This window comes from Phalacrocorax aristotelis, chromosome 6, assembly GCF_949628215.1.
Source record: "Phalacrocorax aristotelis chromosome 6, bGulAri2.1, whole genome shotgun sequence".
NCBI lineage: Eukaryota > Metazoa > Chordata > Aves > Suliformes > Phalacrocoracidae > Phalacrocorax > Phalacrocorax aristotelis.
Window position 1 is genome coordinate 23,423,937 of NC_134281.1, and position 71,155 is coordinate 23,495,091.

A 71,155-nucleotide genomic window follows, 5' to 3' on the forward strand; every position below is an offset into this window, starting at 1 on the left:
GGCATGGGGCTTTCTGGCAGGGCAGCTGGGAATGGCTGGGCTCCATCTGCAGGGGAAAGCACTCCTGGGTCCTGTTTAAGAACGAAGGCTTGAATAGCATCAGTGGTGAAAGTCCGCAGGTGGATGAAAATGAAAACAAAATGTAGCATAAAGAGGAACAAAGGCTGGGAAAACCAGCCAAGCATCTGCAGTGCTCCTATACAAATGGCTGGTACATTAGAATTAAATGCAAAGAAGAAGTTAAAGACTTTCCACTTAATAAAATGTACAACTTAATATGAATTACAAGTGCTTGTGGGACAAATAATAGGAGTAGGATCTTGGCATGGTAGATGACAGCTTCTTTCAGGTAGGACAGGTGAGAAGAAAGGTCTGCACATTCTCTGCAGTTCACCATGAGATGAAACGCTTGTTAATGTCTGTAGCTGGAGAACGAAGGGCAAAGGAGCATGGAGCATGGGCTGCTGGGTGTTCAGCACTGACCCTGCAGTTAGGAGGAGGAGTTAGCAGAAGTTTACTTGGGGAAATAACAGAACCATCTTTAATATTGGGTGACTTTATTTGTCTAATTCTTTGCTGGAAAAGTGTACAACTGCCAGGATTTCAAACACATTTCTTGGTGACTGCTTTATTGCTGAAGGTGGTGGGAAGTGAGGTGGCAGTTGCTTTTGACTGTAGCAGGGAAAAACTTGTTAGAAGTCAAAAGTGGCATTTGGGTGAATGTGGAAATAAGTGATATCACATTTTCAAGAAAAAGAGGAAGAGCAGCAGAATAAGGAAAAAGGACTTTAAAAAGGCAAATTTTGACATACTGAAATAACAAGTACAAAGGATCTATGCAGAAACAATCTGATAGATGGAGCGTAGGAGAGCTGGCAGTCACTAGGAGAGACTGTTTAATGGCATCCCAGACAAAACAATGCAGAGGACAGCAAAAATATGATACACCTGCCTCAGGAACTCCAAGGACATGAATATCACAGCGGAAAACCTCAAAAAAAGGAAATGTGGCAAACGGCTGAGGAGCAGCACAAAAGGAGGTCAGTGGAACTGTTCAGAAAGGTAAAAGGGAATGTGAGTTACAGCAAGCAAGGGAAATGAAAAAGAGAAAAATACAGTGAAAGAAACAGAGTAAAACTACAGGTAAGGTATTTCTTGAGAAAAGCAAAAATGGACCCAGAGGTGATAGCCATGTCATGTCTACTTTGGATCAGGCATCACTGAAAAGTTCACTGGTTAATGCAATGAATTTTAACATGAGACTAGGTCTGCAGCCTAGAATAAGGTAAGAAAGGATCACAAATACTAAGATAAATTTGATTCCTTTTGTATTGTATGGAACTGATGGCTTGCACTTAAAGAACAAGTTAAAAATGCTAAACTACATAAACGAGCACAAGACACCTCCCTCCCTGCATGGATGCTTACAATTTAATTGATATACATTACAGTATGACAGGATAATTCTTCACAGATTAAAAAACTGGCAACGGTGTTTATCAGAGCAATTGCTTATTTGCATTCCCTCATCCTGTGTTTTAAAACTGTTTTCCTAGAGCAGGCAACTCTGCTGAGGCTGTTGCACTGGTCTGTTTTTAAGCTTCAACTGCTTGCAGAAAACCAAAAGGCAATTTTTAAGATATTATGCTAAATACTAAACAGGGAACGGTTTTTAAGCCAGCTGACATACTATTTGCTGTATAGGAGGGTATCTGATCCTTACTTCCTTTTAAATGAAAATTCATTCCTTGAAACAAATGAGAATGCATTTGCCATGCTGGAAACATGGAGTGCCAGAGCCTGGGAAGTGCTGAGTACCCTACATGCGACCTCAGTGAGCCCTGTATCTGCAGCAGTTAAGTCCTTACAGAAATACCTCCTGTGGGGAACACCTACTTTTATTTGTGAGATAACACAGAGTATAGTGTTGCCAGATCCTATGATTTTTGTCACAAGTCTCATGATAATTCTTGTTTTCTTAAGCCACAAATGGTAGAGTTGGATAAATATGTGAAAAATAACAGCTTCTATTTAAAAATAAATAAGGGTCTCACACTTGTATTTGAAGGGAAAAGTTTCAGTCCTCAAGTATCAAACAACAGAAAAAACCCACAAGTTTCTTAAGTTTCTTTGATGGTAATGACATGATTTGGGGGCGGTTTGTCTCAGGATTCATGAATACCTGAAGCTGTCAAATGTATGTATGACCTTCACACATCTTCTATGGTTGAAAGAAAGGGAAAGACTACATTTTGATCTGGATGGAGCAGTGAAGCTTGGGATGGACACCAGAGTATCTACTGTAGAGTTAAAGCAGCTTTCATGGAGCTTTCCACATGGATTTATGGACATGTAGATGTTCTGGACAGCTGCCCCTTGGGTACTATCTTGGAAGTCACTAAACATGCTGTTTTCTTCAGGATGCTTGGGTGCTGTCAGCCATAGCTTTTACGGGGTAGTATTGTTTGTGTGAGAAGTCCAGCACCCAAAGAAAAGGCAGAACTGTGACAACCTGCAGGAGGTGGCCAAAACCACTGAAACGGCATGGCACAGGAAAGCAGGAGCCCTCTGCTTATATTAGACACCAGCTGTAAGAAAAGGATACAAATGACTGATGGTTTGGGATGGAGAGGAGGCAGAGATCTCTAACAATTGTGATTCCAAAACATCCCAGTCATCAGTGATGTCTCAGAAGCAGAGCAACTTGATGACTCTGCCATAACTTATTGTCAGATATAAATGGCTTTTGCAACAATGTCATGCAGCACAACTTTTTAATAACTTTAATTAAATGGTAGATGCAATTGAATCTTGGAAGGACCAAGAAGAAAATTTGGCAGCATGCCAGCTGGTAGCTTTTGAAATGACTTACAGTTGCATCTTTTCGTAACATCAATAGCTCAGCAAGAAGCTGTTAAACTGTGATACATAGTTTAGTTTGTTTAGGGACTTCCTAAGTGTTCTGTGGAAGTTTCAGGGAAGATCCAGATCAATACTACCTGATGACATCTGATATGGTTTACAAGTTATCTGCAGAATTTATACAATATTTAAATACTGTCGTGTAGTAGTTCTTGTGCCCAGAAAAAACATCTGAGGAAAGAGTAGAAAGCAACGTCACTATGAGCACCTTGCAAGTGGAGGACCTTCAGCCAGAGGTCCTGCATGTTCCTCTGGCTTGCTTCAGAAAGATGGCTACACTCAACTGCATCTATAGGACTGGTTCATCTTTAGCGCATTTAATAACTCTTGAGAATTTTCAGAACTTGTTTTGGTTTGGGAGTAGGGTAGGATAACTCATGGATGAGTAAAAGTCAAGAAAAGCTGGCGATATATGTTTAAAATACCCTTAGGACTTATTTCACCTCATCTTGGCCTCATTTCCCCACATGAAACAGCTTGACAAGTCACCGCAGGCAAGAGCCAGATAACAACCTACAACAGCGGTAAAGCAAGGTTCCTCTATGGCATTTTAATAAACTTTTGCTGTGGGGTGGATCAGTTATACCTCATAAAACATGACTTTACGGAAACTCTGATCAAATCCTGTCCCCCTAGAAGTGACACAAGGAACCTCATTTGTTCCTTCCTTCACTAAAATGAGGGGGTGATCTTTTCCACTTATTTTTTAAGGACAGTTATGAAGAGAGAGCTGATTGACAGCGCCAGTGTTAAAAGGATCTTGTATAATTATTCCACAACCAATAGCTGTTTCTACTGTCATTACACTCAGAACACATCAGCTGGTGGGAACATTGTTTAGTCCCAATCACCATGCACGTGAAGATGTTTGAAAAGCAAGTCTCCATTCCCGGTAGGTGTTGTGGTTCAGCCTCAGCTGGCAACTGAACACCACGCAGCTGCCCGCTCACTCCCCCCCCCACCCCTGTGGGATGGGGAAGAGAATCGGACGAGCAAAATAACTTGTGGGCTGAGATAAGCACAGTTTAATGATTACAATAAAATGATAATAATAGTAACAATGATTATGACAATAATGACAATAATGTTAATATAATAAAATGGAAAAGGAAGGGAAAGGAAAAAAAAAAAGGAAGAAAAAACCCACGGAAACACAAACGATACAACCGCTCACCACCCGCCGACCGACGCTGCCCGTCCCCGAGCCGCGATTGCTCCCTCCTCCCCCCCAGGCCAGCCCCTCCCAGGTAACATACTGGGCATGACATTACATGATAGGGAATATCCCGTTGGTCAGTTTGAATCCGCTCTCTTAGCTGTGCCCCCTCCCCTCCCGGCTTCTTGTGCACCCAGCAGAGCATGGGAAGCTAGAAATGTCCTTGACTAGTACAAGCGCTACCCAGCAACAGCCTAAACATCTGTGTGTTATCTCAACAGGTTTTTTTCCATGCTAATTTCAAAGCACAGCACTATACCAGCTAGAGTGAAGAAAATGAACTCTATCCCAGCTAAAACCATGACAGTATCCACCCCTTATTCCATACCATTTACATCATGCTCAGGTCCCATACTATTCAGTACGAATTCAATAATCCCTACCCATCTTCTCATCCTTTAACAGTATATATATATATATATACAGATTTTTATTTATCATTCCCCTAGTCTATGGACCATCCCTATAAAATGCCTGTGAAATGTCCATTGAGTTCATTTAGTCCATGACTTTGGGTTTCATCTCTTGTAAGAGTCCTTCAGAGAGGTGGTGTGTGTGGGGTCAGATTGTTGCATGTCAGTCCTTGTTCCATCACCGCTGCACTGGTAGTTCTTGTTCTCTCACTGCTGCACTTTGCTCGGTTCCATTGAAAGTTCATTTGCTATTATTATTAATTGGGAGATTCCCACCATGATAACATTCCATTGATATGGCATATAGCAACCATAGTAGTGATGACATACAACATCATATAGCAATTAACAGCATATTATTCAGTTCATTGGCTGTTTTCACCCAAAATTAAATCCCCCTGAGGTACACACCGGACTCCTCCATCCTCCCGCATCACCCACCAAGTGCACCCAGGTCCTCCAGCAAGCGCAATCCCACGAGTGGGTTTGCCTCTGCCTGAGGCCAGAAGAACCCAGACTCTTTTGCCCAACATATTTCTTATGTGTACTACAGGGACTTTATCCCCTTCCACAGTACGTAAGGATTCTGATTGGGCAGGGCCAGCTCGCCTGGCAGATCCCCTCGTGTTGACTAACCAGGTGGCTTTTGCTAAATGTGTATCCCAGTGTTTAAATGTTCCACCCCTCATTGCTCTCAGTGTCATATTTAATAGTCCATTGTATCTTTCGATTTTCCCAGAGGCTGGTGCGTGATAGGGGATGTGATACACCCATTCAATGCCGTGCTCTTTGGCCCAGGTGTCTATGAGGTTATTTCGGAAATGAGTCCCGTTGTCTGACTCAGTTCTCTCTGGGGTGCCATGTCGCCACAGGACTTGTTTTTCGAGACCCAGGTTAGTGTTCCAGGCAGTGGCGTGGGGGACAGGATATGTTTCCAGCCAGCCAGTGGTTGCTTCTACCATGGTGAGAACATGGCGCTTGCCTTGACAGGTTTGTGGGAGTGTGATATAGTCAATTTGCCAGGCCTCCCCATATTTATACTTCAGCCATCGTCCCCCATACCACAGAGGCTTTACCCGCTTCGCTTGCTTGATTGCAGCACACGTTTCACATTCGTGGATAACCTGCGCAATAACGTCCATCCATAGTCAAGTCCACCCCTCAATCACGAGCCCACCTGTATGTTGCATCTCTCCCTTGATGGCCTGAGGTGTCATGGGCCCATCGAGCTAGGAATAGTTCACCCTTATGTTGCCAGTCCAGATCCACCTCAGCCACTTCAATCTTGGCAGCCGGATCCACCTGCTGGTTGTTTCGATGTTCTTCAGTGGCCCGACTCTTGGGGATGTGAGATCCACATGCCGTACCTTTACAACCAGGTTCTCTACCCGGGCAGCAATATCTTGCCACAGTGTGGCAGCCCAGATGGGTTTGCCTCTACGGTGCCAGTTGCTTTGCTTCCACTGGCTGCAGCCAGCCCCACAGGGCATTTGCCACCATCCAGCAGTCAGTATAGAGACAGAGCACTGGCCACTTTGCCCGTTCAGCAATGTCTAAGGCCAACTGGATGGCCTTTACCTCTGCAAACTGGCTTGATTCACCTCTCCTTCAGCAGTTTCTGCAACTTGTCATGTAGGACTCCATAGAGCAGCCTTCCATCTCCGGTGCTTTCCCACAAGGCAACAGGACCCATCAGTGAACAGGGCATACTGCTTTTCATCTTCTGGCAGTGTGTTATACAGTGGGGCTTCTTCAGCACGTGTCTCCTCCTCCTCTGGTGATAATCCAAAATCTTTGCCTTCTGGCCAGTCCATAATCACTTCCAAGATTCCTGGGCGACTGGGGTTTCCTACTCGAGCCCGCTGGGTGATCAGTGCAACCCATTTACTCCACGTAGCATCAGTTGCATGGTGTGTAGAGGGGACGTTCCCTTTGAACATCCAGCCCAGCACTGGCAGTCGGGGTGCCAGGAGCAACTGTACCTCTGTACCAACCACTTCTGAAGCAGCTCGAACCCCTTCATATGCTGCCAATATCTCTTTTTCAGTTGGAGTATAGCGGGCTTCGGATCCTCTGTATCCCCAACTCCAAAACCCTAGGGGTCAACCTCGGGTCTCCCCTGGTGCCTCCTGCCAGAGGCTCCAGGTAGGGCCATTCTCCCCGGCTGCAGTGTATAGCACATTTTTTATATCTTGTCCTGCCCGGACTGGCCCAAGGGCTACTGCATGAACTATCTCCTGTTTAATTTGTTCAAAGGCTTGTTGTTGCTCACGGCCCCATTTGAAATCATTCATCTTCTGGGTCACTTGATAGAGGGGGCTTACGATCAGACTGTAGTGTGGAATATGCGTCCTCCAAAAACCCACAACACCCAAGAAAGCTTGTGTTTCCTTTTTGCTGGTTGGTGGAGACATGGCTGCTATCTTGTTGATCACATCCATGGGGATCTGACGACGACCATCTTGCCATTTTATTCCTAAGAACTGGATTTCTCGTGCGGATCCCTTAACTTTACTTTGTTTTATGGCAAAACCAGCTTTCAGGAGGATTTGAACTATTTTCTTCCCTTTCTCAAAAACTTCTTTTGCTGTATTGCCCCACACAATGATGTCATCAATGTATCGTAGGTGTTCAGGAGCTCCGCCTTTTTCCAAAGCATTATGGATCAGTCCATGGCAAATGGTAGGACTGTGTTTCCACCCCTGGGGCAGTCGATTCCAGGTGTACTGGACCTCCCTCCAAGTAAAAGCAAACTGTGGCCTGCACTCTGCTGCCAGAGGGATTGAGAAGAATGCATTAGTGATATCAATTGTGGCATACCACTTGGCTGCCTTGGACTCCAGTTTGCATTGAAGTTCTAGCATGTCTGGCACAGCAGCACTCAACGGTGGAGTGACTTCGTTCAGGCCACGGTAGTCTACTGTTAGTCTCCACTCTCCATTAGACTTCCACACTGGCCATATGGGACTGTTAAAGGGTGAGTGCATCTTACTGATGACTCCTTGGCTCTCCAGTTGACGAATGAGCCCATGGATGGGGATCAGAGAGTCTCCGTTGGTGCGATGTTGCCGTCGGTGCACTGTTGTGGTGGCGACTGGCACCTGTTGTTCTTTGACCTTCAGCAACCCCACAACAGAAGGGTCCTTCGAGAGGCCAGGCAAGGTAGACAGCTGTTTAATTTCCGCCGTCTCCAAGGCAGCTACACCAAAAGCCCACTTGTAACCTTTTGGGTCCTTGAAATACCCTCTCCTGAGACAGTCTATGCCAAGGATACACGGAGCCTCTGGGCCAGTCACAATGGGGTGCTTTTGCCACTCATTCCCGGTTAGGCTCACTTCGGCCTCCAATACAGTTAGCTCTTGTGATCCCCCTGTCACTCCAGCAATGCTGGTGGGTTTTGCCCCTATATAGTTTGATGGCAATAAGGTGCACTGTGCGCTGGTGTCCACTAAAGCTCTATATTCCTGTGGGTCAGATGTGCCAGGCCATCGGATCCACACAGTCCAGTAAACCCGGTTATCCCTTTCCTCCACCTGGCTGGAGGCAGGGCCCCCCTAGTCCTGATCATAGTATTCATCACTCCCTTCCTGTAAATATGAATCACGAGTGTCTCTGTTAAGATCAGACAGGACATCAGCACTTCTGCTCCTCTGCCTGGAGAATTGCTTACGGGAAACGGGAGCAGCAGCTCTCTTGGAGGAACTCCCCTGAGTAATTGTTCTCCCTTGCAGCTCACGTACCTGTGCCTCTAGGTCTGAGGTAGGTTTTCCATCCCACTTCTTCATGTCCTCTCCATGATCACGCAGGTAAAACCATAGGGTGCCCCGTCGTGTGTATCCCTTCTCTTGAGCAAAGGGACACTTACTCCTAATGGCTGAGATACTGGTCCGTACTGGTGGGGAGTAGGACCTATCTTCTTTGAGTTGCTGGAACTCCCTGGACAGTTTCTCAACAGCAGACATGAGCAAGGAAGAGAGATTCGCTTCATATTCCTGGAGTCTATCAATCAACTCAGCCACCATTGGTGTCTCGTCATCTTTCTAGGACATCGCTGCCAATGAGTTTACATACGAGGATGGTGCACTCCGTACAAACTTCCACCACATGGGTTGAGTGCACTCAGCTTCATCTGGATCTTTGGAGGACCGTTGATCGTCCAGGTCACCATAAACCACCTCAAGCACGGCTAATTCCCTTAGATGCTGAATGTCTTTCTCCATGGCCATCCATTTTCCTAGGCGAAATACAATATCTTCTTTGAAGGGATACCTCTCTCTCACCGCGGACAGGAGCCTCCTCCAGAGACTGAGGGCTTGTGTTCCTTTTCCAATTGCTTTGTCAATGCCCCCTTCCCTAGAGAAGGATCCCAGTTGTTTGGCTTCCTTCCCCTCTAATTCCAAACTACTGGCCCCATTATCCCAGCATCGGAGCAGCCAGGTGATAACGTGCTCACCTGAATGACGCCCAAAATCTTTCCGTATATCCCGCAACTCACTCAAGGATAGGGATCGGGTAGTTTCCGTTTCTTGTACACATTCTTCCTCTTCCTCCTCCTCTTCTCGTGATGGCCCTGGTTCCTCATAATCTCTTTCTAAACAAGTTGACCTTCTCTTCCATGATTTCTTCTTGCGTATAGGGGTGACTGATACTGGCATAGGTTGGTTCTCTGGTTTAGCTGCAACGCTTGGCACTGGGGTTGGAGTAGCTGCAGTATCTGTCGTGAAGGTTTGAGTGGCTGCAGTGCTCGTCACTGGGGTTGGAGTAGCTGCAGTGTCTGTCGTGGGGGTTTGAGTGGCCGCAGTGCTTGTCACGGGGATTGGAGTAGCTCCCTTCTCTTTCCCTTGGGGGTACTGAATAGTGTTAAATAGGGCTCGATAGGCATAAGCCAGGCCCCAGCACATTGCAGTGATTTGTATCTCTCTGGAATTGCCAGGGTGACAACACACTTCCTCCAAATGTTCTACTAATTTTTCAGGATTCTGCACTTGTTCAGGGGTGAAGTCCCACACCACATGGGGTGCCCACTGTCTTAGGCATTTGCCCATACTATCCCACATACCCTGCCACGCATAGCTGTTGAGCCTTGGGGCAGATCTCTGGATTATATTCTTAACTTGCTTATTAACCTTAGACAGATCTGACACTGTCTGCCAAAGCAATATCAACAGATGTATCTTGACTACACAAGGATGTTCAAGATACTGAAAAGTTGGTGCAATGAAGGAGGAGACATTATATAAGATGGCAGCTAAGGTGCTGTTCTGTATTTCCTCCATAAAAAACTTCTCAGAGGAGGAGGTATAATTGCTAATTGCCTCCATGAGGTGGTAGCTGTAGTACAGTAATGGCTTCCATGCAAGACCTAAATAACCGGTAACAGTCAAGGCCAGTGTTTTAATAACAAGTCTCCTAGGCAAAGTATCTCTAATCACTGCAGAGCACAGCAAACTGACAAAACCAACAGCAAGTTTTAACATGTACTTTTCAATCAGCATGGTAAAGACTGGACAAACTAATACTGAGAGCAGATGAATCAATGCTGTGACCAGCAACTGTTATTATCTCAAACCCTTCGTGCCCCACGTTGGGTGCCAAAAATACACTGTCGTGGCTCAGCCTCAGCTGGCAACTGAACACCACGCAGCCGCTCGCTCACTCCCCCCCCCACCCCTGTGGGATGGGGAAGAGAATCGGACGAGCAAAATAACTTGTGGGCTGAGATAAGCACAGTTTAATGATTACAATAAAATGATAATAATAGTAACAATGATTATGACAATAATGACAATAATGTTAATATAATAAAATGGAAAAGGAAGGGAAAGGAAAAAAAAAAAGGAAAAAAAAAACCACGGAAACACAAACGATACAACCACTCACCACCCACCGACCGACGCTGCCCGTCCCCGAGCCGCGATTGCTCCCTCCTCCCCCCCAGGCCAGCCCCTCCCAGGTAACATACTGGGCATGACATTACATGATAGGGAATATCCCGTTGGTCAGTTTGAATCCGCTCTCTTAGCTGTGCCCCCTCCCCTCCCGGCTTCTTGTGCACCCAGCAGAGCATGGGAAGCTAGAAATGTCCTTGACTAGTACAAGCGCTACCCAGCAACAGCCTAAACATCTGTGTGTTATCTCAACAGGTTTTTTTCCATGCTAATTTCAAAGCACAGCACTATACCAGCTAGAGTGAAGAAAATGAACTCTATCCCAGCTAAAACCATGACAGTATGTAACGCTAATGCAATGATGGAAACATGAAACTCTTCTGGCACAGCAGCAAGCAAGGCAGAGAGAGTTCATCTGGTGTAAAGCAGAGCAGAGGCAGCTTGTTCCCTGGATCCCTGGTGCTATACTTAAGCATGTGTGTTCAGACTCATGTGTTTCAAGGTCAAGGTGAAATGGAAATGCTCACATTAGTGGTTCCCACAGGAGGTGTGTTGCATCTATGAGCTGGGATCTGCAGTGGCTTCTAATCCATGCCCAGATGCTGGCCTTTGATTCATAAAGCCTGTGGGTTGCATGTTGGCTGCACACCCTCCTTTCTGTCCTTCCGTGGTGGTCAGGTGAGGCGCTGAGCTGGCAGGGTGATGACTTCCATGTGAGGACACTGTAGATAAAGTGGCTTTGTTCCCTCCCTTGGAGCTCTGCTGAATCTGTTTGCTAAATCTGACAGCTGTTTATTTATACACCTATTTGAAAGGGAGGATGCTCAAATGGCTTTAGTGGCTTTCTATCTTCAAAGAATTTAAATGTTTTGGGTTTTCTAGAAAAAAATATTTTAAGTCGAGTATTTTTTGTCAGGTGTACAATATGATTTGTACTGTACAAGGGATCAGATATTGAGCACCGTGCGGTTTTGAACATGTATGTGAAGCTGGCTGTTCATTATCTGTTCATTATCCCATGTACAACCTAACAGACAACACAGTAACTTATGTAATATTTATCAAAATTATTTATGATCAGTATACAAAGGCTTATTCTATATGCTGAGTTTTCCATTGTGCCAGGAACAAGAGGTATTCAATTCTTCCATTACCTGCATCATCCTCCTGTTCTAATAACACCATCAAAATTTCCAAAGATAGGGTGTCATACAACAGAATCGGTGCATATAATTCATTCATATAATGAATACAAGACGTTAAAACTGACCAGGGATTTCCAGATCTATGGATGCTCCAAGCTATATTTTTCCCCAAGTCAGTTCTGTTCACATCTAATAGTTTGGTTTAGCTGGTCAAGAAAGAGCTGAGAACTTGCGGTACAGCTTCTGCTTCTGTGTTTAGAGCCAGAGAATTATTTTTCTTCATCTCTTTTTAATCAGTGAAGAAATAAAAGGTGATTATACCAATAATATTACTATATAAATAAGATCGGAAAATTACCCATTGTACATGCAAAGCAATCTTAGAAGTTATTAGCACAAAAAAATGAAAAATCCCATAACTCTGAGTAAACAAACATCTTGATTTTCAGAGCTGATTACATGTCCCTCAAAATCAAGAGCAAACTGCTACTGGCTCCTGGGAGTGAAGCCAGGGTCTGTGCTGCTGGCAGCCATGACCCGCACACACCCGGCAGGCCTCTGCCAGCTGAGCACAACTGGACCCGTCCTGCCCAGTTTACTTTCACTTCTCTAACTTGCCAGTGACCTCTGCTCCTCCAAGGAGGACGGCACTCCGGCTGCCCCGCTGTATGTGTACTGGGCACAGCACAAATCTGTGAAACCTATGGACGATGCTCAACAAGACATGTAAGTGTACATTTGTAACGAGGAACTTGGGCAAAATGACGAGTCTGAAAGTGCAAATGTGCAGGAACAGAAGTGTGGAGCAGGAGGGGCAGCAGCTCTGACAGAAGTGGCCAGCCGGTCACTGCTGTCCCATTTTTTTTTCCTTCTTGGAGTCTTGTTTTTATAAATGGTTAGCTAAAACTTGCTGAATGGAGCTTAGTGTGTAATATGAGCTTTTAAGAAATATTTCATTGTATTTTCTTAAACACAAAGAAAGACTTTGTTACAGGAACTGCCTGTACTATCTGGATTTAATTTGTTCCTAAAGAGATCCAGACCTCTTCAGCTGTGGGAAAATAAGAAACCGTATTTTGATTTAACAATTAACAGATAAAACAAGAAAACACTACATGATGATGCTGCCAGGACAAGCAAATAATTCACTCAAATAAACAAATCAGTTGGTTTAGCAGGGGGGAAACAGCAATGGCTTTTGAGATTAGCTAACCAGAAAATACATCTGCTGTTCTTTAGATGCTGGGAAATAAAACATTGTTGGGCAGGTCACTTAGCTTAGCCACTAAATTAGAAGACAGAAATCTGAAATGGATCAGATAGATAGTTTCGGAAACAAGTTGGGCTCTGTCAATGTGGCACGCCTGCCATCAGCAAGAAGAAAGGGCTTTGCACAGTGCCACTCTGTCTGCGAGCATTTTGAAAATCGGCATTACTCGCCTCAAAGAGTGTAAGGGTTTAGTAGGCAGCGTGTGTCCTCCCTATCTGGCTGTGTGCTTTGAATGTCATGGATCATACCATGGGAGGGGATTTGGGGGCCCAGCTCCTGCCAAGTATGTGCCTTTCCATGGACCAGCCCTGTGAATGAGGACAGGCGTCCCTCTCCACTGCCTCTACCACAGCTATGTGGCTCCCCAAGGACCTGTCTCTCCAACACAAATCTAACAGCCATAAGGCCACAGAAGTCTTGCATGCCGTGGGCATGAGAAGGAGATATATTTAACCCTTGATTCTTGTATCATTATCTGAGTCTATAAGACAGAAATATCTCCAGGCAATGTAGCACTGTACACTGCAGCACTCCTGAATGATTGATTTTCACTTCCATTTCACTCAGAGTGTTCGGAAACACTGTCTGCTAAAAAATATTTAAGATTTATATTAGAGATTTCAGTCTGTAACAATAAGACGACCAGGTTTTCATTTAGATTCTGGTAGCAATTCCAGGGAAACTTTGTAGCAAAGCACAAAACAGTGAATTCGCAATGGTATAAAATGGTCATAAAACCAAATCCTCAGCATGCCATACCACCGCTCCTTCTTAGTACTAGGCAACACATCTTGCTATAATATTTTAATATACAAATTAAACGGTCTTAAAAATATATGATGAAAGGAGTTAAAAAATGACAGTTTCCTTTCCACAAGGTGCCTGTTTCTGTTACTACAATACATTGCCAAAACCACTCTCATACAGGCATGATCAAGGTCTCCATGTGCAATAATAATAATTTTAAAATCTATTTTCGTGCTGTTCATAAGATCTGGATTCCTGAGAGTAAATGGAATAAACTCAGGATGCTTATACTCTATTCATCTTCCCAAGGGCATGCACCATAAATGTCACAGCATTTGATAATACTAAAAATATGTCAATGAAATTTTTTTTCATATTCTTATACTTTCTAGAGATAAAGAAGCTGCTTTCATTTGTAGTACAGAGGTGCAGACCAGCATTTTCAAGAGTAAACATGGGTATTTAGGTATCTTATTTGTTAATGGAAGTTGGTATAATCATGTGTGTTACAGCAGTTCTGGCTGTGCTCACCAAGGTCCCTGTGATGAGCTCCTCGGAGCTGCGGCACAGAGACCACAGGGGTGTGTGATGTGGTGCTGGGGTGGGACGCTGCTCTCATGGGAGAGCTATGCCAGGCTAGAAACTCCACCCTTGTAGGGAAGGCCAGACCCTGAAAACAAAGGCGAGAGTATCAGAGAAAGAAATTATCCAGAAGAAAGCTTCAGGACTCTGTGGCTAGCCCTGCCAGCCGAAGTCCTGCCAGAAATGACCAGGTAGGCCCCAAGCACCATCTCTGGGGTTGTGCTGGGTATGACACTTCCTCTGTGAGACCACAAAGTGGCAGCACTCTCAAACTTCCAGCAAATTCTCTATTTTCATTTTTTTTTAACTCCCAGGCTAGCTGTAGCTGTCTCTCACAAGAGGGTCTACAGCGTGTATCCAAATGCCAAGTCAAGTCCTCACTAAATCCTTTCTTACCTATCTGGCAACTCCTGCCTACCCTGTAGGCTTCAGGAGTCCCAGCCTGGCAATTGGGACACGCTGACCTCCAGCTTCAGCGCTACAAGTTCCCAAGACACCACATCACTCAAAGCAAGGGGTCGTACACTTTATTATCTCTCTGTTTAACCAGTCCCAGTATATTGGCATAGCTTTTCCACATGTTTGGATTAAGATGGCACGGCAGCAAAACAGGGTAAACCTTTCGGGATCTTGTGGACTAGTGTTCATCCATACAACGGTTATGTTTCCTGGGTAAGGGTGTGTCTTCGTACTGGGGGACTTGCTGCTCAAGAGAAAGAAACTGTTTTACTAAGAGGTGTCTGTGCAAGGGCAGTTGTGTGGTTGAAGCGTTTTATGTACCAGCCTGGAGACAGCTTTGCCTGCTGAGATTTTAATCCCTCTGGAAGATTTCTGTCCCTCTTCAACATTTTCTTATGTTTTCAACACAAGTCAATTTCAAGTTTCAACACAACACAATTACAAATCACCGGGTGTATTTCCCATACTAGAAATCCACCTTTTCCAATACATTATAATACCAGATTTTGCAGTAAAAAACCCTTGCAGTAGTAAATAAAGCATCCCTTTCCTTATTGCAATTCACAAAGCTAAGGTTCAGCCTCACTCCACTGCAGCATTTATACCTAGGAGGGCATATCGTCCTCCAAACTTCACTGGGTAATTAGATGCTGATGAAATTTTGTGCTAACAGGAGTTTTTAAAATGCACAGATTTCCTTGTACTTCTTCCCTCATGAAGTTAATATATCCCAATTAATTAGATGCTTCACCACAAGCTTGTCTTTGAGAGAAGTTGTCCCTGCTCCATGGACTTATGAATGTCAAATTTGCCTCACACACTGTAGCAGCATCTACACAAACATGTACAGCACCACGGCACAAGAAAAAATATAAATTGCATACAGATACGATGAAAGTGTAGGCATGGTATTTTGAGCTGTTAAATTACTTGTGGAAAAGTAAATCGCGGGTTTACTAATTATGCAATTAACTTGCAAACCTGAGAGTTGTGCAAGCGTAAATCCATCCTTTCGCGCCGCGCAGCGCCCTGGACGGCCAGATAAATGCAGTCATTATAAACGAACGCGTTCTGCGCCTTGAGGCCGTCAAGGCGCTGGGGAACCCTCCTCAAACCGGCGTGGGCGCAGCTGGAGCGGCCGCGGGCACACTGCTTCCCCACGCCGCCTCCGGCAGCGTCTCCTCCGGGCCCGGAAGGAGCCGCCCGGTAGGCCGCGCCGCGCCGCACCGCACTGCCCCGGTAGGCCGCGCCATACCGCCCTGGTAGGCTGAGCCCGCCCCAGTAGGCCGCAACCGCCCGGCCCGGCCCCACCGCCATCCCCAGCAAGAACGGCGGGCCGGGTCGGGGCCGCCATGGCCGGTGAGTGCGGGGGGGAGTGTAGAGCCTGGGGGCGGCGGGAGCGGGGTCTCCGCTGGCAGGGCCGTGGGAGACGGGCACTTTCTGAGGCGGCGCCACTCAGCTCGTGGGGTCTGTGGCCGGAGGTGCTCGGCTGCTGCCGTGGCGAGTGTTTTGGTGCCCTCCGCGCCCCGCGCTGGGGCCGCTGGCCCGGAGGGAGGACGGACCTGCCGAAGCCACCCCGTGTCTCCCTGACCGCCCCGTGGGTGATGCTTGGCGGGCGGTATCGCGGAGTGACACCGGCCCTGGGGAGCGGACGCTGCCGAGCCGGGCCGCCTCCGCCGCCGGTTGCCGGCGCCCCGCAGCCTGGGGCTGGGAGCGGGGAGGGTGGGTGTCCCCTCCGGGGTCTGCAGGCAGCAAATGCAATTAAGAATGTGTCTGAAACGGGGCGCCCGCGTCACTCCGCCGAAGGCAGCGGGTGCGATGGGTGTGCTGCAGGGCATGGTGCTGCGCTGGGGTTCACACCTTGGCACACTGGCTACACGTTGTGCAGGGCACTGAAATGAAATCTGCTTCTTATGCCTAGCCTCTGTCTTCTGCTCATTAAGACTCTGCCTTTGCACCTGTGGTGCAGGCAAGTTTTCCTGTGTACTTAAGAGCCCCCTTGTTTTAGCCTTCACATGATGCTTGGAGGACTGGGAATGTGTATAATCTAATGTCACACTTCAGTATCAAGAGCACTTTGGTATTTTGTTCACTGTTTTGGTATTTCTTCTATTTTTAAAATATCATTCAGATAAAAGTGAGTTACCGAACTTTACAACTACCTGAAAGGAGGTTGTAGTGAGGCGGCGGTCGATCTCTTCCCAAGTAACAAGCAGTAGGACAAGAGGAAATGGCCTCAAGTTGCACCAAGGGAGGTTTAGATTGGATATTAGGAAAAATTTATTGACTGAAGAGGTTGTCAGGCATTGGAACAGGGAAGTGGTTGAGTCACTATCCCTGGAGGTATTAAAAGACATGTAGACGTGGTGCTTAGGGGCATGGTTTAGTGGTGGAATTGGCAGTGCCGGGTTAACAGTTGGACCTGATGATCTTAAAGGTGTTTTCCAACCTAAACAATTTTACAATTCTATGACTTGCTGCCAAAGACTCTTGACTTCAGGTTGCTAACTTGCTAGTAGCACCAGCATGTGGCAGTGGGTGAGTACGGCTGGGGAGGTTGGCACATTCTCTTTCATCTCTGTATCTCCACTTCCAGCCCCGAGGAGCAGAGCAGTTGCTCTTAATTAGGGGTGCATCTGGTAACCAGCACAATCCGATCATCTCGGACCATTTCTCTGCAGCCAGATTCATCTTAAATCCTCAGCATCCCTTTCTTGGGTTCTTGAAAGGGAAAAGCCAAAATCTAAAGTAGTGTTAAGCTAACGTTTTGTTAAGAGACTTTTTCAGCTCTTTCCTGAGATGCTTCAGCAGGGAGTTTGCGTGTACACATGCAAGTGGCAGGTCACGTGCCTTCAAGGTTTTGGTTATCAGCTTGCCTTGATGAAAATCGTCCAGGAGTTTTACAGGAAGTTGCAACTTGTGTTTGCGTTGCACAGCAGATGCCATTGAGGTTTCTGGAATGGATGTTTACAAATTACATATCTTGTTACAGAGAATGTCAGAGAGATGTGTTGGATTTTGTGTCTGTTGTATTTAAATTCATCTGCTTATGATGATCCTGCCTGTTTTCTTGGTAAATTGAATGAGGCTTTTAAGGGAGAAACAAACAAAAGGTGAAACTGTAATAAAGTCTCGTGGTTTAGCCCCAGCCACCAAACAGCCTGTACAAAAAACAACACGGGGTCTTTTATGGTAAGAATAATCAAGCAGAATAAAAATTACAAAAGGGTTTTTGACAGCCACTATAATCTGAAAGTTATGTTTTGTGTACTCAGTGCATTGTGCCCGTAGCTAGTGACACCTTTCAGGGACCAGGCTTATGGAGCGAGAGTGCCAATGCCACCATACTGTCTAATGTCCTGGCTGCTGCCAGGGTCTGGCATGCCGGTGCCTAGGTTAGGCGTTGTCTCTGAAAAACTCTATGTGAACACACTCTGCTATTAAGCTAGGAAGAACTTTGGGAAAAGTGGCCCCGTCGCCCTTGGTATTTTTCCTGCAGGTGCTGTAGAAGACAGTCTGGCATGTTATGGTCACATATGATAGACTTTTTTTTTTTAATGAGCTTTGTTCCCTCCAAGAGCAGAATATATTTCAGCAGCCTTAAAATGCCATCACTTAGTATAATGGCTGGGTCATTCTGCAGCTATTGCCAGAAACCTAATTGCCCATTTCAAAGAAAGAACAGAGATGTGTCATTTTATGAAGGGTTACAACTGGGGTGATTTTTACCTGCAGGTGAAAAATGAGTGTGTTGCTTTGTTGTTGTCATTTGCTGCTTGCGCATTTATCATCACTGATTTAATATATTTTGTTCTCCGTTTGAGGAGCTGCTGGCTGCAAATAACCAATAATCTCTTGCTTTTCTCTGGTATCTCTTCATTATATGTGCACTTCCTTTCCTTCCCTGTGTGCTGTCAGGTGCAGGTTGTGTATGTTAGTGTGGTGTGAGTATGCAGTATGACAGAGGCCTTTTGTACTTTGGGTAAGAGAAAAAAGCGGTAGCGTATGATATGCCATGGGCTTATAGTAATTATAAATCAATAACATGAGATTTAGTCATGTTTTCTTCTCAGCTTTCAAAGACAGGTCCTGAGTTCCCTGTCTGTCTCTTTGGCAAGTTTACATTTCCTCTGAGTAAGGTAAATGACAACCGTTTTTTAAGCAACCGTTAGGTCAGCTTCAGTGACGTAGTATCCAGTCTCAGCTGTATTTGCTGCCTCTCTTCAGTGAGGTTGAGCTCAGTCCACTGCCAACCCTCTAGCTGTGTCAAAGCCTGTGGACTCCTCTGCTACAGCTGCCTGCCTGAGCAAACCTGTGGCTGGGATCAAAGCCTGTGGACAGGATTAGGTCCAGTTAGTTTAATCTTCTAGTGGAGGAAAAGGTGTAACAGCAGTAATACCAAATTACAAATTCAGAGTTAGAGGCAATTGTGCAGTCTGAGGGTGTTAAAATGCCTGGCAATGCCTCGCCTGTGGGGAAAGCTGTGGTTCATTGCCCTGCTTTCCTGATTTTGCTGCTGTGAACTTTCTAGGCAAGTACTGGCTAACAGCACAACTGCCCTTTTAATGCTGGGGTGACTCCTGCTTAAAAACAAAGTCTGCTTAACATAAAGATTTTAAATTTTCCTTGCAATAGCTGTTGTCTCTTTGAGGCAGTGAGATAAAAGGTGGATATGCAAAATACCCCAAACAACCACTCCCTAAATTCTTAAGACCTGACAGCTCATCAGTAGCCTTGCTGCAGTTGTGAAGTAAACTGGTTCGGTGTTCCTGTTATTTTAAAATGTAAATAATGGGTGTGTCCAATATAAAAAAGCCGCTGCTTGTGAACAGTGATTATTAAACTTCATAGCATAGTCATGTTTGTACACCCATAACTGGGCCATGACTGGCAGTGCATGGGAGCAAGTCCATGCCATAAAAAAGCTGCCGGAGCTCCTAGGGAAAACTGGGCCGAGGAGCACCGTGTGATGGCTTCAGATGCTCACATGTGCTTTCCAGATATCCTTATTGCTCCAAAGAGGGTGCTATGTTCCAGCTGCCAGGATTGGTGGGGCTTTTTTTGATTGTTTTCTTTAAATTTAGTAGCTGGCACACAATTCTCCACTCATGGGCGGTGTTGGTGGGAAGTTTCACTTCTCTGGTCTACCGGAACCCTGAATGCAGTTAGTTCCTTGTGTGGTTTGGGCAGAGATTTCTCAGAGTTGGAGGAGAGATGAAAAATTTCAGGAGGGGGAGGTGAGATACTGGAAGTTACTTCTGCTCTGCTTTTATTGAGCTAGTGTTGAGCTTGGTAACCACTCTTAAGGAAATTTTAAACCTTGCACCCCATCCAAAATATTGAACCGAAGTAATTTGGAGGAGGTGAAGGTGCAGGCAGGTGAAATATCTGTGGGACTGTGAAGGAAGCAGACTGCTACATGGGTGCTTCTTAAAAACGGAGCAACCCATAGTGTGGAAGAATGCAGATGCCTGAGCCAGGCATAAGACCTGGCCTTGGCAGGTACAGTTTAGCAGTAGCCAGAGAGACCAAGAGCATTGTCTCATTCACTTCTCCTGCCTTTTGGCTTAGCTGGGAAGAAAACATAGCCACCCCTGAAGTCTGAGAGAGGCTTATGCTCTGTAGCATAATGTATGGTGCACCAGCACGCAGATTTCCGTTGGCAGCAAAAAGCCCTTGTTAAGACTGGTTATGGTTTAATGAGTGTGTAAATGAAAAGTGCTGAGAGGACATGGAGAGCTCCTGACTGCTCAGAAAATGATCTTGACTTAAATGTGGTCTTCAGCTGGTCACAGTTAACTTCACTGGTGTAATTGCTGCTAATACACTTCTGTGTGCTGCCTATGTGGGGATCAGTAACGACAAGGCAGCAACAGAGCAAGAAGGGAGGGAGATGATGCTTTGAGCCTGCTTTTCTTTTACTTTATATACTCATTGTGCTGGATCCTTGTCATGCTTTTAGCACTTGCTGTGGTTCATTGTTTGAATGTCACAGTGCTATTTGAAGTTTAACTGCTCTGCTAGCTGTAAGACCCTGGTTTAATGTGGTTTTTTGTAAGTTTGCAGAAGGTACAGAGTTGTTGGTGACACTGAGAATCACTACAAATCATGTAGCTGAGGCAGAAGAAGGAAGAGGAAGCTGCAGTGTGGCACTTCATTCCCCAAAAAGTATTTGCATGAACAGACAGCACTTCGGTCTCCTGGTCCTCGCCTCAGCCTTTTGTGCATGCCAGTGAGTTGATCTGAAGAGGAGAAGTTTGGTCTTGGCCATGAATCAGATAATGGGGAACTTCTTGCAACAAAAGGGAATTGTATAGCAAGTGTGTCAGGGCAGTATGTTTCTGACAGTACACTGAAAAGCTGCCTTGAAAACAAGCCATGGAAAAGCAAGGCATTAGAAACACGCAGAAATAATACAATGTTTATATAAAAAGTAAAAAAGTAACTGAAATCTGGTTGTGCCTGTAGAATTGCAACTCTCTATGTGGTATCAGTAGCTGTGTGTTCTTGTTTGAATAGGAGTTACACTGGCACTGGACAAGTTATTAGCATGTGATGGTCACACTGGGAGGTTTTCCTGAACCCTTTCCTGTAAATGCTGCTAGTGCTACGCAGATACAGAAGAAGGACATAGCATAGAAAGGGCAAGGACTGTGTGTAGGTGCAGTGCATCATGCCAAAGTTTCCTGGCTCTTTTCCTTCATTCTTTTATCTTCTCTAAATTGCAGGGCACAAAGGGCTGATGGTTATGTATTTTCTGATAGGCAAAAATACCATAAAACCTGTGCATTTGCTTTAAATGGGGGATGTGATGGGGGTGGCGGTGTTCTGCTTTTGTTTTCTGTGGTGCTTGGTTTTAAAGTGCTGTACTGACATCTTAACACTTATTTTAGACACGGTCAATTACCTTTCTAAATCTGATAAGGGCACAGTCTGTGCCTGTATCTTAATCTAGAGTGTATAGTCAAGCAGCTATAGGCAAAGCTATGCTCCTGCAAAATCCATTGTTGTCAAATTGGAAATGGTGCCTAAACCAACAGCAACTCTGGATTTGTGTATTTGCAGAGGTTTGGGTTAATAAAAAAGGATGTGTTCTGTTTGTATGAGTATTTGAGTGTAACTGCTTTTTGAATGCCCTTTCATCCCGCTCCTGTGTGAAGTGAAGGTAGAAGTCCTTCCCTAAAAACTCTGCTCTTTGGCAGAGATGCTTTTCCTGATCACAGAATCTCAGGTTGGAAGGGACCTCAGTGATCATCTATTCCAACCTTTCTAGGAAGAGCAGTCTAGACAAGGTGGCCCAGCACCCTGTCCAGATGACTCTTAAAGGTATCCAACGTGGCCGAGTCAACCACTTCCCTGGGGAGATTATTCCAATGGTTGACTGTCCTCACTGTGAAAAATTTTCCTCTGGTGTCCAGTCGGAATCTCCCCAAGAGCAACTTGTGTCCATTCCCCCTTGTCCTCTCCATGTGACTCCGTGTAAAAAGGGAGTCTCCGTCTTCTTTGTAGCTACCCTTAAGTACTGGTACATGGTGATGAGATCCCCTCTAAGCCTCCTTTTCTCGAGGGAGAACTGGGTTCGTTCAGCCAGTCTATCCTCTGATGTGCCAGTTCTGTTTCAGTCTGGGCAGTTTCAGCTTGGTAAGTTGCTGAAGTCTCCCATTAGACACAAGGCAGCAATAAACTCTTGGATGGTTGGGTGATGTTAGGGCCAGATTACTCCAGCTCAGTCAGTCCCCTGCTTTACCTGGCTGTGTGAGCTTCTCTGCATCCCATCCCATCCCTCACTGTGCTGCAGTCCTCAGGTGCTAAGCATCAGGCAAACACCAGCCCTGTGCTGTAGACCAGTGTCAGTAATGTGCATAACTTGAAGCTAAATCTATGTCCTTTTACTGTTCCATATCAGAGAGAAACTCTATGAAATATGCATTTACATTTAAAAAGTTATAAAATACATTAAACTCCATAACCTGATTTCATAAATGATAGAAAGTTTATCTTCAGTGATTTAACAACCTTAGGGCTATATTTAATTCAATACCCATCAGTGCTTGACATCTAAATAATTTAGAACCTGCTCCTTTTGGAAAGAGAGAGGCAGCACAAGCGACCAGCCAGGGGTTCAGATGTGTGTCACTTTAATGGATGGGTCTTTGAAAGCACATGGCTATGTTGTGTTTCCCTAATAGATAGTTCAGCTTTCTAAAATTACATGATGGTGGTAATTTTATTTTAACTATTTAACCTCTGTTAGGGAAATGAAATTTACAGAATTTAAAAATGGCTTGTTAATTAACTGCTGTGGTTTGTTCTTTGTATTATTTTATCCCTAGATCAGTCATACTGTCATCGGCTGCAACACGACATGTATTTTCTTACAAGCAATAGCCGACTGAATGAGCAAGTGGTTGATAAAATTATTCTTCAGCTTAACAGAGTGTACCCCCAAATTCTTACCAATGCAGAAGCAGAAAAGGTAACTTAATGAATTTTACTATATCTCTGAATGTTGCGGTTTTTGCGGGTGAGTAGCTCAGCTGCCTTCTTCCCAGCTTGACTCTCGGTGCCACATGCATCCAGTCTTCCTCATCTCTTCCTTGCTGACCAGTTGTATCTGGGATGTCATATCAGAGGAGAAGTCACAGGGCTGGCACATTCCCTGTGCCAAGTGGTTATGAGAGAGGGCACTCTCTTCAGGAGCAGTGTAATGCCATGGTCCCTGTCGTGACATCTGATGCTGTGTGTGCAGAAGCCACTCTGTGGGCAGGATTGCACCCATCTGTGGCCAAGTGCCCTGCAGGCCTCCCTCCTCACGTGAGTAGGTGTGGAGTGTCATGTCACATGATCTGTGCTGCATCCAGCTGTGTCCACAAGATCATTATTGGTTGCTGATTAATGTGATTAATAACTCTGAGTATTGGTAGAGAACAGGGGCATTAGTCCCACCTGTAAGTGGAAGCTGTGGGAAGTGGATGGAGTGAGTAACATCTTCCAGTGGTGCTGCTGTGTATGGGGGAAGGCCAGCCTTCCTCGCACGAAGCTTTCAAAATTGGGTAGCTGTTTTTTTAGGGAGAAAGATCTTTTAAACTTGTATGGAGTGAAAGTTGAAGTCAGTTAAAAGCTTCCCAGATCCCACTTATAAGAGTTTGTACTTGCCCTCTGCTGAATTCGTTTCTGACACAAAGTTCAGGGTTTTGGCGTATTGGTATTTTAACATTAGGAAAAATAGGTCTAATTCTGTCATAATTGAACTCCATGGGGATGAATAGTGTTTTGGTAGTGTAGAGCAGTGCTAGATTATCAGCTGAGCCAGTCTAGCAATTCAGTTGGGATAAACAGTGTGACATGCACAATTAAAATTAATCTCATTCGCTCAAGAGCTTCAAAATAAATGCATAAAGAATCTGTGAAACATGATTTGTGACTTCTGCATTTAGCAGACAGAAATTAACTGTTTTCTCACAGGTTCAGGCAAGTTTCTGTCAATGCTGGGTGTTTAGGAAGCTTACAATCTCAGCTATATGCAGTAGACCTTGTGGGAATTTTATCAGAATAAGGGGTGTTGTATAAGGTATGTTACATTCCTGTCCCCCTAGAACAGGAATTGGTCCTAAGTGTTCTGCAAATGTTATCTGCTGTACTGGTCTGAAATACAGTGCTTTGCTGAGAATGGCTTTGGACATTTTCCAAATAAGCTGAAAACGGTTTGATGTCTGTAAGGCTAGGAATATGTTTTCATTCTCTTTGTAAGGTCTCCTAATATTTGTGATGTTCTAGACTGTGGGGGGAAAAAAGTACTTCTGCAACTGCTTGCTGTGTTGCCTGAGAAGTGCAACACATACAAATTCTCACTGGGTATGCAGCAATTAACTGTGCTGGAGGCAATGAAACATAATCTTGGGATGATGAACACTTCAATATTGGGACTAATATAAACAGTATAAAGTACCTTTTTGGGTGAACATTACTAGGCAACCAAGGGACAACTTGAAAACATAAAATTTCATTATAAGATTTGTTGATATTTTCTGTCAATAGCTGTCAGAATCAAATTGTAGAATAGCAAGTACCATGTTAGTTTGAATGCAGAGAAAACATTAAACACTGAGTAGCTGTCACTTTATCAGGACAGAAAAAGAATGTGGGAAAGCAGAGGCAATATGCTCCCTGTCAAGCAGTGCTGATGCTCAGTGTCTTGAAGACTGCTATGCAATGCATGCCCATGTTCCTGTCATTTTTTGGCCAATTCTGTTAGCTCCATATCTTCACTTCCTGGCGTACTGTAAAGTGATGTAAAATTAATCTCCAGCTGTTGTAATCTCTCTTCTGATTAATGGTTTTTCTCTTACAGTTCAGGAATCCAAAGGCATCACTCCATACCAGACTTTCAGATCTGATAAAGCACCTTCAAAAGAAAGGAGACAGGCACTGTCAAGAGTTTTACAGGGCCCTACAGATCAATGCTGAACAGCTGTATAATGACCTGCCAAGCAGGAAAATCTTGAGTAAGTTGATTTGTAGGTTGATTGAGTAGTGGGTTTCCTCATCAGTGTATTACAAACCCCTGTTCAGATGGGGTTTAGGTTACTTAAAGAACGTATTTCGGTTTTTTAAATAATTTTTGGGGTATACCTTAATTCCTTCTGGAATTTTCCAAAAGCTGTAAGGGGATTTGACTGCATAGTTCTTGTTATTTGTTGACTAGTGTGGGCAGTCTAAAACTCTTTGATTGTTTTGAAATATGAAAGATGTCTTTAAAACCCTTTAAGTGCAACATGTAAGACAGCAATATAACTTACATGAAGTACAATTTCTCTTTTCATAACCATTACTGCTTATTTCCTCTGTGTTTGTTCTGACTTGTAGCACGTAACAAATTTGAGGTTTGTAATATTCTTAAGGTTAAAACTCTGGTGGCTCAGAAGCTTGGCTTTTCCTCAATCCATAAAGACTAGTTGTGTCTAGTCTAACATGAAGCAAACATTCATAGGCCCTTGCAATGATGAACTGCAATATTAATCACTTAGGACTTGTTTTGTGCAGCTGGCAGGCCTGACTGATGTCTGTAAAGCTGCCCCCAAATATACATGTATGTACTTGAGGAGGACTGAGGCTCAAAGTGATTTGGTTCTATACTGCAAAGGAGCTCATTTTCTTTAATTAAAAGTATCAAGCCTGACTTGCCAGCCTGGGATAATGCTTGCTCTGTGTTGGTGTTTGGGGTTTTTTTGCTGGTTGGTTGGTTTTTTGTTTGGGTTTTTTTACCTCTACCTAACAAACTGGAGAGAAGAACAGTGTTCCAAATGGACAGGATATAAGTTCAGGCATCCCACATACTGAAAGGACTTGAGTTGCTTGAGGGAAAGCTCCCACATTTAAGTTAAGGAAGCTGCAAATACACTGCAGTTTAAGAAATCCTTATAAAGTATCTTAACAGCACTAATGCTTCACCGGTCAATTGATTTCTATTTGTAACAAACTCCACAGTTAGGTGTTGGGAAATTTTAGATATGACTCCAGTGAGATTCAAACCATTACACCAAAAGTCCATAGGTTTAAAAAAAAAACCCAAAACAAAAAAACAATTAGACCTCTTTATTTCTGGAGTGAAAAGGGTATGTAAAATTGTAACTACCTCTGAAGAAACTGCATTGTCTAGCTTCCTTTTGCCTTTCATGTTGAAGGATGAGCTCTGTATCTACCCAGCCCAAATACATACCAGAGGAAGGCTGCACCATTTTCTTGCTTGTACAGGGAGGCTGCAAAGCTGGCCCGGGTCTCCATACCCCATACCTGAACCCTCTTGAACTGGAAAAGTCTGGGCCCATCCCTGCCTGAGAAGCTCATACGAGCATGAATCCCTATTGATTCAGCCTTCCAGCAGCTTTAAAGCAGTGCTTCTGATCTGATATTCACCTTGCAGAAATACCTAGGGGGACCAGGCCTTTAAATCAAATAGTATTGGCTCAACTGTTTTTACTTGGGTAGAGCTAAAGAGCAACAGGATTTTCTGCTAGGCCGACTAGGAGGCAGCAGGCAGCCTTTATTAATGAAGAGCAGCTTAAGAAGACTTGGTGTAGTCACTAAGAATACAATTTCCAGAGTGGTTTAAGAGCTTAAGCTTTGTTAACGTTCAATAACACCTTCTACAGGCCTTTTCTGAAAATGCATCTTAACATGTGTGCGTGGTAGCAAAGGCCTGACTGCATCCCATATAGATGGTCTGAGTTCAGCTGGGTAGTAGGACAGCCATGACCAAGTTCATCTGTACCCATAAAACTCACATTGGAAGTTGTGCAGATACTGTGAGGACGAACTCTCACGCTGCCTTGTGCTGCTGTCATGCCTGGACAAACCAGCTGAAAGGAAATTTGCATAGGGTGCCTGCATGATATTTTCACTTTTAGCTAGAGCATAAATGTGCTGGTCCTTGTACCTGATTTATGTGATTACTTCTGAGAGTGTTGACTTGGGTAGCACCATGAGTAGGCAGGGGTAAGGCTTCTCATGTTCAGACTGTGCATAACAAGTACGCATGCTAAAAGTGCTTCACAGAAAAAATGAGCTGTTTATGGTGCCCCAAAATTTTTTTGTTGCTGTTGCATTATGCAAATGGACTCCAGTAACCATCGTTAAGTCATTAAATTCTCTGTATCTTGGTACACTCTCTTATGTTACCATCCTCAGAACGATGAGATAATTTAAATAACTGAGTTAAAACACTACTACATGGTGAGATTCTGCAGTTCCCTAGCATTGATCTGAGAAGGAAATAATGAGATAATTGTGTTAGTATGTTTGCTGCTGCTTGAGTTCTATAACTAAAACAAATGTCTGCATTCTGGACTGAATGGTCGATACACATCTGTGCATCATTTCAAGCTAAAACCGCAAACTGTTTTATTCTTCAGGAAAAGCTCCCTCTTCATTTAAATGAGAAATAACATTTCATATTGAACTTGAACATTTTGAATATTAAAGGCATTATCCTTCCAAACTCTAACATGTACTGGTTTTATGGAACTCAAATTGTACTCATAGCAGTAGTTGTTAAATTTGTCAAATTTACAGAATTGACACTGGAATTTGTAAATGTGAAGAAAAAAGGGAATCCCAAACATGGGGACTTTGTTTTAAATGCAGATTGAACTGAAACAAGCAGCATTATAAACAACTGGAGAAACACTGAACTACGGCCAGGACCAAGTTCTGTAATAAATTACATTCAGCTGTACCTATGCAAAATGTTTCTATGGAGGAAATCCTTTCAAAGATTTCTTTTTCATTTTTAAAACAACTTTAAAATTTGTGCTAGAAAAAAATTTCTTTGTCTCAAGTATAATATTGGAAGTGAAATGCTTAGTAATGTCTCAGAATTCCCACTAGAGGGTGGGTCAGGCACATGGCATAGGCAACTTCAGAGCTATTGAAGCCAAACAGGATGTTCCAAGTGACTCAGGAAGTGTTTTTATTTCTCTGAATGCTGACATGGGATAGAAAGCTAAAGGATCGGATCAGCCCCACACAGCGATAGCCTGACAAAAGTGCAGAGTTTTGGCTGTGTTCTCCTGTGAAGTGTGAGGATTTCTTAGCTAGAGTATATAGGGAAGGCATCCTTCAGAACAGGCAGGCTATGTAAGATCACCGTTGATACAGAGTGTGCCATGGAAGCTTTGCAGTGATCCTTTCTGCTTCAGTGACACTCAAGCTTTGCAGCAAAGTGCTTCAGATGGTTGTGTTCTGCTTGAATGCCATGCCCTGCCACCCCAGCGAGAGGGATATATTTAGTATGGGAGACGCATGTTTGCTGTCTAGTGTCAGCTGGCAGCAGGTCCCCTTAGCTGACTTGGCATACAGGGCAGTTTTCCAAGGCATCTCACCTAGCTCCGTATTGTCACACAGAAGAAGGAAATCCACTGAAATCAGTCTCAAATTCTTCCCTATTGACAGCCAATTTTAGAGCTGTCACTTTTTTCCTTTTTTTTAAACCCTCTTGACCCCAAAGAGGTTTAGTTAAAAAAGTTGTTTTGCAGATTCATGATGCATTAAAGGAAAGTAATTTATCTGCTGTTTATGGTGACAGCTATGCTCTTTGGTGTTGCAATGTTATCTCCATAACTGTATGACAAAGGCAGCTCTGAAAGAACTGCATGTCTTTCTGTCTAAAGCAGAAACTGCTTTATTGCTGCTGGCTACTGAAGACCTTGTCTTAAGGTCAACCTCCTTTTCTACTAGAATTTGCAGAAAGATAGAGGCAAAAATTATTTGTGCCAAATGTTAGCATGTAGTACCTGCAGACTTTCAAAGAAGCTGTACGTGTCTTTAGCTGAGACCAGAACCTGGATAAATAATCTGCATCAAGCAGTTTGTTCCACGTGCTTCATCTGCCAGATACGTAAATGTCCAGAGATTTACTCAAGAACAGGAAGAATGGTGATGCATTAAATTATAGGGGTGTTTTCAGATTAGCACATATATTAAAAAATAGTTTGTATTTATTACAATGAAAATTTCTGGCATTATGGGAGGATTAGCTCCTGCTTTCCTCGCTTGGGAAACAAGTGTGATGTTACTTGTGTGGCTAGTGCTTAACCACATCAGAGGTGTTGCTGCAGCTATTTATAGTTGCATTCAAATGACTGCAAAAGACTGTCTTTTGATCAACATATATCCAGAGTTAACTATAGCGATGATTAACGTTTGGAGTGGTTACTACTATGTGTCAAAACTTGATATTTTTCTGAAATGTGTTGTTTTGCACAATTTTGCATGTGCTGATTATGTTCGTTTATTTGCTTGTGCTGAGTACTAACTTCTCATGTGTTGCTTTTATTTCTAGAAACCACAGATTCCACAGAGATAGACACTGACAAGGAGAAATATATGCTAAATGACAGGGGTAAATAAATGCATACAGTGTCACCGGATGGAATGGCTTTTCAGATTATGATGCAATTTATTTTATCGTGTAACTTGCATTTCATGTAACAAATAGTTTGGTTTATGATGTCTTTACTGTCACAAGTTAAGTGGAATTAACAGAGGAAAATGCACTGAGCTGCTCTTGAGGAAACCAGTGCCATGAAATTCAAGATACTGTGGAGTTTAATCAATATTTACAATGGTACTTTTACTTACACTGTTGTAACTAAACTCATCGTTTCCTATGATTTCTTCAGTGCTTGAATAGTAAGGTCTACTCAGCGGCTGCTGCTGTCATTTTGCGTAAGGCCATCAATAATTTTTTTTATATAGCTTTCAAATTTTTTCACTTTTTTTTAAGCTTCCAATTTAACTACAAATCATTTGAAAACAAAGACTGTAGTAAAAATTAATTCCAGCATAATTCACAAGGAAGATGAGCACAGGTGAATTTAAATATAATTTCCTTGTGAGAACATGTTAACTTTTTTCCCCTTCCTCTCTTCAATGCCCAGATTAGAGGCAGATACTTTATTCACTGAAAGATATTTTGAAAAGGAATTGAAGATCTGAAAGAAACCTGAAAATTTTTCAAAATTTATAATGAAGAATTTTATCATTTAAGTTTAACTGATGTTTTATTTGGAAATTAGGATACAATTATGAGAGGCTAAAAGCACCTTCTCTGAGCTACATGTGTTGGCCAGGTTTCCCCAAGAGACAACTGAAATGAGGGGCAGAAACACAAGTTTAACTCAATGTATATTTTTGCCTGTGTTGTTACTTTGAATTTTGAACCAAATTGTTATTCAGATTATTCACATAGCTCTCTGTTGCTGACTGCAGCAGAACAGTTCAGGAAGAACAGTGAAAGTGCTTGGAAAAAAGAAAATTATTTAACTTCTGTTCTTACTCATGCTGATGAAAGAACTGGCCTCAGACTGGAGATTGTCCAGCTGCTAGCCACCCTCGCTGGGAGATTATATCCAAAGGAGCAACCAAGTCCTTGCTACTTTGCTCTTTCTCCAATGTCCTGTCTGTGTTGATCAGCTCCACTAATTTGTTACTCTGCAGTACATTTGCCCTTAAATTGACAGGTGCAGTTTAATTGTAGCTATATTTGTAGTGAAGTAGTAAATACAAATAGCATATTAGATAATAAAGAAGCAGATATAAATCTTTATGAGCTTTTGTCTGTGGATAAGTATGAATTAGAAACGGTTTTATTGAACATCCATACTGATCATCAGCATTAAAATGCATGTAATTCCAGGCAGATATATGAAGGAAATTCCTCCGGTGGGTGGTTTGTTTTAGTGTGCATGTGGCTCTGCATTTCAGCTTTCAGCAGAGTTCTAAACGGGAACAAGAATACTTGCTCTGGTCATGACAGTGGAATTTGTGGAACATCTGTGAGGAAAATACAAAACCCTAGAAGTCTGTTTCTAAGGGACTGCAGTCTCATATGATGTACTCTTACCCACAGGCAGTGCATTGGCCCAGTGGGGCTGTTTATACAGTAAAACGCTACACTGCGTGGTGAGGTCTCAGTAGTCTGGTTAGTATTTTGCTGTAGTGTTTAAAGGGGGTTTTGCACAAAGGTTTAGAGTGAGAAAACATCTAAGGAAGCTTTCACTTAAGTTTTATAGGATATAGCTAGATGGACAGAGGGGAACAGTGAATGATGTCAAAGCAACTGTAGTAAAAATTAATTACAGTATAGTAAATATGCTTCATAGTACATTAGCTACAAAGCATACATAATTGTGAATGTGTTAGCTTCATTTGAATACACTTAATTATGCATATTAATAGCAATTGATGATTTATGAACTGAGCTAAACTTCCAATGCTGTGTTCTGTCTTAATATGTTTCCTTTTCCATTTTATTTAGGTCCAGTGTTTTTCCTTGCTTGTTTTAGTGTTGCTGCAGGATTTGCGTTATTTTGGTATTGCTGTAACTCAGGTAAGCTACTCCAGTGGTTTTTTTTTTTTTTTCTTGGTTGCCTTACTTTAGGATGGGATGGAAGAGTAGCATGCCTCTTAATCTAACACAGCTTGCTTAATAGAGTGGGTCAAGGTGTCATCATTCATTAATGAGGTTAGGATGCAAATTGCACTTCAGACATGCTGAGATAGAAATAATGGATAGTTTGCCTCCAGAGGATGTCACAAATAGGGGCTCTTTTTAAACACGGTAGTCATGTAACCTTCTGTTGCTATAGCAATGAGTCATGATTCCCAGCAGTCATGAGACAGACCCAAACCTTCTGGCTTTCCCATTACTTGAACTGGTTGAAGCATGACCAGTGCCAGGGCTGGAGGTCGCTGGCTCAATTTGCTGAGCCTGAGCAGCTACAACCATTCACCCTGTTGCTGGCTCTGGGTGTTAGCTCTCCCTGTCGGCTGAAAGTTGCCTGCTTCACAGCAGCCAGCAGAACAGAGTTTATAGAATCATAGACTTGTTAAGGTTGGAAAAGACCTCTAAGATCATCAAGTCCAACATTCAACCCAACACCACCACACCTCCTAAACCATGCCCTGAAGTGCCACGTCTACATGGTTTTTGAACACCCCCAGGGATGGTGATTCCACCACCTCTCTGGGCAGCCTGTTCCAATGCCTGACCACTCTTCCAGTGAAGAAATTTTTCCTAATACCCAACCTAAACCTCCCCTGGTGCAGCTTGAGGCCATTTCCTCTCATCCTACACTAGTAACCTGGGAGAAGAGACCAACAAGAAAGGTTTCTACAGACATGTCAACCATAAGCAGAAAAAGAAGGAAAACATAGGCTGACTGTTAAACAGAAAAGGAGAGTCAACCACCAATGATGCTGAAAAGGCAGAAGTCCTCAACACCTTCTTCACCTCTGTCTTTACCAGCACTATAGGGTCCCAGGCTTTGGGAACGAAATTGCCGGTTGATCCTATCACTGACACACCATCAGTGAAGGAAGAGTTAATAAGTGAATTACTACAGGAGCTTGACCCTACAAATCAATGGGCCCTGACGCCATCCACCCGAGGGTGTTGAGAGAGCTTGCTGACATCACTGCAAGGCCACTCTCCACAATCTTCGAGAAGTCATGGAGAACGGGGGATGTCCCAGAGGACTGGAGGAAGGCAAATCTTACCCCTATCTACAAGAAGGGCTCGAGGGAGAATCCGGGTAACTATAGGCCCATCAGCCTTACTTCAGTCCCTGGGAAAGTTATTGAATGAATCCTCCTGGGGGCCATCACAAGTCAATTGAAGCACGTGAGTGGGAAAAGCCAACGTGGCTTCACTAAAGGCAGATCGTGCTTGACAAACCTGGTGGCCTTCTATGACGAAGTGACTTGCCTGGTTGACATGGGGCGGGCAGTGGACATTGTTTACCTGGACTTCTCCAAGGCCTTTGATACGGTCCCCCACAGTCTCCTCTTGGAGAAATTGATGCGTTATGGCCTAGACAAGTGGTCTATGCAGTGGGTGGGGAACTGGCTGATAGGCTGCACCCAAAGCATAGTGATAAATGGCTCCTTTTCCAAGTGGCAATCTGTCACTAGTGGAGACCCCAGGGATCAGTATTGGGCCCAACATAATTCAGTATCTTTATAAGTGATCTGGATAACGGCATCAAGTGTAGCCTGATGAAGTTTGCTGATGACAGCAAGTTGAGTGGGGAAGTAGACACTTCAGAAGGGAGAGCTGCTCTGCAGGAAGATCTGGATAGGCTGGAAGATTTGGCCAGCAAGAACCTTATGAAGTTCAACAAGGAGAAGTGTAAGGTCATGCACCTGGGAAAACATAATCCGGGAGTGCAGCACAGACTGGGATCCACCTGGCTGGAGAGCAGCTCTGTGGAAAGGGACCTGGGGGTCCTGGTGGACAGAAAGCTCAACATGAGCGAACAGTGTGCTGCGGCGGCCAAGAAGGCCAACAGGATGCTAGGTTGCATCAAAAAGGGCATCGCCAGCAGAGAGAAAGAAGTCATTATCCCACTCCACTCAGCACTTGTCAGGCCACACCTGGAGTAGTGTGTACAGTTCTGGTCCCCGCTATACAAAAAGGATGTGGACAGGTTGGAAGGGGTCCAGAGAAGGGCCACCAAGATGATCAAAGGACTGGGAAGCCTGCCATATGAGGATAGGCTGGGAGAACTGGGTTTGTTCAGCCTCGAGAAAAGGAGGCTCAGAGGGGCTCTCATCACCATGTACCAGTACTTAAGGGGTAGCTACAAAGACTCCCTTTTTACACAGAGTCACATGGAGAGGACAAGGGGGAATGGATACAAGTTGCTCTTGGGGAGATACCAATTGGACACCAGAGGAAAATTTTTCACAGTGAGGACAGTCAACCATTGGAATAATCTCCCCAGGGAAGTGGTTGACTCGGCCACGTTGGATACCTTTAAGAGTCATCTGGACAGGGTGCTGGGCCATCTTGTCTAGACTGTGCTCTTCCTAGAAAGGTTGGACTAGATGATCCCTGAGGTCCCTTCCAACCTGTGATTCTGTGAACACTACAACCTCCTTTCAGGTAGTTGTAGAGAGCAGTGAGGTCTCCCTCAGTCTCCTCTTCTCCAGGCTAAAAAACAACAGCTCTCTCATCTGTTTCTCAGAAGACTTGCTGTCCAGACCCTTCACGAGTTTTGTTGCCCTCCTTTAGTCATGCTCTAGCAACTCAATGTCCTCCTTGTACTGAGAGGCCCAAAACTGAACACAGTATTCAAGGTGTGGCCTTGCCAGTTTGGAGTATAGGGGCATGATCACTTCCCTACTCCTGCTGGCCACACTATTCCTGATACAAGCCAGGATGCTGTTGGCCACCTTGGCCACCTGGGCACACTGTCGGCTCATGTTCAGGCAGCTGTCAACCAACACTCCCAGGGTCCTTCTCCTCCTGGGCAGTTTTCCAGCCACTCCTCCCCAGGCCTGTAGCGTTGCATGGGGTTGTTGTGACCAAATTGCAGGACACAGCACTCGGACTTGTTAAACATCATATAGTTGACCTCAGCCCATCGATCCAGCCTGTCCAGATCCCTCTGCAGAGCCTTCTTACCCTCAAGCAGATCAACACTCCCACCCAATTCTTGCTCCTCTTTGTAGTCCTATCTTCTACTTGTCCAACATTGCTATGACAGCAGCAGCTTTTAGTAGAAAATGTATTGATGTGTCCACATGGATCAGCTACAGCAAAGGAGTGAGTCAGTGCTAGTGGGGGAGTTTCATGGGGAGAGATTTGCGGAATCAGAGGTGTCACTTTCTCTTGAGTCTTCATGTGGTAGATGGGTAGCAGAATCCAAACTCCATTTTAGTTTAGTGCCTTCTGCTCCTCATACCCCAGTCACAGCAGTTACAGTTGGGCATTGTTCTTTACTGTTTTTTTTGTTTTGGTTTGGTTTTTTTCCAGAGCTGTAGGCTACAGTAGCACCAGTTCATGGACATTTCAGAGGATGTGGGAGTCTGGGCTGTGTTATCCTTCATTCCCAGATCAGAGTCCCTCAGCTGGACTGTCCATGGAGTCAGGGTTTAAGGCTAAAAGGGAACAATTAGACCTTCAAGGTTAACCCATGTTTTTCCTTAGCTGCCGTCACTTCCTTTCATCATGTTGAGTGAGCAGCATATAACAGAAACATTTTCAGAAAAGCATTCAGGGACTGATACAAAAAAAAAAACCACCCCAAAACCAGGGTATCCTTCACTTCCCTTGATCCCAGTTAATTGTCCATAGCGTTTGAAGTGGGTGTCTTATTCTCAGTTTGAACTGGTTTCAGCTCCAGCCTATCATTTTTGTTAAGCTTTTCTGTACCAGATTGCAGAATCCCTTAGCCCCTTGTTCTGTGCCAGCCAACATTTCATATTTTCTCCCTGTGGAGGTCCTTGTGCCTCAAGTCAGCTCTCCGTCTTTATTTTTGCTAAAATTACCAACTAATCTCTCCCAAGTCTTTTGTTCCAAGACCTTTTTTTTGCAGTTTTTGAGGCTCTTTCTTGTACCTGTGCAGTATCTCAATGCCCTATGTGTAACAGGGCCACCGGACCTGGATGTGGTGGTCCACACTTGGGCCATACGGTGCTGTGCTCAGGTGTAAAGCTGCCACCTTACCGAACTCAGTAATCTTGTCTTTCTTTGTCTGACTTTGCAGCAATGAATCCTAACAGATTCATCGTTATCCTATCTTGGCAGGTGATGTGTACAATATCGAAGGAAATGGGATTTTCTCTAGAGTAATTTTTTTATTCTTTTTTAAATTTTTTGTAGATGCTGCTTACTAGCTAGAATGAAACTTAAATATGTTCACTTTCTGTTTTTTCTACCATCTTCATTCTCTTTTAGATACGAAAGTCATAGGAAGAGCCAGGAGAGTCTTGGGCTTTTCTCCTATTATCATACGAAGACATGTTAGAAATATTTGTATGTTGTATTTGGAAGACATATCAAGAAATTAAGGAAAAACTGCTTCTTCACTTGTCTGTACAGTATACCTGCCATGGGAGGACAACAGTGCATGAATATTAATGTACTATACTCTTTATACCAAAGATTTTATTAACTAGCTTCATCAATAATTGTGTTGCCTCAAGATGTATTCAGAATTTCAGCTATATATGTCCTTCCTTATGGGAATGGACCATTTATTTTTGTAAATGCTTATTTTAAAATATTTATCATTTGGAAAAAAATATTTTTAATACAAACTTTAAAATTATATCCTAAGTGATCATGGATCTTAAGCCATGTTTGCGTATGTGTTTTATACTGGAATGAAGGATCACAACTGTTTAAAGAATGCTAGCCTGTCTTTTGTAATAATTTAAGAAAAGCCCTTAAAAAAACACATGCACTCAAAGCCTTACTAAGAAATGGATCTCTATCTCAGGACAGGGTTGTCTGTGTTGTCTAGTACGTTTATACTTAGTGCCTGAGCTCAGGTGGGCACTGGCACCTGTGAAGTTTATCAGTGCCTGTTACCTTTGTGTATGCCTAGTACTTGCCATGTTTTCTAATTCTCCTGTTTGTGCCTCATCCCAGCCTGCCTTGTTCATGTTCACATTCAGCTGTTGGATGTGGTTTGAATGTGCTGGAGCTGGTGCAGACTGGTTCCCAGCCTGCAGAGTGTCCCAGGGTCTGGAATGTCTCATCTGAAGTTCTTGAAACTACCAAGAAAACTTTTCAGATTTATTTAGCTTTTCCTTTTCCAGTGAAGTGTTTTGCAGTATGTATATCTAAGAAACTGAAGTAATCCATGGTATTTTGCAGGGGTTGAAGTGCCATGACACAGGGCTTTTTTATGGCCAAAAATACGTATATTTACTTGAAGAGCCTGAGGTTGTTCATAACATCATGTGATGATGTTATGTTTTTCTTCTGTGAGTTGAAACCTGAAAAACTTGCAGAAACTATTGTAAGACTAAAATTCTTGAGGGAAATGGAGTGAGTCAGGGCTGCAAGTGAAGCAGCTTGGGGTTTTTTAGCTTTATGAACTTAGCCTTGCTCCTGCCTAGCTCAGTACAAATGGCTTTCCTCTTCCAAGTGGGAGGTGCAGTAGTTCTAAACTGGCTGTGGGAAATTACATTTTCAGTGGATAGTTCTTCAATTACCCGCTTAAGAGCATAAGGAGCTTGGGGGAAGACCATGTCTCTGTACTTGGTGAAAATGATGCTTTGTGGCTCTTCATTCACTGACTGAATGAAGAGATTTCCAGATCAAATGAAATGTCACCTGGATAAGAGTTGCAGCTGCATCACAATTTACCATGCACTGGAGGATCTCATGCAAAATTAAGTCATTTAGAGTGGTTTTGTCAAAACAGTTAGACTGAAAATCGTCTTCCAGCTTTGAACTTTATACATGCTATAAAAATGTTGTCTTCTCCAAAGTAAATAATCTTGTAATAACTGTAATTCCTTCCATTACAACATTCACCTGGTATAGTAACAAGCATATAGTCCACAGGAGGAATTGAGTACAGGTCAGATGAGAAACATCTTGAAAAGTAAAAAAGGGCTCGGAGGATCCTGATTTTACTCTTCTGATAACATGTTTTTACCTGTGGCATTGGAGCATGGCTGGGACACGAGCCAGCCCCATGCAGAGGTAGCCACGGTCTTCATTAGGTCAAATCTCAAGAACAGACAGCACATCTTCATGGTCATAGCTGGTGTGAGTACTGCTCATCTTGAAATACCCAAGTGAAATCAAACAGGCTACAGGGATAACTGCAACCATGCTGCAAGTCAGCACAAGCGAGTTGGTTTGGTGTTCTGACTTGGGGAAAGTGAGCTCCCAGTTGCTGGGTTTATACTGCTAACAGTCCCTCCACCAGCCATGTTGAAGCCTGCTTGGCTATTTTTACACAGCTGCAGCGCTCCTCTGACTGCAGAGCCAGTGTTTTGGTAACAGCTCCCCTGGTGTAACTGTTCAGCACTCAACAGAAGCGTTTTCTGTGCAGACAGACAGACATACCCCAAGATCAGCAGTGGGCCAGGGGATATTATAAACACTGAATAGCCTGATTGCTGCAGTGTAAAATGTGGAACAAGGCAAATGCCACACAAACAAAATAACACCCAGCAGAGCAGTTTATTTAGACTTCTTTTCCTCTGCCTCCACCCCACCAGCTCTTGTGTCTCTTCAATGTAATCTCTGTGGGGACTCTTATTACGGAGAAAACAGTGACGGAGCTGAGTGCATTTCCTACAGAACTGGCAAACTGCAAGGCTCTGCTGCCCTTGTTACTCAACAATCTGCTGTTGTGCTACCTTCCATCTTGGGAAATGCTTTAATTATATTCTGTTGTTTTCTCTCTGCCTTACCTTGTGACAACAGGATGGGTTTTTTTTCCAGCAAACCAGGTCTAACATTTATGACACTTGAAATTAAATGGTCCTTTCCCCACTGCTGCTTATCTTCTATAGCAGCCCTGTTTTGAGGGACTAGAAAAAATACCTCTGAAATCTAAAGGGGTTTTAAATCTTTGCTCTGAAGGCAACTTTGAAACCTCATCAGAGAAATGCTGTTCCACTTTACACACACAAAAAAAGCATTATTCAAAGTAATCACAACAGTCCCATGTCATTTTAAAGCAGAAATAGAGGCCCTAGGTAGATTCTTTCTGTTCAGATTATCTACCATGTTACCCTTTGAATAACAGGTTGCAAATTGTGAGCGGTTACTGAAACTGACAGAAGTTACCAGTACCTTGTTTAGTCTGAAGGTGAGATTCTGCTATCCTTACTGGTTCAAGGATGCCTTGTAGTGCCAGGAGCTGTCTCAGGGCAATAAAAGGCCCCAGGAGCACACTGGCTGTGCTGTAGGACATGGTCCTCCCAACTCCTCAAACCTGCTCTCTTGAGCTTTGAAAACCATAGGGAATGGGAAATCTTGCTAAAGGCTATGGCTATTTTTCTTCCCTGTCTGGGGTTGTTTGAGATGAAGGTGCCTGGGTGGGGACAGAAATCCAGGATGAGCTATCCTCAGGGTTAGGGCTGGGAGGAGAGAGGAAAAATGAGTCTTGGTTCATCCCAGTGTTGTTAGTTAAAGGACCTGACATGAAAGAATAGAAAATAATCTGTTCCTTTATTAGTGCAAGCTTTTAATTTAAAATGTAAAAGTGAGGCTAGTGATAAAATGGGTGTGTACATAAGTTGGGAGACGTTAGTTTTCTTGGAAGATTTTTCTTTCAGGAGCAAATATCAACGTTTAATAGAGTCATCCATAAGCGCATCTATGCAGCACATGCAGACAGCAGATGAAGTGATAATTCCATCTTCAGCTCCTGGAGGAAGCCCAGTATGTACCTGCATGGGAGTCAGGTCCTGCTAGCAAGCAGTGTTACTTGGAAACAAATCAGGTAGGGTCTTGGATGAGCCTGTCTAGATGCAGAATTCCAGCTTCCCTGTCAAGTCAAGAATAGGTGGACGTTTGCTGCTGAAACTGAACTGGTATTTAGGAATGTACTTTACTTTACGTGCAGGGAAGTTGTCCTGGCCGTGTAAAATTCAGTAGGTGGTTATATGTGTAGAGGGTAGAGGCCATTCTTGTGAACGCTGTAGTTCTTGTGCTGCAGACAGTAAATGTATAGGAGCTAATAAAAAGCAGCCATGTTTTCAACATACCATCTCCCACCTTGTGCAATTCTCACTGAAGAAGTAAAATGCTCACTTTTCCCTACAGCATAAACAGTGTTGTGCCTTCAGTGGCATTATGGGCTGAGGAGCCAAACAGCTATTGCGCGAGCAATGCTCTCCTGGAGGGCTGATTGTGACTCTTGAGAAAGATGAGCAAGGAGAAGCTGTCGTCTCTGGAGGGTGGGAGCATGCAGGTTATCAAGCAGTTGGCTCCCCTGCCAGCTTATGCTGTGCTCTGCAGCAAGTGCCTCACACATGGACTTGCTGCAGCTCCCACCAGGGACTATTGCCCTTCACTGCTGTGCAATTTGTGCATGAATCCCAAGGGAAGGGAAAGGGGGCTGAGCTCCACGCTCATCAGCTTGGAGGACTCCTGATTCCTAGCCAAAACTCATCTTCATCCCTGTTTTTTTTCTTATGGATGGGCTTTTGATTTAAAGTAAAGCTGAACTGCCTCTGATTGTCTTGGTGGTAATGTCGGGACCATCGAGATTGAAGGACAAGAGTCAGCCACTGTGCTAACCCCCTAAGCAGAGTTCACAGGCAGCTGGCCCAAGCCATGTAAATAGTTAAGGCTGAGTGATGTGGCTGTCTACATGCAGAGAGCACTGGGAGTCAGTGACAGATCATACAATGAATTTGCACAATTCCATTTAAAGACAGGCTGCTATTTAAAGTACTTTAGTGAAGTAGGATGTGCCTGTGAGCCAGAGCTGGAATAAAGTGATGATTCATTCTGGGACATACAGGGCTACTTCATAGCTGCTGGCTGGAGTTTTCAAAGCTGCTGAGGCAAAGTTACTCTTGTTTCTCTCACTTGTGATTTTTTTTTCTCATACTGTAATAAATTGAAAACATATTTGGTCAAAATTTGCAGTTGTGAATGCTTGTCAGTGCTGTTCTGTAGGTGCAAGCATTATTCCAGACAGATGCTATGCTGTAGCTGTGTAATCAGCGTTGCTATACATGCAGTTTGCTGTACTTCACAGGTCCTGTGTTTTGTAAACATATCTCCCAACGTATATCTTCTTGAATTTTGTAGAAATTAATGGAATTTGTTTGTTTTTTTTTTTAATGGGGTGAAGCTGGCAATTAAATTGAAATAAAATCTGTACTGAGACAAAAATGCTGCTGGTTTTTTGTAGTTAATGCTTTGCACTTCCTTGCAGAAGTATACTGCAACGTGTTGCCCTCCCATGGCTGCTGTCTGCCGATTGACTCCCTCCTCATCTCTGCTCTGTGATGGGTATTTGTGGCAAGATTTTATTTGGGGTATTTGTGGCAAGATTTTTAACATTTTGATCTGCTTTCAAAATTCTTTGCAGTTTTTCTGCTTAACTTGTTTAGTGATCTGAAGTTAAAGACGGCGCATCAGTGCAAAGACTGGGTGTCTTTTCGTTAAGCCTTGACTTTGTGTAATTTTGGTAGTCCAGCGAATCATTGCCCATCAAGACTTCTGTGGAGGCCTACCTCTTCTTGGTATAAAGTGTCTTTGGTATAAGAGTGATTTTAAGTGTTACTTTGACCACCCAAAAAGAGACTTCAGGTAAGAAGAATCACAGAGACAAATTTGTTACTGACCTGTTCTTTTGAGTAAACTTCAAAGGGGGACCTGCTCGCCCAGGTGCCAGGGCAATGTTAAGGATCCTACCAAAGCAACGTGTTCCTGTAGCAGGAGAAGCTTCAGGGGAGTCGCTGACCTGCAGCCTGGATTGCACCCCCAGCTGCTGCACTTTCTGTGGGGACCAAGAGCCAGAGACTTGGCACCTTCCCATAGCACATGAAACACCATTAAACAGGAGTTGGGTTGTCAGTGTCAATGGAAGATTGTCTCCTGTTGAGATAATTGTTGATCCTTTGCCCTCCTTTGGAGGATCTCTGCCTGATGAGTTGGAATGAGAGTACCTCCCCCCGTTTCCTACTGCCTGGTGTGTGGCTCTTTCAGGGAAGAGGGATAGGAACAGCTTTACTACTGGGAGGACATGCTTGTGCCCAGGCTGAGCAAGCATGTGGTACCCAGACCCTCTCCCTTTCAGCAGAGGTCTGGTACCTGGTGCCAGGAGAAGGGACCAATGTAGAGCTTTTCTCCATGAACATCACCAAGGTTTTGATGTGCGTGAAAAAAACAGCTCAATTAAGCTACAAAACTGTAGGATTTGGAGGAGGGGGTAATTTTCATTAGACCTTCAACTTGTCTACTTCATAGGGACATTATTAATGCCAAATGCAGAAGAAACCAGTGGCTGGAGATGAGACAGGTGTGCAGCAGTATCGCTCTCTTTAATGCAGCATAGCTGTTTTGGCGTAAAAGAGCATTTCAGGTGAATCCTGTCCTGCCCTTTGTATTTTGGAGCACTACACACTGTGGTTGCAAGGAGAAGCTTTCTGCCATGCTGCTGTTGATAAATCTTTAATAATGTTGTGCCTAGTAAAGCAAAAACCTTTCAGGCTTGGTCTGCACTTCATGAGCTGGTAATAGGGGAGGTCAGATGCCAGTAGCCAGAGCACCATGGAACCTGAAGCCTGAATAAGTAACTGGCATGATGTGTCCTCGCAGCGTGACTTACCTCAAGTCCTCTCTTTTCAGTAGAAAAATATTTCAATACGGTCAGGTGGGTTTTTTTTTTCCTTTTAAGCCCAAGTTTTAGCTACTCTGGGGTGCCCACGCAGTGCCCAAGCCCTGCAGCCCCTGTCCAGAGGATGCTCTGTGCCATCCAGCATCTGCCTCACACCTGCCAGCACTGCCACAGCGCTGGATCTGTCAGTGGCCTCGGATGGCAGCGCTGCCTTGTCCCTGCGGCTGCCTCCCTGCTGAGTGCCACAGCTTTTGCATTAATAGAAAGGGAGGGATCTAAGATTGGTTTCTACTGTCTGCACTGGGCTAATTAATTTAAAAATTTCCTAGCAGAGGTTGAAAATAGGATGCCTGTGCCTTTTAAATATTCCTGATCCGTAAAGTGGACAGCTACATTATGCTTCTCATCCTTCTGTGGAGAAAAAAAAACAACCCACCCACTAAGACTGAGATTTCCAAATCTACCCAGGGCTGAGAAGCACACTGGAAATCTTTGCAAGAGGTATGTTACCCTGCCGCCATGGCTGCCCGGAGAACGCTCATCCCTCTGTCCCTCTCCCATCCCTCTGGAGTTCTGGGGTGACCTTTCCACTTGCCTGGGTGTTTCACTTTCAATAAAGATTTGTTAAGAAGGTTCCCAAGCACTAAGTGGAGTCTGGGTATTTTCAGAGAGGGAGAAGAGGCAAAAAAAATCTGCATTCTCCACCCTACCAATTCCAGCTTGGGGCTTGTCCTCACTTGGAAGGACAGCACATCTTTAAAATTCACAGATGTCAAAACCAAAGGGTTGCTTCTGAGCAGAGCCAGCAGGAGGGCACAGAGCTGCCTGGCGCCCACTACAGTGGGGTATGGTAACCCACACCCTGATGCTCGAGATGCTGGCATGGGGGAAACAAGGGGTGGCACAAGGGAGACGGGCGCCGTGCTGCACTAATCAGGAGTGAGTGGCAATAATTCTACTCTCGTGCTTTTTCCTGCACACCAAGAGAGGAAAATCCAGAATTCAGCACTACTTTCAAATGCAAACTTGAACCCATTACGCACAAATGAGCACTGACCAATCAGAAGATGTGCAGGATGCTTCTAGATGTGTTGTAGAGTCCAAACTGACACCTTCATATACTCTTGGTAGCTTTTGCTCTCTGCCTAACACCTTACACGAGCTGGCTGTGTTCTGGTGGATTACGGGCCCTGCAGAGAGGATGTTCTTGTCCCATCGCTGTAAGCATGGGGCTGGACCTGCTTCTGAATCTCTCATCTGGAGGCTTTATAAGGCAAGTTCAGGAGCTCCCTCTACCGCACCCCCCAGCCCCTTAAATCATACACTACTCCATGCCTGCTTGGCTTTGGTTTTATACCATTCTGTGGTTAAGCAGCAAGGTGCAGTCAGAGCCTCTGGAGGTGAGAAGAGGCTCATCCTTCACTCTGAGGTCCCACGTGTGCTTCTTGGAGCTGGCTCAGAGTCACCCTGATTTATCCCTGCTGCTTTTTACTGTTCTGGAAGAACTCCACCTGCCAGGAAGTAGGAAGATAATTTACAGCAGGTAGGAACCAAAGTCCAGGTAAAACGGGTAAAAAGATAGCAGAAAATAAATAATAATAGTAATAATTTAGATAGCAGTTTTCTATGAAAGAGAAGGCATCTTTAAGAGTATTCCCAGGCAGGGAGCACTGTGGGGCACAGGTGAAACTTGTCTTGACTAGTACGGAGTCCTTAAGAAAACAAGAAGGAAATGCCTCATTCAAAGCTGGATGAAATTCAGACCTGGATGAGTCTAGGCTGGTCCTGACTCTGGAAACACAAACAAGAAGACTCATTATTCCATCACACCCTGTCTCTGCAAGTGAGGGGAACACACATATTAAAATAGTAACAGTGACATCAGGTTTAAAGATGCCGGCATCTCTATTTGATAACCATGGTGAGCCCTACCAGTGTGGCTGTGGGATGTGGGGCTTTCAAACCTTTTTTTTTTATTAGCATGGAGAAAAAAGAGCTTTCACAAACCGTGAAGGAAAATACTGACCCAAACAGGCCTGCCATGGCTTGCTTTTATGCTGCCCTATTTCAGCACTTGATACAGTTTGATTTTGTAAGTCACGTTCCCAGAATTTGAATCTCCCCAAGCGATGGAGAGGCCTGGGGAGAAATACAGTAATTTCTTTCCTGAATGATGCTCTTCCTGGCATGCCTGATGAATCACATTTTCTGATGCAGAAAAAAAATAGATCCTATTTCATGGTAAAGACCTGTAGCTGTGTCCCATAGCTTCCCCAAGTCCAACAGAAATGTAAAAAAATTTATTTCCAATGCTTTCAATTATTTTAATCCTTGATGCCAGAAAACTAGGGTAATGTTGGGTGGTGATGAAACTGATTTATTCTCAAATATTTTTGGCACTGGTGAAAATGGTTGGCAATGTTTCAGGAGTCCTGCTGTGGCACTTCGTACCATGGCACCAGATTTACCACTCACCTCCCAACTAATTAAAACCTGTACCATAAGAAGGGGGTTGGGGCTGGCTCTGAGCTGGAAGATTGGAAAACAGAGGAGGAGTAGTGGAAAGCATCATGAAGGAGGCTAGAAGAAAAAGCAATCAGAGTTTTTGTTGTCTCAATTTCTGGCAAAGCCCAACTTGCCTGGTGAGCAGACATTGGAAAGTGTCTTCTCCCACCTGGGGACCTGTGGCACGCTCCTTGGGAAGACAGCCAGGTTATTAAATAGTTCTCATTATGAAACAATCCAAGGGGGAGAAAACCATGAAAACAGATGTTCAGTTCAATAAACTGTGAAGAAGGAAGAAAGTGAGTTCAAAGTAATTCATTTCATCCAAGAGCAGGGAAGGAAATTTTTTGTCACCACCCTGTTAGGCGGTTGGATAATAATTGGTTAGATATTATTCTTGAAAAGATTGTATTCTGTGTCTTCCGCTGTTTATCATAACATATCCTGCAATGACATGTAGGTAACACTCCCTGTGTCACAGCCAAGGGTCATTAGAAAAGTGGGACCAAGGCTGAGTGTGTGCATCTAATGCAGACTAAATTATTCAATCACTGTGAAAATGTGACATTTGTCCTTGCAGAAGAAGCCTTTAAACACCACATTTTTTTCATGTTGGCCTTTTTGCTGTGTCTGTACCTGCCATGGCCAGGGTTTGCTCCCCGACACAGCCAAGAGCCACCTGCTAACAGTGTGAGCATTCCCATGACCTCTGCCCATGCTCCTGCCCACTCTGCCCTCCCACTGCTGTTGGATGTGCTCAAATGTAAGGATGTGAATAAATGATGGTGGGGATAGGGGTAAACCTCTGGGTACAGCTGACACATCACTCCTGCAGCATTTGGATTTAACTCAGCCTCTGATGAAAAATCTGCTCAAACAGCCTGCTGTAGCCATCCAGTTATTTACCTCTTCCTCAAATGGTTTCTCTCATTTATTTTATTTCTTGCTCTAGTAATGTCTTGTCTTAGCTTTTCACTCTGGTCCATCCTTGTTGGTCACCTGTGAACATTAAAGGGCTGCAGCAAGACCCCTCCGTGACATGGGGTCCTCCCTTCAGGGAGCTGAGATTGGCTCCTCTCCTGCTCCTTACATGCTTCAGCTGTAAAGAAGTGACCTCTCCTTTTTCCAGGGGAGAAAGAGAGCCTACTCCTCAGACATGTAGCTTTCTGAGAGAAAGGTGGGAATCTGGGACATAGCAAACTTTCTTCTCTTTTGCATGCTTCCAAGTGAGTAGTTAGCTCGAGCTTAGTGGTAGTGCTGAGATGGAGTTTGCCTGCTTTTCAAGACTTTTGACCATGGTGCCCTGCGCTGTTTAACGTGAAAGCTTCTAAACACAAAATGAAGTGCTGAAATGTTATCCCATAAAGGAGAACATCCTCTCATTTCCCATCACGTGGGAGGTCTCTTCCAAGATACATACTGTCCTCTGGGGTAGTTCCTTGGGGCAAAATCTGCATCTGATCATACTGGTGGTGTGGTCTTTACAATATGTGAACTTCACTTTAAGGCCATTAAATCTGTGTATACTTACGTGATCATAGCCATGTTTGTTTCTAGCAGAAAACAAGTAATTTACAAATGGTGATATCTGGGGTACCAGTTGTTTCCTGAGCTATTCTAAGGGAAATGTGGTATCTACACTATTCTTCCATAGCATCCTTTCCTGGATATTGGTTGAACAGTGATATTACTCAGTGGGTTAAGAACTATACAGGACTACTTCTGCTCTGTTAGATCATTTCCATACAGACAGCATAGCAAAACTGCTGGGAGTATTCAGAAGCTCTTCTGTTTCCCAATGGAAGTGTAGGGTTTGTGGGGTTGCAAAAATGGGAGGCTTCACCTCTCGCATTTGGATATTCTGTTTATGTACATAACCTGCAAATCATTTCTTTAAAAGCAAAACACTGCCATTTAGAAGCAACGTGGCTTTTTCTTGTATGCATAGAACTAAGGAGGAGAGCCGCCTTCTTTTCAGTCTCAGTATATGCCCTACTCTGCCTGTAACCTTATGGGAGATTGAATGATTTCTTTTCAGGGAGTGGTGTTATCAAGATATGAGTTATACGTATGAAAGCATATCATCAGTTTTCTTCTAAGTGTTCCCACTGCCCTGTACTAAGTAAATACATTTTCAGTGGAGCCTCATCTCCTGTCGCTTGATAAAATTATATCGTAGAGCAAGGACCAGCTTTTGACATTGGGGGTTTTTTTTGGTATGGTTTTTTTTTTAACAAACTGTAAAATTGTGCATGAATTGGTACCACACACAGCATTTCCTGAATCAGATAAAACTTACAATGGCAACGCCTTTGATAAGCTAGAAACTAAGCAGTGCTTAGCATTTGGATTCTGTCACTCATTTCTGATAACTCTTTAGTAAATATTTGACTGATCAAGATGATCATGTTTCTTCCAGCTGTTAACAATAAAAGAGCATCCAGGCTTCTAGGGTAACATGTAGTAACAAGCCCGTGCCCTTGACCAAGGAGATGAGCGTAGAGCACTGGCACCTCAGGTACATGGCAGTGTGCCCCCCCTCCGTCAACCAGTACCTACATCAAAGCGTGGTTGGCAGGGCTCAGTGTGACTTGCAGGAGGACGTGGCAGAAAACAGGATAAAGCATTTGTTAGAATAAATTAAAGGAGTGACCAAAACCTTCCAAATGATAGTTGAGGGGGAAACAGTAACCAGGACTCTGCTTTCTATTTCAGCCCATTTTATGTAATACTCAGCTGCAGAATAAGCTTCAGCAGTGACCTGGTTTAGAAGACAAATACTTAAAAGTCAGTTCCTTTTATATAGTTGTTGTCACCTGCTTCAGTAAGTACAGCTACACTGAAAATTTCAACACATGCAGTCCTAGATGCTGAAGAGACTAACGAGAATGACCAGAGCAGCATGTGTAATTCTTACTCTGCTCAGCAGCTTATGAAATGGAAGTAAACGGATGACCTGGCATGAACCGGTTCCCGAGACAGCCTGTAAAAATTCATCTCGCTTCATTATTGATGACCTCTTTTTAAGGTAAATGCTTGCCTGCAACCAGGAACTCTGGAGAAGCACAGCAAACCAAAGAACCATTCAAACCAATGCATTTGTTTTCTGCCCCTAGGAGATATTCTCTAGGATTTTAAACAAGCACCTGACTTAAAAGAATAATAATAATGCAATTAAATTATTTATACTTGAAACCAACTTGCAGATGCTTTTGTCTGCTAAAAGATACATGATGTCTGAAGGCTTCAGAGACTTAAATCACAGATTGCATGTCTGAGGAGGTTTTGCAAATCTTACTTAATTGCAATAGAAGACATGGTAATAAACTAGCATCCTTTTTATTTAAAAAAAGGCATCCAGTTGCACGTTGGATACTGCTGATGCCCAGTACAGTCTTGTAGTCAGATGGATGGCTTTCAGATCATTTTCTGTTGTGATGCTTCAGTCACACTTTCAGGAACTCAGAAGGCAGAAGGGATCATGGGGGCAGGGGAGGCTTGTTGTTCTGAGCCTGGCTCTGGAAGACTTGAACAGACACCAACCCGCACAGTGCAGATCTCCACATCCAGCTCTTGGCGCCCAACAATGCATTCAAGCTTGAAGCGTTTTTCCTTTCCCTCCTGTATGTCCCAAAACCTGCGTCTCGCAAAGTCCATGGGAATCTGTAGTTGACAAGTCATCGTCTGGTGAGTGTTCCTTACCATACCACTCTGGATCCAGTTAGTTCTACAAGCCACTGGGAGATGGGATAGTTGGTAGTTTCTGTTGGACAACAGTTTAGCAGTAAAGATGCTGTAAGAACAGCTATTATATTTTTTTTAGAAGAAACCTACCATAACAGCTTGTTTGCTTGAGTTACCTGAAAAATTATGGTCCAATACTGAGGGGAATAAAATGGGGAAAGACCTGGTATGTCTGTACTGCAACGCCCTTTGACTGCTTGGGCCAAATCACCACCATGTATAAATACAGTAAATATCAGTAGAGCCTGAGTGGATGTTTGTATCTGCCTTCAGGGTAGTAAGGACAAGGCAAAAAGTGAGAGGATTAGCTAAGTGCCAGAAACATAGAATCATAGAATGGTTTGGGTTGGAAGGGACCTGTAGAGGTCACCTAGTCCAATCCCCCTGCAATGAGCAGGACCATCTTCAACTAGATCAGGTTGATCATATTTCTTCCTATTTTTATGTCGTGCTTAAAAAATTAGGAAGTTGCAAATCAGGCAATGAAAAATGTCTAATATTCATGCATAAGTTAAAAGTAACTATCTTTTGGATGGGTTATGTATTTAGGACAACACAAAGCAACTACTTCAGACATCTAGCTAGGTACAAGGTTTCCTATACAGAAGAGAGGTGGATGACTCCAGAGAGCCTCTCCAGACTGAATCAGATGCACAGACAGGCAAATAGTCCAGTGAGTACAAAGGTGAAAGGTAACAAAGGTGGTACAGTCAAGAATCTTATCAAAATTACTGCCCTATGTTGAGCCACAGATAAATTTCATGCTTGGAACATGCCTACAGTCACCTATTTTCTCCAAAAGAAAGGTTTTTCAGGTTTTCAGAACTTCTATTTGGCCAGTCAATTCAGTACACTACAGCATCAAAACTGCGACAGCAAAAATATCTAGGAATAGTCCTTCAACCGTTTGCTGGTTTGTAAAAAATAAATAAAGAAAATTGTCCTGAGTACTGAGTACCTCTTTCAGAACCTGCTCTGAGCTAGTACAACACACATAATTAGAGCCATTGCTTACTAGATCCTGGTTAAATACATGTTAAGTTGGAAATGAAGCAACAAAAGATTAATTAAAAATAAATTAAAAAGTCTATTCTATTACTAATCACAAAAGTTTCTGATTTTTTTTCTCTTAGTAATGCTTACAGGAAACGTAAATTAATTTATGGTACATTAATGGCCTTGAGACAAAACTAAAGAGAAATGTCATCAATAAAAATTGTAAATGAAATGAGAGACATGGAAGTCAAACTTCTATTAATATGTGCACGAGAGCATTTAAAAATTAACAGCATGGATTTGTATTTGTACAAATCTGCATCTACAAGTAAGCACACTCTAGAAAACTGATTTTTCTGATTGTAGATATCATACTCTGGAAATAAAAAGACTGAAAGGTCTTTGTTGTAGAAATGTTTATAACTTACACCATTACTAACAATAGTGTATTTAGAAAAAAGTATCAGTCCCTGAGCCAGCAGGTAAGAACCTAGAAGATATTTATATCTCTATATATATTTAAAAAATAAAAATTAAAAAATGAGTGATGCTTTTAGCCATAAACTTATGAGAGTAACACAACCGCAGCAATCCATCTTGGGAAGAGAAGAGGGAAAAGTAATTTATAGAGGGATAAACTTCTTTCAGTTTGCTACTTGAATCACTGACAGGTGCTCAGTTTAGCAGGTGAAGTTCACCCTGTATCCCCTAGTTTTCTAGTTGGGCCTAGAAAAGGCAGCGCTTCTAACAGGGTTTCCAGAAATACATATAATGCACAGAATATGGAGTATAGAGGTTAATAGTAAGAAACTATTAGCAATTAGGTTATTTGTGTCTGTGCACAAAGGAGAAGGAACTTCTAAGTGTGGTCCAGAGATGAAGAAACAGGACAAAAAACCTGTGAGTAAAACTGGACAAAAGATAGCCTACTCTTTCTGTTTATCTCATCTTTGCTTTAGCTAGAGTGGAAAAAATGAAAACAAGGCACAGCTCTTTGCACACTGTAAAGGAAGACCACTTCTGTGCTATGGAGTAAGTAGGTTTTGTTCCAACTGAGTGAAATAAACGACCATGCCAGAACTGAAGGCCTTCCATTTCTTACCATGCTGGAAATGACAAAGGGCCACAAAAAGAAAAGGCATGGAAAAACGGGAAGTCCTGTGAAGTGCCACCAGTTGATATTATCTTGTTTGATGAGTTTATGCCACTTCTCTGAAAAACAATTCATTTCTACAGAAATTGAAATGCCAATATTCCAGATAAACCATGTCCTTGGGTCAAAATCAACTTTTCCTTAGATGCTGAACAGTTTAAATATTAACGCATTGGAAAATTTTAGGTGCAAAAATGTGTTGGTTGTTGGAAACTTGAGAAAGCTGCTCGGTATGTCCAGCTTCTTCAGATTGTTTTTTCCCACTGTGTCCAAGCGTAACTGGCTCAAGTGCAAATGCCATCTATGGAAGAATGGATGCTTCAGATCTGTGAAATAGCAAACAAAGATATTGAGATGTTAGTGACACAGGAATTACAGTTAATGACAAATTTGCCTTAAAGGAGGAATTACTTTTTCTCTGGAAAAGTGTGCATAATAGTGAAGGTGAAGCCAGAAAATGGTGGCCACCCACTCTTCTTAGGGCTTTGAGGAGACTGCGGCAGCAGGGTGAAGACAACTTATTTTTCAAGTTTCACTCAGATGACCAGGTGTTTTTAGCAAGGGCAATATGTACAGCAAACAACAGATGTAGTGTTCCAAAGCAATGAAGATCTTCCACATTTAACAAGTGTGGAGCAAAAAAAAACCACAGGCCGCAGTCATTTGGTCATTTTATTAAGAAACTGCATGTGTAAGAAGCATGAAGGATCACACAGCTGCTGTTTTTGTACAGACGTAAACTTGCTTTAAACATCCTTGGTCTTGCCTCTACCTAAGGTTACATAAAAAGGCTGCTGTTTCTCCTTTATTGAGACACTGCAAGTTTATTAAACCAATTTCAGCAGTAGATACCAACCAAGTTTATGTATGTGTACAAATACTCTGGCTGTGCATAGCTTTATGTGATATATGATATATAGCTGTATGAGCTAGTACCATCCACTAGACAGAACTGTGTTTCACACCCTCATAATGATCTCAGACCAGTTACATGTGAATTCATTTCTCATTTAAGACCTAGCTTTCTAACTAGACATTCCGCAATCCTAGTCATAATTAAGCCACAAAACCCTTTGGGTTGACAGTTTATGGAGAGCAGAAGGAATAGTAGAAGAGAAACTCTAACCAAATGCTGTGAAGGGCCCTTTCTTCCCAGACAGTGCCAGCTAAGCAGTAAGCCACTGCACAAAACCACCACTGTTTCCATAAGACTTAGCCACATATGTGTGTGAAGGAAGGGGAAAGGAGACCAAGTCCATGGACAGGTGGGGGAAATTTGCAAGGGGGTGCACTTCACGTGCTTGAAGAAGTTCAGAAGCCAGCCTGGCACGCTAGTGCTGCCCAGAGCTGTATCAGCTTGTGATACACAAAACAGATGTCCTGCAAACTCTGTAACAGCAGCAGGGTTCTTCAAAGCACTTCAGTATTGAGCTCTGCTGTACAGAAATACAGCAGTCATGTTTCGGTAACACTGCAGAAGCAGCATCTCCTAAAAGCCAGCGAAAGATCAAAAAGGGAGCAGATCTGGCACTGGTACTGGGGAGAATTAGTAAGGTACCTCACTAGAGAACACGATACTAGCAGAGAAACAGCAGATGAAATGAGGGTGAGCTCACCTGTCCAGTATCCTGTTAAGGCAAGGTGTGTGACACCTACCTTTCTGGCTATTAGCTGACTTCTCAATATAACATTATATTAAGGCATTTACTGGCTTGGGATTGGACTGTCAACTCATCTTCCTCTCTACTTAGTGCACATCAGTGTGATAAGCAAAAACTGCTTCTCCTCTCTTCCCTCTTAAGTTCTTTTGCCGTATCAAAAAGAGGCATGGCTGGGATTCTGTTCCTGGCTATTGTTCAAGTCTTCCTGTGAAGACATCTAAAATTCCAATAATTCCTCATTCAGTTCTCTTGGATTTGCCAGTGCGGTTTTGTGGTTAGTGTTTCAGTATTGTTTTAATACATACCGCTGGGATGGATGTTCTACCTATAATTCTGATAATATCTCAGATAATCTATGTGTTCGTTTCTGCTAAAGTTTAATATTTATTAGTTTATTTGTAGAGACTATGGCCAGAAAATACAGTAGAACTATCTTGCTTCACTGCCAGAATTTCACAGGTTTTGGTTAAAGCAGATGATTCTGCCCACACCCTGAAATAAACGATTTTCATTCTTCATCTTCCTAGTAATTTGTTGCACTGATTTCCCCCCATGCTGTTTAGAGTCCTGATATATTTTGGTCTGGTTTTAATTCTTGTTACAGATTTCTGTTGTGCCATTCATTTTCAGATTAGGGGTCTAAAGGCCTTGTATCTTCTTTTTCATGGAGAAAGGGCTTCATCTAGAAGTTAACTCAAACCGATAATGTTAAAGGTATGGGCTGTCTATACAGACAGCCAGTGTACCACAGCTTGCCAGGAAAGTCAAGTAATTCCTTCTTCAGCAGGTCTTCTGAACATAATGGAGATTTGGAAGATAAAGAGCCAGAGCAATGTTGGCACATACAGACTTAGCAATACTATTTTAAAAGCAGATGTTGGACTATGGTGCTTCTTGGGCTGCAAGCCTACAATTTAGGGTTATCTCCTCCCAGATTGTTCATCATAGCTATGATGCTAAGAAGATACCCATTTTGATTCCCACAATTCCTATATTTATCCTTCCGTATAAGTAAATAACAAATTTTAAAATCCAGGTAGAGTGAACAATATTGTTCTAAATGACTGCATGTATCAAGTAAAGCAATAGTGTACCTCTTTGCGGGCTGAGTCTCCCACAAAAAAAAAAAACCTGCAGCTTGGAAAGACAGAAAGCCACACTATTTGCACAGGAATTGAAGGGCTCCAATGATGTGTAGTATTATATGTTGGACTTAATAGCCCTAGTTACTTAGGTAAAGATTAAGTCTTCAGTGTTCATAACAGCCTAGATGCAGTGCACTACAAACCTCTGTTAAAAAGAGAAAGAGTTTGGAGGAAGCAAAACAATATTATTTTCCTCCTTGACTTAGTCAGCAATGAGGAAAAGGAGTGGCTAAGCACACTTCCTGTGCGTGACCCATGCAAGGGACCTCTGACAAAATAAAGTGCTGCCGTCAACTTTTGAACTCCACATTCACGAATACACTGTAATAACTTAGCAGTTCCTAGTAGCTTCTGCTTTTGCAATAGTTTGAAGTAAACTCATTTATCTGCAAAGGCTAGAACTGTACCGATAAGCTCATGCCTATTTTTAAAGCTATGCCCTGGTATGTACTGCATTCTTGTATGCTATGCCCTGCTACCTTAGGATGCATAAAGACCACACTCACCTTGTATTTACTATCCTGATGCTGACCCAGCAACTGGCTTCTGTACTCCAAAGGCAGTGATAAAAATATTCACAACTACTATAATGAATACTAGTCCAGTTGCAAGGTTGTTGAGGAAATCCAGCTTTCCATGTCTGGCAGGGTTGTTAAGGTCATATTTTACTTCAAAGAGAAAGGAAAACCAAGTTTTAATTAGATGTATATTTCAAAATCCAGAACAGAAATCTTCACTACTCATGTAGTTCAAGAATTTTTCTTACACTAAGCTATTTGCATCAGTCATACTTAAAAGGGAAGTAAAATTCTGCAGTGCCAGTGAAAGTGCTGAGAAGATCTTTAACCACAAGGAGTCCATTAAATTCCAGTAATTAGCATCTGATCTTTGTGGATGCACATGGGAAGCAATGGGTACCCAAACATTACTAGAAATCTTCTGACTTCTTGAAACCTAGTTTTATTGCAGACTTTAAGCATTTAAAAATTATTTCAGTCTTGAATACATGAAGCTTGAAGCCCTGATAGGATGGAATGAAGTTAAATTTCCTACCGTTAAAAAGCAGACAGCCCAATCTCTTTATCAGCGATGGATTTTCTTTTGTACTGGGGCCCTTCCCCAGCTGTACTCCCTGCTTTTGCACTGATTCCGTCTTTAGAAAGCAAGGGTATAGCTGTTAAACAGAGGAAGATTTCAAAGCAGTGTAGCTGCAGTCCTTGCTATGATGCCTGTATCTTTGTGCCTTCATATTCTATTTCCTGAAATAGGACTTCATATCCTATTTCCTGTCTTCAGTACTTTTGACCTCAGCATGATAGCATCACTCCAACAGCATACCACTATAAGCCAAGGGCTTTGTCACCCTCTGTATGCCAAACCTGCAGCCATGGCTGACTGCAGAGCACAGGCTGAACTCCTGGTGAATCTCACTATTTGCTAATTGGTCTGTGAACTCTACCTCAGCCCAGCGTGGGAGTTGGGGCTGCTGGGTACTCTCTTTACTCTCAGTGTGACGAAGATAAAAATTGCAAAGATGGAAGCCACTTTAGCAATGTCTGGCACAAACAAGCATTAAAAAGCAATGTCTCAGCATATACTGAAATGGGAAGAAATTCTTGCCCAACAAAAAGCAGAGAACTTGTTCACAGCCTCAAAGCCTGCTAACTGAAACAACCAACAGGGAGATGCCTTGAAGCAAGAAACATATGTGTTCTGCTGATTTTTCCATTTATTTCTTCCCACACCCCACAGTATCATCAGGTTGCTTTCTCCAGTCCCTTTCTGGAATCTCCTCTGAGGCAGGACCTGGATTTTGCTCTTGTACCAACTCTACCAAATGCAGACACAGCTGTATTCTGTCTCTTTTGTAAGAAAGAAAAAAAGTTACACCAGCTGCGTATCAGTATCACAAGCCTTATGTATCCTGGTTTCCTAGGAACTTCCTCCTTGAACAGGAAGTTGTTTTTTCAGTAGTGCTAAAAAATGGAACATTGAAAGACTAACACAGTTGCCAAAGGTGGCACCTGTAACTTAGTAAATGCCATGTGTGAACTCTGGCTATCACCTTCAAGGCTTTTCATTTACAGTAGACTTAAGATCTGTCATACAGTACCCATTAATCTAAAGCAAAAGATTTGGAAAAAAGTTACGAGTATAAATGATCATATGTCACTAGCAAAAGAAGTGATCCATAGCTGTTTCCTACCAGTGAAGGCATCATTTATTTCAGTGAATAATGGGGTTCAACTGATGCTAAAATCAAAACATTTCCTCTGATTTCCACAGGTATCCCTGACTGACTCTCCAAAGTTATGGTCTAGTGTTTTGGGTGCTGCTAATAAATGTCACAGGTTTTTGGCAACTTTAGAAAGTGATGCTGGATTCTTTTTGCAGTTTGCCTTGCAAAAGCATGGTGGAAAATATCACAGTAGGTTAAGATAGCAACGAGAAGTATTGAAGACTTGTTTAAGATCAAAAGAGATTTCCAGAAGAGTGCTGTCTCTCCACTCCCTGCAGGGTTTTAGTGGGCTTTTTTTTGGGCAATTCATGCTCACTTAGTAATGACATTGTTTTAGAAATGAGCCTGGTTCTATAGCTAGTTATATCAACATTCTGCCTTACAGAATAAGGTGGAGGGTATAGGACGTATGTACTACTAATCTAGCAATACTAACTTAAAATACCTAAAATTTTAGTGACAAGCACTGGTTATTGTGCCTCACAGCATTGTACCTATTAATACTGAATAGTGGAACCTCTTATTTTTGAGAACAGCAAAAATGCTGCATTGAACTTCTAGGAATACAAAGATCTGTAATTCAACAAATAAGACAGAAAGGGGAGAGGGGGGAGGCAGGGAGCAGGGAACTAATTCTACAGCTGTCTCATTAAATGTGTTCAAAGCATGCACTAACACAACTCTTATTTGAACTCATTCTCTTTGAAGTTATTTCTAGTTAAAGGTATTGCATCACATTTCTTCTGTAGAATGTAGAAAAGGTTTCCCAAGTGATAAGCATAATTCAAGACAATCTATTTGTAGTCCCAGGAAGTGAATCGGAATGTGTGTTCATATCATTTCAAACTTTTTGACTGAAGTCATAGTATGTGGATAATAGATGAGGTACGTTCTTACGGTGAAATCTTCCAAGTAGCCTATCTTTTTTTTAACTTTAATTTCAGTTTAACACAGGTCTGACACTTAGCAATAACAACTACATTTCTACCTTTCCCCACCTAGAGATTTAGGATGCTTTGAATAATTTCCTAAATTTAAAACTAAGGGGTTTTCTTCATTATTGTCAAGACTTTGCTATCAAACCTTTGATTTGACTGCAGAAACACAAACAAACTAAGGACAGTATGCCACACCAACATGAAGATGGACATTTCAGCTTTCACTTCTGTTTCGGAGTTCTACATTCACAATATATTCTTATAATATTACTTATGATATGACTGATACGGAACAAATATATTTCAGTCCTAAGATTAAGTTAACAGGTCTTACCAGAAAGAGTATTATGAAACTGGGAAGGTTGCATGACCCTATCTGGCCTATTAATGTTTCTTTTACAGTATTTCATAATTTTCCTTCCTCCTCAGGCCTTCTGAAAAGAAAAAAAATTCATACTCTAGGCAAATGAGTATGAGGAAGTTGATCAAAATTGAAGATTCCACATAAACCTCCCCTTACTCCTTTTGTTGCGACATTATCTATGGTCTTAAGAGAAAACTTTAATCAATTCTGAGGTAAAGACTTTCAAATATAACAGCTTTTTAAAAATAAATGGGGAGTCTATATACCATCTTATATACCATCTTATAGGTTGCATCCTGTAAGAAAAATACACATCAATGGTTCTTGCTGTTGCTACATACCAAGGAATATCAGGAGCACTCCCACCATAACTTGCAGTGTGAGCGACAGTCTATATACCATCTTATGGGGAGTCTATATACCATCTTATATACCATCTTATAGGTTGCATCCTGTAAGAAAAATACACATCAATGGTTCTTGCTGTTGCTACATACCAAGGAATATCAGGAGCACTCCCACCATAACTTGCAGTGTGAGCGACAGGCTGATAAGAACAATAAGTGGGATATAGAAGGAAAAAGAAGGTCCTTGCTCCATCACAGCTTTCAGCTGGGATGCATTGGCCATCAGCAGGGCAATGTCCAGCATGCTCTCTGCAGCACTCTTCTTATTTGCATAGTGGTTTATATTCATGGTTCCATTTCTTTGAAACCACTGTGATGTTCTGTGCTAAAATTGGGAGAGAGGAAAAGAATTATTGACATCTCTTTTAATTGGTGTAATAAGCAAGAGATCACTTGGCCCATCAACTGGTTTCTCTACTCATACTGACAGAGTAATAGCAGCACTGAGACTATCAGTGCACCTTTTTCACTGTTACCACTGTCCTCCATCTGACAAGAGAGCAGTAAATAGTGTCTGAACTGCACTTTGGCAGATACACTTTTTCCAGCTTGTAGGATCAGTCCAAACAGTCAGTATGTTTCTGCCCTGGGAAAATGAAAGATTGAAAAAGCTGAAATGTTGAGAGGGAAAAACCACTGTAAAATGATCAAGCAAACAACAGACTGTAATTTACTCCTAAAGGCGTACTTAAAAATACAAATATTTATTAAATTCACCCTCTGTCATCACACATCTACATAGTTCCTTAATTACTCATGAGTCTTATTTTGAGGATTTATGTGGAAGTGGGCCACTGTATGAGCTTTGCTTGACCTCCTTCCCTGCTGCTTCTCACTCCTCCATGCCACTGTCCACGCCTATCCATATACAGTGAACTGTTCATCCACTTATATACCCTATTATCTGTGGTTGCCAAGCCCTGCCCAATTGCAAGGGCTTTTTTTGTCCATTTTTGTATCAGCAGGTCTTGATTGTTTTGGGTTTTTTTAAACTCTCCTGCAAACAAACAGGAAAATAAAAACCAATTGCAGGACAAAACTAGAGCTAGTTAACCTGGCAGGAAGAGTAAAAGGAGTGTTCCCTGATGACGATGTGACCTAACTTTAAATTTGACAGCTGGTCTCCCAGAGGTGTCTATTTCACTACGGATTAGATGCAGCTTAGGGTAACTAGGTTAGACTTAGATGCCTAACTCCGTGATGAAGAAAGAGTAGGTAACACTCTTTTCTGCAGTCTCTGAACAGGTTAGGAATTTCATTCTCGCTGCTCTTACTTCTAGACTTTATTTTCAAAAATAATACACAAATATATTAAGACTAAGCTTATTCTAGCTGACTTCTTTAAACCTGCTTTTTAGAGACCTTTTTACTGCACAAATGTGTTCCCTCTTGCCAGAAAATACCACGGGAAAGGTCTCACTTTGAAGGTTAGTTCAAATGCAGAAGACGCCTTCTAATTACTCTCTTCAGCAGCAGTAATAACTATCAAATTTCTGACTCCAAAGGCAGGTTCGCCACTGTCCAAACCTAAAAGTATCCTTTTAAACAGAGCAGATATTGATGCATACAGCTAACACATTGCCAGTTTTTCCAGGTAGGGCATTCAAATACCACACTTGACCTGTTTTCACCAGATGTTGTCATCAACCACAGCTTAAATATTTTATGGAGTGAAAAATGTCATGGGGCAGCAGTAGACTTTTTCTGCAGAGAAGGAAGCCATGTAATCATAGCTTCATGCAGATGGCTTCTTTACTGAGACCAAGTTCCCAGGAAGAAAATGGGTGTGAGACAGCTACTGGCTTCACTCAGGAAGAACTCGGTACTTATTTGGTTTTGTCTATATGCTACAACCTAAAAATGCAATTTGGCTGGGGAATCTGTCCCACACTTTTTACCTTCTCTCTCCCCAAGAAGAGCCTCCTCTTCCCAACCCCCCACCCCATTAAACCACTATAGCATTTGGATGCTTCAATAAAAGCACTGTAATTCTAGTATACCATCCACCAGAAACACTAAACCAGGTGTGGATGTTCATTTCGTTATTGAAAATATGCTGGCAGTACTCAGTAGAAAAATCCAGATGAACATTTTTCACTGTTTATTGTACAGTAAAAAGCTAAGCACATACATCTAGCTCTTGGCTACCAAACGCTAGCAGTGAAAGAGGGGACAGTGAACGGACTACATTTATAATAGCAGAATTCAATTTATGGGCATGAACTTAAAAGAAACCCTTCTCAGTATACTGTGGAAGTAATATGATCTATTTTGCCACTGTTCATAATAGTGGAAGTTTTTTCCTATAGACATAGGAAATAGTAGCTAATTAACTCCTTCCTGCCAAAAATACTGACTACCAAATATCTATTGGGTCATCAAAGCTGCAGTGTGTAACACTGCAGTTTTTCTACACGGGTAGCTGTGACTCAGTTCTTAATCCTGATGGAGGGGATTGCAGTTAAAACAAGGTGACTGGTTTCTTTGTTTTCATTTAATGTAGGAATGTGATCATGTTTGACATGGCTTTTCCTTTTTTTACTATACAAAAGAGTAAATAGTCTGGTGTACATCTTCCTTTCATTTACATCTGTGACTATATGAAACAACAGAGTATGATCTTTTCTTTTTCCTGGGGAAATGTTCTTTTAGGACCTTGAGGTTTGCTGATTTTCTGTGTGGTCAACTTGCAGGTGGAAATAGCAGGCTATGGCTTTTGAACTGTGGTGGAAGCACAGGTTTTGAGTCACTTCTGAACTCCAATACATGGAAAAGACTTTTCCAAGTAGGGTGCTGCTATGGCATACTAAGGCATAACTTCCCATTCCTGGAATGACAACTCAGCTATTTCCAAAAAAATAGCATTTTACTCTGTTAAGAGGCTTTCGGCTACCACTCCTAAAAGCACACCAGTTCAGAATTGGAACTAGGCATATGGAGAACCGAAATACTGGTTCTACTGTACAGGGCTTTTTCTCACAAGCCTGTGATCTTGCCTTCTGCCAGGAAGAAGAACCTGTAAACATGAAAGTCCCAGAAACAATCATTTCTCATCTCCTGGTTGAGGAATGGAACCACATGACTCATGCTGGAAAACCATAAATGATAAAACAGAAAAAAAAATGCAAATTAGCCTTGCCTTCTGGAAGCAAGTTGAAGGCAACTGCTGAAAGTATTGAAACAAATGCAGTCAGTACTGTGGCAGCAATTTTTAAGATCAGACTATGTGTTACAGAGCAGTATATAGACAGGCAATGAAAGAACAGCTGCTGCCTTAACCTCAGGATAATGACAGTCATGTACAACACAAATTATATGGGAACTTTGTTATGTGGCTTTATTTTTTCAGGGAGATTCCAAGCATGTAGCAACACATGCAGCCCGCAGCACCAAACAACACTTACTATGCTGTAAGGACATGGTACCTGCAGGACTAAAACAGAACACAATTTCAGAACTTCACTTTTATTTTTTTCCTAAGATCACCCCTACAGTTACAGAATTGAACTAGTAACTTTATACCATTGTTTAATAATCCTGATAGATGTGGAATTTCTGTCCACATCTCCATCACCTGCATATAGAAAATTTAATGGGCCATACGTGGCCACTCTGCAACTAGACTTCTTCTCTGCCTCAGAGATCTTGCTGATCTAAAATAACAGGGAAAATATTATACAAAGAAAATAAATATTTTAAGCTATACCAGAAGATATTATTTCTTTTTCCGCAGTAAAACATTAGATCACTTGTTCAGCTTAGCACTGACTCAGAGAGAAAAAACCCTACATCATAAGTTACATTTCCTGTAAGAATTTTATTGCATGGGGTGGGGGTGGGGGGGTGGGGTGTTGGGAATCTGTCTATCCAAGTACCAACGTGGCGTAACACTAACTAGGTTTGTGAGACTTCTGCAATCACTTCTTGAGACAGTATGGTTGCATGCAATTAAAAAAAAGGGGGGGAAAACTCAGCCTGTGTTTGTATTTCATAGATGGCATCAATTCTCTAGCATCCTTAAAAGCCTATACTTAAGAAGAGCCACTTTCTTTACAGACAGACAGAAAATGCCAATATGACTACCTTAAGAAAAAAAATGGTAACCAGGCTGATTCCTGAGAGCTAAAAAGTTAGTATAAAAAAAGGGAAAAGTACAGTCACATTAGCGCAGGGCAGAGCAAAGTTTTCCTAAAGCTACCCTGGTTCCAGGACCAAGTTAGAAAATTTTTACTTATTAAATGACTTAAAAATAATCAGCACACCTGATGACTGAGTTTATGAAAAGAAGTAATAAACTTTTTCATACAGTTATTTAAATAGAAGCTTTCTCCTGTATGATTTCATTTTCTGTCTTGCATTATTACTGCTTATTCCAGTGATTTGGTCTTATACCACTGTTTCTTACAACTGGACTTATTTTGGCTTATTTTGTGTGCTAAAGCACTGTTTGTTTATTCTAGCTACTTAAAAAACAAGAAAACAAAAACTTATCACCAACAGTTTAAATATTTTGAGTATATCAAATACCCCAAATTCAATCTGATATAAGTAATGCTTTAGAACATGCCATTTCATTCTATATGCAGTAAAATAATTTCAAGTGCCTACAGATCTGAAGTTTGTTACTTGCAGCATGATATCAAGAAACTTCCATGTCCCAAAATTACTTATGAATTAACATACAATCTTGAATACATTTTTAGTAATAACATGACTATAATAGAATCCAGATATTCCAGAGATGTTCTTTTTGACTGTTCAGTTCTTGTGCACCTTTTTCATAGTTCTTGTTTAACACTTTCAACTAGAATTTCCTGTTATCTTGGAAACATTAGACTAGATTTTACAATGTAGTGAATCCAGGCTATTTCAATATGGACCATGAACAAGGAAAGCAAATAGGGCAAGATGAAAAAACAGTTACTACCCGTATTTGTATGAACAGATCCTTTGCAGATGCGGCCAGACACTTCTGCCAAGTGTAATTATTCACATTAGTCAGTGAGGTGTTGTCCTGGTTTCATCTGGGATGGAGTTAATTTTCGTCATAGTAGCTAGTATGGGGCTGTGGTTTGGATTTGTGCTAAAACCAGTACTGATAGCGTGGAGATGTTTTAGTTGTTGCTAAGTAGTATCCACATTAGTCAAGGACTTCTTCAGCTTCCCAGCTCTGCTGGGTGCACAAGAAGCTGGGAGGGGACACAGCCAGGACAGCTGACCCCAGCTGACCCAAGGGATATCCCACACTATATGACATCATGCTTAGCATATAAAGCTGGGGGAAGAAGAAGGAAGGGGAAGACGTTCAGAGTTATGGCATTTGTCCTCCCAAGTAACTGTTGTTGGTTAACTACGACAGGTGTGGCAGGCCAACCCAGTATTAGAAGCAAGGAATTTCTTGCTTCTAAAAGCTTGGCAGCTGCTAAAGAAATTTATCCAAATTAATACTGGAGTTTAAAAAAATCACATTAAACCACAACAAAATGAGTGTGACCACTCATTCATAATTACAGTGGGCTTAACTAGTCTTTTTTTCATTCATGTGCTTTGAATTAAGCAACAACTTAAACATCTTAAACAACTTAGCAACAACAAAAACATCTCCACATAATCAACACTGTTTTTAGCACAAATCCAAACCACAGCTCCATACTAGCTACTATGAAGAAAATTAACTCCATCCCAGCCAAAACCAGGACAGCAAACCAGGGTGGTCCAAGTTGCAATGCCTGCAAGCCTTCCTAAAAGCAGATGCTTAACACACTTTTGACTCCAATACTTAAGATTTAGGCACCTGCATGGTTGTGGTCTCTCAAGGTTTAGTTGGCTGCTGAGTTGAAGGCATTCTTTTGTTTGTGTAAATTGTGAACTTGGTCAGATCTTTTAAGCTATCTCCTATTCACAGATTGGTTTTTAAGAAACCTGTCTCCATCTGTTTTACCTTGCATATACTTCTTTCTTTCTTTTGGTGAGAAAATGAAAAAGTGTCTCTAGAGTTCTCCGAAGTGCTACTGTGTACATATAACACAATATAACAATATGTCTTGCTACTTATTCTTTATAGGGCACTCACACAGAACTTGCAGTTTCTATGGGACACGTAACAAAATGATGATTGCTTGCAACTGAAGATGAAGTAAATCAGGAAATTTGCAGAAAAATTCTTGGAGCACACAAAGTTAAAAAAAAATAATCCTCATGACTAGTACTTGTGATGCAATCACAACTCTATGTTAATAAAAAAGAAAATTGCTGGGAAGTCAGCGGATTAAAGGAAACTCCTTCAGGACACCAGTTTGACTCGTGTATTCCAGCCTTGATTCTCTTCAGGCACTTTCCAGGATTTATTAAAATCTGATGTTTTCTTTTCTTAGTATGATATTCATGAATAAAAGGGTTTGTCGGGAAGGGAGGGAAGAAGGACACATATGCTACACAATCACCCCAGTCTGTCTGTAACGAGCAAGTTTTACCAGTGACATAAAAGGTGGTTTAGAACAACTGTTTCTACGTGGCAGAGCCTTAGGTTGGAATAAGAGCTGCTTTTTAGAGTTTAGTCCTTTACAAAACAATATAAAAGATGTTATTTTACCAGCCTGGCTTTTCAGATAAGTGGCATGCTTGGCAAACATCCCTTATGTATAAACAGAATATGTGATGAAATGCCTTCCCATGAAGATCTCTGGTCAAGTTTTGACTACATGAAGTAGTAAAAAGCTAGGTATTTCTCAACTTGTTTTTATTTGAATTACTCTATGGAAAAAGAGCCACACAGGCCCAACCCTGTAAAGTAATTCCTCCTACTTTTGTGCTCACTTTTCTCCTGTGTCCTTATTCCTGAGTAACTGTTCCATCCTCTCCCAAGTCATCTGGGTGGAAAAACCCTCCCAGGTTCAGGGTGGTGCCGGTGTGCTCCGAGCACAGATTGCTGGATGGGGAGACCTTTGGGCTGTCAGAGTACAGGATCTAAGGGGCCATCGTGCCGAGGCTTAAAAAGGACTTTCTTTTCAGCCCTTCGTTGGCACTTTTCTATCTTTGAAGCGAGACAAAATGGGACGCTTGCAGTGGCATCCCTACGAAAAAAGTACTGAATTAACGGAAGACGTGTAAAAAAAATATAGGACTGCGGCAGCACCCAGCACAGCATCCCCTTCGCGGAGGTTCTTCCCGACCCGGCTCAGCAGGGCACCCGCCCCTGCCCCGCAGACGGCCGGGCTACGGTCGCCCCGGGCCCCCCATGCCCGCCTCGCCGCCGCTGTCAGACCCGCCGCTCCGCCGGCCCGCGTCCCCGCGGGCTTCGCCGGACCCCCGCCCCTCTCCCGCCCGCCATACCCGGGCGCTGCGCCAGCCGAGCCCGCTCCCCCCCTGCGCCCGCCCCGGCCGGCGGGAAGCGCCCAGGCCCTACCCGCGGGACGGCCGCCGGCTGCGCGCCCTCCGCCTGCCCGTTCAGCTCGTAGGTCTCACTGCCGGAGTCCATCGCGGCGGCGCGGGGAGGGGGAATGGTGCGGCCTCGGCCCCAGCCTCGCCTGCCCGCGGGGAGCCCTTTTGGCCCGGCTGGGCCTGGCTCGGCGGGGCGGGGGCGGGAAAGGCCGCCGGCCGCTGAGGAGAAAGTCTTCAGCGAGGCGGCGATCGGCGGGGCTGCCGCGGTGGCCCCCCGAGGCGGGCCTGTCCCGTCCCTCTTCTCCCCTCACACACGCCGCCCCGGCGAGGTTCCCCGCCCAGTGGAGGAGGCCAGCAGCCCGCCGTCCTCGCGGGGGTAGGCTTCCGCGCAGGACGGAGACGTGGCCGGCGGCCAGCCGGGGCCCACGCCCACCCCTGTGGCAGCGCCCTCTGCCCTGCCAGAAGTCTGGCTCGGGCCGAAGGGTCTTCAGCTCCTGCTGCGTTTGGGGCTGAGCGGCATCTGGGGACCTGAGCAGGGTTGGTGTCCTGAGCAGGATCTGGCGACCTGGGTGGCTGCCTTGCACGGACAGCTTGGGTTGGCCAAGAATCATAGTCTGTGGTATTCTGGGGAGGTGTATAGGTAATCAGTACTGTATGCAAATGTTCCATTTTAGAAAACTCTCTCTTGACAAAATTGAAGTTGAAGGCTAGAGTGTCTTTAGATTTTCAGTTTCATTATCCTATTTGTTTTTTGGTCCCTAGACTTATTTCCCACCTGTACCATGGCAAAAGACGCACATAAAAACAACGTACAGGTTTGATGGTGATGGAACTTGGATGCACAGAAACAACACAACTGGCAAGAAGAGCAGTAAAGTAAGCCTAAAGTTTGAAATAAAGCAAAATAAATAAAATTAGATTTTAAAAAGTTATTGTTACAAACAAGCCTTCTGCTACTTAAATTTAACATTTAACAGTGTTCAGAGTAAAAAATAAAAATTTAAAAAATGTCTTATATGACCACTGTTATCTCTTTTAAGGCTAGCAATGAACTACGCATCTGTGCTGGAAATGTTGTTCAATGAACCTGTTCCTATGTGTGATGTCCAAACACGTAGTCCTCAGGTTAACTCCTTCAAAATCTTCTGTGTTAGGAATCACTTTTCTCACTCTTTAAGCACAGTTAAAGTATATTCTATTTACAGAACATAAACAAATATATAGAATATAAATAAACATGCAGAATGTAAATATAAATATTTATAAATTGATTTTTTTATAAAAAGGTATAAAGGCCTTTTGTTAAACCTTGCGTAAAGAGAGACGATGGAGAAGCATTACTACTGATTCCCTTATTACCAGGGTAGGATTTTTACATAAGCAGCTCCTGTGGAGGGAAGCTGAGTGCAATAAACACAAAGCAGTAGGACCTACAATCATGAACAGGTTGCAAGAAGCCACAGCTGAAAGGAGGTCTAGACACTTGGCTTACCTCACTCAATAGCCATTGTTCTTGGGAATTAGCAGTTTGTTTGAGACTCTCAGACACACACAAAGACCATGCCCTGTCTGCAGGGAGGGATCTGCAGTTTACTTCAGCAGGTCCCCCAGCTGGGCTAGTCAGAAAGTTATATATGAGATCTCAGGCTGCAGCGTACCCTACAAAGTGGGTCTGCTCAAAAATGCAGACTCAGGCTTAAGGACTGTGACACATTGATTGAAAATCTCTACCATATACCATATCACTGCAACTTTTTCCATGCAGCAGATGAGCACACCTCTCTAACATGCAAGAGCTACTGAGCAGATATGAGGGTGGAACCGTGGCAACCACCTTAAAATTTTATGAGTGTCTGACTGTTTAGTCCTTTGGAGTTTCTCCACTGGGGTTTGATGGAAATTCATATTCACCTCAGCATTAAACTGCACTCACTTCTCATAGCTAAGATTAGGTTCTGAGTTCACAGTAATTTTTTGCTAAAGCAGACTTGATTGGTGACTGAATCCATTTTTAGAGTCCACGCAAAAGGATATGGACAACCAAATGTGAGTAAGCACAAATTAAGACCATGTTAGCCTTCCATTTTTAATGCTAAAGGTTACTGACGATTACATTTCACTGTACTCATGAGTGTGTTGAACTGGTCACTAACTTTTGTCTCAAAAATCCCTTGACACAGTATACACTCACAAGTTACTGCCTTTGCAAACTGTACAGCAAACATTTATTTCACAGAATCACAGAATCACAGAATCACAGGTTGGAAGGGACCTCAGGGATCATCTAGTCCAACCTTTCTAGGAAGAGCAGAGTCTAAACAAGATGGCCCAGCACCCTGTCCAGACGACTCTTGAAGGTGTCCAACATGGCCAAGTCAACCACTTCCCTGGGGAGATTATTCCAATGGTTGACTGTCCTCACTGTGAAAAATTTTCCTCTGGTGTCCAATTGGAATCTCCCCAAGAGCAATTTGTGTCCATTCCCCCTTGTCCTCTCCATGTGACTCCGTGTAAAAAGGGAGTCTCCATCTTCTTTGTAGCTACCCCTTAAGTACTGGTACATGGTGATGAGATCCTCTTGGAGCCTCCTTTTCTCAAGGCTGAAATTGGACTTTTTAGGAAATCCTCATCTATCTTGGTTCCTAGTGGCCTTCTCTGCCTCTCTTAAGTACAGTGGGCTATAAAACACCTATTTAGAGAGAGAGGGAAAGTTTTGTTATTATGGTCCGTAGAAAATGGAAGAAACAATGTATTTTGAGGGCAAAGATATATTTTTATCTTTTGTTCTTATGCTGAGGAGAGTATACAGTAAAAGGAGAAGAATGGACGTTAGCTGAAAAAAATGTTGCACTGTATTGAACAAGAGCTATGCTGAACCCTCACCTGCAATGTTTCCAGTGGATAGGAATATCATATTGATTGTTCAGGTGGTGTTACAGCTTGCCAGGGTGGGCACAATTATCGTCTCAAAGAGCAAGCACCATGAGGGGACACTGGGCCACTTTGAAGCAAAGCGAGAGTACTGAGGGAGCTGGTGGAGGAGCTTGACAAGCCACTCTCCATCAGTTATCAACCATCCTGGTTAACAAGGGAGGTCCCAGACGACAGAAGGAGGATCCAAGGAGCTACAGGCCAGTCAGCCTGACCTTGGTGCCGGCAAAGGTTATGGAGTGGTTCATCCAGATTAAGCTCCCTAGGCATGTGCAGGACAAGCGGGGGATCAGGCCCAGTCAGCATGGCTTCATGAAAAGCAGGTCCTGCCTGACCAACCTGATCTCTTTCTATAACCAGGTGACCCACCCAGTGGATGAGGGGAAGGCTGTGGATGTTGTCTACCTGGACTTTAGCAAAGCCTTTGACACTGTCTCCCACAGCATTCTCCTGGAGAAGCTGCTGCTCACAGCTTGGACGGGTGTACTCTTTGCTGAGTAAAAAAACTGTCTGGATGGCCGAGCCCAGAGAGTGGTGAACGGAGCTAAATCCGGTTGGTGGCAGGTCGCAAGTGGTGTTCCCCAGGGCTCAGTGTTGGGGCCTGTCTTGTTTAATATCTTTATCAATGATCTGGGTGAGGGGTTCAGGTGCATCCTCAGTAAGTTTGCAGACAACACCAAATTGGGTGGGAGTGTTGATCTGCTCAAGAGTAGGAAGGCTCTACAGAGGGACCTGGACAGGCTGAATCGTTGGGCCAGAGCCAATGGTGTGAGATTCAACAAGGCTAAATGCCAGATCCTGCACTTGGGTCACAACAACCCCATGCAACGCTACAGGCTTGGGGAGGAGTGGCTGGAGAGCTGCCTGGAGGAAAAGGACCTGGGGGTGCTGGTTGACAGCTGCCTGAACATGAGCCAGCAGTGTGCTCAGGCAGCCAAGAAGGCCAATGGCATCCTGGCTTGTGTCAGGAATAGTGTGGCCAGCAGGAGCAGGGAGGTGATAGTGCCCCTGTACTCGGCACTGGTGAGGCTGCACCTCGAGTACTGTGTGCAGTTTTGGGCCCCTCAGTACAAGAAGGACATTGAGGTGCTGGAGTGTGTCCAAAGAAGGGCAATGAAGTTGGTGAAGGGTCTAGAGAACAAGTCTTATGAGGAGAGGTTGAGGGAGCTGGGGTTGTTTAGTCTGAAAAAGAGGAGGCTGAGGGGGGACCTTATTGCTCTCTACAATTACCTGAAAGGTGGTTGTAGCGAGGCGGAGGTCAGTCTCTTCTCCCTAGTAACAAGCGATAGGACGAGAGGAAATGGCCTCAAGCTGCGCCAAGGGAAGTTTAGGTTGGATATTAGGAAAAACTTCTTCACCAAAAGGGTTGTCAGGCATTGGAACAGGCTGCCCAGGGAGGTGGTGGAGTCTCCATCCCTGGAGGTATTTAAAAGAAGGGTAGACGTGGTGCTTGAGGATACGGTTTAGTGGTGGACTTGGCAGTGATAGGTTAGCGGTTGGACTCGATGATCTTAAGGGTCTTTTCCAACCTTAACGATTCTATGATTCTGTGATGCTTTCCTTAGTTTTTGGGTCTGTAGTAGCTGAACTTCAGTAATGCACTCAAATAGCCTAGCCTTTTTAAGACACATTACCAGTTAATTTAACAGTCATTCAATATGCTTGGACTGTAATTGCCATGGTGTTTGGACCCCAAGAAAAGCTGGTCAGAATCCTCTCTGTCTGCAAGTGTCTGGTGACATTTTCAGAGATACTGCTATACTTTTTATTGCCCCTTTTTCATCTGTTGTAGCTCTTCGCCAATGCATTTTGATAAAATTGTTTGGTAATTGTAAATGTTTGATTCACTCTAGTGAAAATATTCTGCCCTTAACCCTAAAAATTAGAGAAGATCTGTTCTCTGTAGGTGACACTTAGTAGTGATAGCGCTGAGTTATTTCTTCACTGTGCTAACTCATATTTGTACCACACGGTCACTTGCCAAAGAGATCCGTGAGAATAGGACCTGTTGTTAATCTTATAGGAAATGGGTGTAATGTCAATGGAGCTGGGAAACTGCTTCACCTGACCTTGTGAAATGGCCTGTGAGCCAATAGTCATATATAGTCTGAAACGGTTAATTCTCTGTTGCATCTTTATATTGTTGTGCTTGTCATCCCAGAATCAATTTTTTAACAATAAAACTTCCTGTTATCCAGCCTTTAAATTAGTTCTGCTGGGTGAATCTGAAACAAACAAACCCCCCACCCCCACCCCAAACGTTTTGCTGCTTATCAAAAGGACCCTGTGCTCCTTATAGAAAAATAGTTGCAGACTCAAGCTGGTGGTAAGACTGGTGATGTGATCAGTCTGTAGCCATGTAATGAAGCAACAAAACAATACTGTGTCATTCTTGTTTGTGTGTGAATTTGAGCACAGTCATTATAAAATGAGAACTCTGCAAGTGTTATCACATGAGTCTCAGTCAGGATTTTTGGTGAGTGTTATGCAGAGGAGACATTGGAGGGTGTAGAAAGGGTCATGGGGACCACTGTCAGAGCAGCCATTGAAACCTGGATGGAAATAGTGAAGAGAAAAAAGGCCAATTACATTGCGTCTTTGCGTCTTAGCCGTAAAACGAATTTGCAGGCTGTATTAGACTCTCAAGCCATTAATCATTAACTGTTTGGGCTATTTTCCCCTCAAAATCGCTGTGATAACTATGTGACAGGCACAGAGTGACCCTAGAACACTAATGAAACCTAACTTGAAAGGACAACTTATGCATTTTCACCAAAATTTCAAGGGTATTTTTGTTTGATTTGTTGTTTTGTTTTGTTTTTTGTTTTGTTTTGTTTTTTTAAATCTTGGAATTAATTTTCTCTGAGTGTATACCATTTATGTGGCCAAAGAGACAATATGAAGAAGACCAGAATAAAAAGTAGATGGTACTACCTGGCATTTGTGGTCACTATAAAAGTACATCATTATGCAAACTGGTACTTCCTGACTAAAGCACAAGTTTAAGTAAACAATATGGCATTTGGTATAATCTTTCTATGGGAAAAACAGATCAGTCATTAAAAAATGTAGAATGAGGGAAGGCTCTAAGGAGGAGGTACTGGTGACGAAAAAAAATGAGTTTGCTTGAGCAATTTAATATGGATGTAGATGTTGCAATTCTGGAACTGGTATTTTGTATCAGTTACAAGGGCATCACCTTTTATAATCTCCTACCTCCCTAGGCACATCCTGCTTTTTTTTCTGGCACCTAGATTTATCACATACATGAATTTTTAGTTGCTTGCCCTGGCAGCAATTCTCAACAAAAAAATCCCCACTTTCTATCTACTTTAAGATATGTGTAGTTTGATTGTTTATTTGTTTGGGGAAGCTGTGAAAGTATGTAGTATCATTGAAACTACTTGGAGTGAAAGCACATTATTTTGTGCTGTTTCTT

The 71,155-nt window shown here is 43.0% G+C and overlaps 3 protein-coding genes across 7 annotated transcripts; 1 reads left to right on the top strand and 2 right to left on the bottom strand.

Annotated features, from left to right (window-relative positions):
- Positions 1 to 3,932: 3,932 nt before the first annotated feature.
- On the bottom strand, positions 3,933 to 15,704 carry LOC142058801 (uncharacterized). Its single transcript, XM_075096639.1, has 2 exons — positions 15,624 to 15,704; positions 3,933 to 11,317 (listed from the first exon to the last, which is right to left on the bottom strand). Exon 2 carries the CDS (start codon positions 10,044 to 10,046, stop codon positions 8,592 to 8,594), a length of 1,455 nt encoding a protein of 484 aa, XP_074952740.1. The 5' UTR covers positions 10,047 to 11,317; positions 15,624 to 15,704; the 3' UTR covers positions 3,933 to 8,591.
- On the top strand, positions 12,250 to 40,803 carry CARD19 (caspase recruitment domain family member 19). 5 transcript variants are annotated; one of them, XM_075096641.1, is made up of 6 exons: positions 12,259 to 12,310; positions 22,976 to 23,118; positions 24,994 to 25,147; positions 29,482 to 29,541; positions 31,459 to 31,530; positions 35,884 to 40,803. In XM_075096641.1, exons 1-6 carry the CDS (start codon positions 12,295 to 12,297, stop codon positions 35,994 to 35,996), a joined length of 558 nt encoding a protein of 185 aa, XP_074952742.1. In that variant the 5' UTR covers positions 12,259 to 12,294; the 3' UTR covers positions 35,997 to 40,803. The 5 variants fall into 5 exon arrangements, with proteins under 5 accessions (XP_074952745.1, XP_074952742.1, XP_074952743.1 ...); XM_075096642.1 differs by lacking the exon at positions 12,259 to 12,310 and adding an exon at positions 15,875 to 16,001; XM_075096643.1 differs by lacking the exon at positions 12,259 to 12,310 and adding an exon at positions 19,708 to 20,874.
- Positions 40,804 to 48,073: 7,270 nt separating this feature from the next.
- On the bottom strand, positions 48,074 to 65,202 carry NINJ1 (ninjurin 1). Its single transcript, XM_075096646.1, has 4 exons — positions 64,811 to 65,202; positions 57,496 to 57,730; positions 53,964 to 54,125; positions 48,074 to 50,977 (listed from the first exon to the last, which is right to left on the bottom strand). The coding sequence occupies exons 1-3, from the start codon at positions 64,880 to 64,882 to the stop codon at positions 53,974 to 53,976; spliced, it is 459 nt and encodes a 152-aa protein (XP_074952747.1). The 5' UTR covers positions 64,883 to 65,202; the 3' UTR covers positions 48,074 to 50,977; positions 53,964 to 53,973.
- Between the last annotated feature and the right edge of the window lie 5,953 nt (positions 65,203 to 71,155).

Bases quoted from the DNA above. Each gene is read 5' to 3' on its own strand.
- CARD19 (XM_075096641.1), top strand. The intron at 23,119-24,993 runs GTAACTTAATGA...TTTCTCTTACAG, and splicing joins CCAATGCAGAAGCAGAAAAG to TTCAGGAATCCAAAGGCATC. The intron at 25,148-29,481 runs GTAAGTTGATTT...TTTTATTTCTAG, and splicing joins GCCAAGCAGGAAAATCTTGA to AAACCACAGATTCCACAGAG.
- LOC142058801 (XM_075096639.1), bottom strand. From the start codon at position 10,046: ATGCTGATTGAAAAGTACATGTTAAAACTTGCTGTTGGTTTTGTCAGT.
- NINJ1 (XM_075096646.1), bottom strand. From the start codon at position 64,882: ATGGACTCCGGCAGTGAGACCTACGAGCTGAACGGGCAGGCGGAGGGC. The intron at 57,731-64,810 runs GTAGGGCCTGGG...TCCCAATTTTAG, and splicing joins AGCCGGCGGCCGTCCCGCGG to CACAGAACATCACAGTGGTT. The intron at 54,126-57,495 runs GTATGTAGCAAC...TTCTCTTTGAAG, and splicing joins AGTGCTCCTGATATTCCTTG to TAAAATATGACCTTAACAAC.